At 37.5% G+C, this 72,089-nt stretch overlaps 2 protein-coding genes across 2 annotated transcripts; one reads left to right on the top strand and one right to left on the bottom strand.

Moving 5' to 3' along the window:
- Nucleotides 1–688: 688 nt before the first annotated feature.
- LOC104093090 (uncharacterized) lies at nt 689–9,278 on the bottom strand. Its single transcript, XM_070191747.1, has 5 exons — nt 8,903–9,278; nt 7,959–8,087; nt 2,799–2,963; nt 1,750–2,055; nt 689–1,058 (listed from the first exon to the last, which is right to left on the bottom strand). Exons 1-5 carry the CDS (start codon nt 9,194–9,196, stop codon nt 867–869), a joined length of 1,086 nt encoding a protein of 361 aa, XP_070047848.1. The 5' UTR covers nt 9,197–9,278; the 3' UTR covers nt 689–866.
- A 19,252-nt stretch (nt 9,279–28,530) lies between these two features.
- Nucleotides 28,531–31,497, top strand: LOC138903077 (uncharacterized). Its single transcript, XM_070190991.1, has 3 exons — nt 28,531–29,031; nt 29,293–29,526; nt 31,399–31,497. Exons 1-3 carry the CDS (start codon nt 28,531–28,533, stop codon nt 31,495–31,497), a joined length of 834 nt encoding a protein of 277 aa, XP_070047092.1.
- The last annotated feature ends 40,592 nt before the right edge of the window (nt 31,498–72,089 follow it).

Below are 72,089 nucleotides of genomic sequence, written 5' to 3' on the forward strand. Positions count from 1 at the left end.
CTTCGTCATTCGTCCAACTGTCACTAACTAATTTTACCCCATACAGAATAACCTATTTTTTAACCCACAACAATTCTATCCAAGATCTAAAATATATGTTAAATAACTATTTTTTAAGGATCACTTTTCAAAAGTTTATTATGATAATGGCTTTAAGGCAATATGAGATTTAGTAGTAATTAGGAGAGGTAACTATCGTACCGAGAGATTTTGTTAGTTGGGACAAGCCATTAATCAAAGTCATGTGACACATAATTTGAAGCTTGACCTCTAATGGACAAAAAGCTGGTCAAACTTTCAAATATTTAGCCCAACGAAATAAAATGACAAGTTAAAAAAATGAAGACTAGTTTGGCTAGGTTGGAATGACAATATAGTGATAAGATTCTAAATTTCTTTTATATCTTAAAATGAATATCGAATATCGTAATAAAAACTATCTCAAAATACTAACAAGAAATAGGACCGTTAGAATCAATGAAAAAATTATCACAAAAGACTTTTTGTGACGATATTAAGATCCGTAAAATTAGTACTGTAATTGAAAATTATATGTGACGATCCTTAGAAGTGGTCACAACTAAAAATAAAATTGACACAAGAGTAGCAAAGATCAACACAAGAAAAAAAAAATGCAAATGTGTGATTTTATTATCCAAATGGGCATTTTAAATGATATGGCAAATGATTTTAGTGAGAGAGTATGAGCAGTGACTTTTTGAGATATATAAGCAAACATGATTGATTTTATTGTCTTAAAAAAATAAAAGTGACTTTCTCAAGTAATTTCTACAACATGGATGACCATCTAAAGAATTGATTCTAAGAATAATGAACACTATAATTCTCGATAGAAATATTATTTGTCAGTACTTGATCAATCCCAAGCTCTTCAACCAGGGAAGCACCTCGGACAAACCTTCTTTCAAGCTTCTGGGATGGTAATCCAACTCTGCTTTCGCCTTCTCACAAGAGTAAGCCCACTGATGTCTAGCCGCGGAAACAGTTTGTTCAAGATGATGTATAACGAGGTGATAAGAATTAAGGTCCAATGCAAGCTATAATCAGGCATAAAAAAGAAAGAAATGAAAAGAAAGTAGGTCAGCAAAAAATCACCCTGCCTAGAACATGAAAATCCCATCAATGTCACCACCTGTTTTTGGCCAGGTGTGAAAAAATTTGACCTGCTTATGTGCTAAATGATGTCTACTTTTGTTTGGTGGAGCAAAATACAATTTTTTTTAATAGTTTCTTAAAGAAGCAAATGTTTTCCAAAAAAGTAAGACCAAGCAAAGTTGCATATGTACTGCTCTAGTTATGCAAATGCGGAGCCCAGAAGTAGAGACTTAGCTTGAGAAATAAGGAGTCGGGAAATATGCAACATAATGATGGCTGCCATACATATTAGATACATAAATATTAACCTGTAATTTAATTTATAAGTATAATTCCGAACTATAAGCTGCAAAAATGAAAAAGGTCTACTAGACATGCTAAGAAAACAATTTGTCACACTTAGAACCAAATAAGAAGGCGCGATCTGCAGTAATTTAAGCCGGTGAAGTGACAAGAACCTTAAAGAAAAATAGGTAAAAAGCTAAAGCCCAATGTTTCTGTCATTGTGACATTGATGTATTAAACCAAAAGTCACCACCGTTTGGTCTCGAATCTCATACAACTTAAGACATACTCCCCTAAAGAAAATCCAGTATAACAAATGAAAGCATGAAACGTCGATCTGTTTCTTACCGGAGGACTGATTAGAGGAAGCTTTCCCGTTAATTTGTAGAAAAGAACTGATATCCAGCCGTAAGCTTCAATAATTAGTAGGGGGATTCCAAATAAAGGCCTTCTTGTCTGAGTGATCATGGCAGCTATGTCGAAAACTTCCTTAAATGACGCATTCTCCCCAGTAAGAAGATACCTTTCACCTGGTTTGCCTTTGTCCATAGCTGCAATATGCCCGTCAACCACATCATCAACATGGCTAAAAGAATACCTCTCATTTGCTTGGCCAATGTAACCAGGTAAACGCCCACTAAAGCGTTCAATTATCTGACAAAATCATGTGAAAACTCAATACCACATAAATTTCATGTCTGACACATCAAATTACAGCAGCTAATTAGTAAAATTGCTAAATCCTACCTTCACAAAGGCAGGGTTTATGCTGCGTATACACTACCCTCCCCGACCCCACTTGTGGGATTTCGACCGGTATGTTGTTATTGTTGTTGCTAAATCCTACTATTGCAGCATGACCATTAACCTGAAGCACTGTTTTCTCTTTCTTTCGTTTACAGGTAACGTATCAAACAAGGTGATACAGAGTCCCTCAAAGTTTATGTTTGTGGAACTTAATCCCAACATTTTTTTTTTGGGTACTAATACCCTTCAAAAAAATTCATCGAGGAATTTTTCCTACCGTTCGAAATTGGTTTAATTCATAGGAAAAAAATGCAAAATTCCTGATTATCTCCTTTTTACCAGCATTCCTCCTCTTCTTCCTTCTCATTTCCAGGAAACAGAATTAATTAACAAACACCCCTCTTACAGAATGAGGAGTTTGGCATCATTGAACATGTTATAGTCTTTGGTGAAGCAGTCATTATGCATGAAATGATAGAACATCTACAATTTATTAATCAACTACAAGAACATTGCCAAGGTATAGCTATGTCCAAAATCCATAACATTAAAACGAGTTATTTTGATCCTAACCATCAATTGAAATATAATTAGTTCCAAACATCAAGCTGAATCCAAGAAGGGGAGAGGAAGAAGGATGAAATATTTACCATACGCGCAACGATATTTGCATTTGTGACCTTTCCAGGACCATATATGAGTCCTGGATAAACAGGCACTATCGGCATTCCTTCAGACGCAGCATCTAATGCAACTTTATCAGCAACAACTTTTGATTTCTCGTACTCCGTACAGAAGAACTTTCCAGTATGAGTCTGTATAGCATAATATTAGTCAAACATTTTCACCCAAGGATGTAGTTTATGTTGCGGAAGCCGAATATACAGAGAGTGATTAAATCACAATTACTATATCTAAAGGTAGCTAATAAATACTAGGTGAGACAATAATAAAAAGAACACCAGAAATTAACGAGGTTCGGCAAAATTTAATTTTTGCATAGTCCTCGGACACAATCAACTCAAACTTTATTTCACTCCAAAAATACAAGTGAAATACTACAAGAGAAAAAGAAGATTCAAATGCCTTAGGAGATAAGAATGCGAGTGAGAGATGTTTACAAATGAACAAAATCCGTACTATTTATAGAAGGAAAATTGTCTTAATAATGTCATGCATGACATTATATTAAGTGTGATCATGCAATGTAAATGCATGAAAAATGCATCTACCAATTTCTTCCTAAAAGGAGGTTTCAAACGTTCATACTAGTTCACATTAATCTTGTTAAATTCAACAAATCTCCACCTTGGCAAGATATCACTTTTTTCAATTTTCTCTCACTGATAAATTTTGATTATGTCTTCAATTTCAATATTCAAAGTTCAATAATGTTGATCAAGTTTAAACAATATTGAAACTTGATCGCAGTCACTACTTTTGTTAGCATATCGACAGGGTTGTCTGTAGTCCGAATTTTCTGCACCGTGACTCCACATTCTTCTATAATATCTCGTATAAAGTGATATCGAACATCAATGTGCTTCGTCCTTGCATGATAAACTTGGTTCTTTGCTAATTGGATAGCACTCTGAATATCACAAAATAGTGTGATGCTTTCTTGACCAATACCAAGCTCTCTAAGCAACCCTTGAAGCCAAATTACCTCCTTTACAGCCTCCGTAATTGCCATGTACTCTGCCTCAGTAGTAGACAAAGCAACCGTTGACTGCAAAGTAGACTTCCAACTAACTGGTGCATTTGCAAAAGTGAAAACATAACCAGTAGTTGATCTACACTTGTCCAAATCACCCGCATAATCCGAGTCACAATATCCAACCAGATACTGACTATCTTCCTGCTAAAAAATCAATCCAATATCTACAGTATTACGAATACACCGTAGAATCCATTTCACAGCTTGCCAATACTCCTTTCCTGGATCATGCATATACCTTCTTACAACTCCGATAGCATGTGAAATATCAAGTCTTATGCAAACTATTGCATACATCAAGCTATCAACAACATTCGCATATGGCACACTTGACATATACTCTCGTTCAACTTCATTCTTCGGTGACATAGCAGCAGTAAGCTTAAAGTGAGGAGCAAGAGAAGTGCTAACCGACTTCGTGTTCTCATTCATGCCAAATCGATCTATTACTCTCTTCAAGTATTCTTTCTGAGATAGATAGAGTTTCTTTGAATGTCTATCTCTTTTTATCTCCATGCCAAGAATTTTCTTCACCTCACCCAAATTCTTCATCTCAAACTCCTTTCTTAGTTGAATTTTCAACTTCTCAATTTTCTCTTGACTTTTGGAAGCTACCAACATATCATCAACGTATAGGAGAAGATATATGAAGGATCCGTCTTCAAGCTTGCGCAAATACACACAATAATCGTATTTGCTTCTTCTGTACTTATGCCGGAACATAAACTTGTCAAATCATTTGTACCATTGTCTAGAAGATTGTTTCAATCCGTACAATAATTTTTTCAATTTGTACACCATATTTTCCTTTTCAGCAACTTTGAATCCTTCTACCTGAGTCATATAGATTTCTTCTTCCAAGTCTCCATGTAAAAATGCAGTTTTTACATCTAACTGAACTAGTTCCAAATTCAACTGTGCTACCAAAGCCAACAAAACTCTAACGGGGGAGTGTTTCACGACCGAAGAAAATACCTCATTGTAATCAATTTCCTCCTTTTGAGCGTAATCTTTGGCCACCAATCTTTCTTTGTAGCGAACGTCTTCTTGGTTAGGAAATCCTTCTTTCTTTGCAAATACCTATTTGCACCCAATTGCTTTCTTGCCCTTCGGAAGATTGGCCAATTTCCATGTGCAATTCTGATGAAGGGACTGCATTTCTTCATTCATGACAATCCTCCATTTATCTTCTTTTAAACTTTAGATTGCGTCTTTATAAGTGGTAGAAACACCATCAGCTACAATTGAGGTTGCACAAGCCATCGTCTCTATGAGACGAACATGTTTCTTTATTGTTTTTTTTTGGCTTGCTGGTTGCTATTGATTCAAGTTGTTGTTGGGGGTTCTGAGTTAGAATCTCCCCTTCCGCTGACTCTTTTTCCAGAAAAAAATCTTTTATTGTTTCCTTGTTTTCTCCTTGTGTTGGAAAAATTAATTTTTCCTCAAACTCCACCTGCTTTGAAGCACCATCAGTTTATTTGACATCTTCAAATGTTACCTTATATGTTATAGTAGATTCATCAAAGGTAACATCTCTGCTGAATATAATTTTTCGTGTCTCTCGACACCATAATCGGTATCCTTTGACTCCAGAAGTAATCCCCATAAATATAGCTTTCTTTGCCCTCGGATCCAATTTTGACTCTTTCACATGATAGTATGCAATTGAGCCAAACACATGCAAAAAATTATAATCTTCAGCAAGTTTTCCATACCATTATTCAAATGGTGTCTTGCCTCCAATAGCGGCAGATGGTAGACGATTAATGAGATGGCATGCATATATTATTGCCTCAAGCCAAAATTCTTTGCCCAAGCCAGCATTGGACAACATACACCGAACTTTCTCCAGCAAAGTCTGGTTCATGCGTTCTGCCACTCTATTCTGTTGTGGTGTATTTCTGACGGTGAAATATCTTAAAATGCCAGCATCTTCACAAATCTTATTGTAAAGATAATTTTTGTATTCTCTACCGTTATCTGTGCGGAGACACTTTATCTTTCTTCCTGTTTGAGCCTCTATCATTGCCTCCCATTTGAGAAAAATTTCCAATACCTCATCTTTGGTTTTCATAGTATACACCCACACTCTCCGGGAAAAGTCATCAATAAAGGTTACAAAATAGTGTTTCCCACCTAATGAAGGTGTTTTGGAAGAACCCCAAACATCAGAGTGAACATAATCTAAAATACCTTTAGTATTGTGGATGGCTGTTCCAAATTTAACCCTTGTCTGTTTCTCCTTGACATAGTGCTCACAAAACTCTAAATTGTAAGTTTTTACTCCTTTTAATAATCCTTGATCTGATAAAATTTTCAAGGATTTTCCTCCAGCATGTCCCAAGCGCATGTGCCATAGCTTGGTTGCTTCTGCCTCCTTGTCATCACTGGATGTCACTGTTGCTGTCCCAATAACTGCACTACCGTGATAGTGGTACATGTTATTATTTCTCCGAATTCCTTTCATTACCACTAGTGCACCGAAGCATATTCTCATTACCCTATTTTCTTCCATAACTTTGAACCCCTTTGACTCTAGGGCTCCTACAGAAATGAGATTTTTCTTCAATTCCAGTACGTATCGAGCATCAGTTAATGTTCTGATCAATCCATCATGGTTCCTTAATCGGATTGAACCAATACCATATGCGGTAAGATGATTGTTGTTTGCGGTGTGAATAACTCCACATTTTCCTTTTTGAAAATAAACGAACCAGTCCCGGTTGGGACACATATGATAGCTACAAGCTGAATCCATCGACCATATGTCACATGGTTTGAATGGCTCAGTTGTAACTACTGAGAAATCAAAGTCGTCACAATCAGCTACATTTGAATCCATGGCAACCTTCCCATTATTAGGTTTGGCCTTATTTTTCAACTTTAGATAGTCTTTCTTCCGGTGCCCCTTTTCTCGGCAAAAGGCACATTCATCTTTGCTGGGTCTGGATCTTGACTTGGATCTTCCTTTCTTTGTTCTCATATGATTGTGAGAACGACCTCTCACGACTAGTGCTTCTTCTTCCTCACTATTGTCCGGTTTCTTTTCTATAGCAATATCTAGCCCTTGTTGAAAAAGGACATCAAGAGTCTCAGCTTGCCACATCCCGAAATATCCTGACCCGTCGAAAATTTCAACTACAAATTTTGCATTTGACATAATTCTTGTCATAAGTGAAGATGCCAATGACGTATTACTGACACCCGATGTGGACTTTTCATTTTTATTATCTCTCATTTTTGCTACATATACTATTTATTTGCTGACAGTACAGAACACCAAAGTAATTCTTTTCTGATATGAAAGTTCAGACTATGCTGCAACCACAAAGCATACTCAGATAGTACCTTGGCTCTGATACCAATTGTTGTGGAAGCCAAATATATAGAGAGTGATTAAATCACAACTACTATATCTAAAGGTAACTAATAAATAGTAGGTGAGACAATAATAAAAAGAACACCAGAAATTAACTAGGTTCGGTAAAATTTGATTTTTGCCTAGTCCTCGGACACAATCAACTCAAACTTTATTTCACTCAAATAATACAAGTGAAATACTACAAGAGAGAAAGAAGATTCAAATGTCTTAGGAGATAAGAAGGCAGTGAAATATGTTACAAATAAACAAAACCCTTGCTATTTATAGAAGAAAAATTGCCTTAATAATGTCATGCATGACATCATATTAAGTGTGATCATGTAATGTAAATGCATGAAAAATACACCTACCAATTTCTTCCTAAAATGAGGCTTCAAATATTCACACTAGTTCACATTAATCTTATCAAATTCAATAATTTAGTGGTCAATGAATTAGAGGACAAGGTCTCAGGTTCAAATATCAGTAAAGACAAAAAATACATAGGTGATTTCTTCCCATCTGTTCGCCTAATACTTGTCCCTGACACCACCATCATACAAAGTATAGCTTTCGGGCCTCTTATTTTGGGACTAATATTAGGTTAGAGGTGACGATGAGACTCAAAAAAAAAGACTTTGCTTGCTCTGAAACGTGAACCATCTCAACTAAAGAAGGAATAAATCTAGTTATCAATATTAGATCTTTAACACATTAAATCAGCTTTTATACCTGAGTTTCATCGGCAACATATCCATCAGTTGACCCCAAGGCAAAAAACGACGATGTGTACGCAATTTTCTCTATAGTTCCCGTTTCTTTATAAGCTTGTAACACATTCTTCAAGCCTCCAATATTGACCTATAGATGCAGTGCAATAACATTGATAAGTATAAAAGAAGCTTCAATGGATATTTAAAAGTATCACACATAAAACAAAACTATCATTCCACCGTCATTTACTACTCAGTAATATCACAATAGACTATTCTTATAGGCTATCATTGCACCATCAATTAATCCTCGTAAATATCACAAAAACTCAATTCCTTCCGTCTCCTATTATGTGTCGTGTTTTTCTTTTACACGTCCCTTAAAAAATACTAATTAGGAAAGGAAATAGACTATTTTATACTTATTTATGTCTTAAGATATAATTTCTCTTCATTAAATATTTATTCTATTTATGTGTTATCTCTATCTTCAAGAACAATTTTGTCTTGAACTTCTGACAAATAATTTGAGACAACTATTTTTAGTAACCATGACTATGAATATGAGACGGAGAGAGTACTCTGTTAGTTCTAATTTAGATATCATACTTTTCTTTTTAATATGTGCTAAAAATATTTATACTTCCTTATTTACATACAAATATTATGATAGATTTATAATCACACAAATGCGTTGTGCTTGTTTTAGATCACAATTTTTTTTTAAAAAAGTCTTACATAAATTGAGAATAACACGTGAGCAGAATTTTTATATCCTAATAAAAAACAGTAAGTATTTTTATGTATACCCGATTATTCCACCGTCATCTACTTGTATATGTCTAATTACCACGTGTAACCTACTTTTCTGCCCCAACACTGAAAACTGATTTTTTTAAAGTACCAACATTTCTACGAATAAAAAGTTTTCTTCAGGCGAAACGCATTATATACTGTGCTCACTGAGAATAATCCAGATGGATCAGGAAGCCATAGCTCGACCAATGCAGCAGCATGAAAGATGACGTGGCAACCGGAGCAGGCTTGAAGGAGTGACTGATAATCTGTAACATCTCCAAACACAAGCTCTAGGGTTCCGCCGCCGCTTCCGCCATCAGTAGGCGGAGGTAGAGAAGATAGGTTGCTTGTATGGCGAACGAATGCCTTAACATGGTGGCCGGCGTTGAATAACTGGTGGCAGAGCCGTCCACCCAGGTAACCAGAAGCTCCGGTTACCAATATCACCGTCTTGTTCATTTTCTGTGTACTTGTCACGTTCTTAGCCAATCATTAGACCAGAGGTCAGTCTTTATTTTTAGCTCACCAAGTTGGTATTCGTACTTCTCGAAAACTACTTTGTTGATCGGTAACAAAAGAAAAGAAGGGCAGGAAAAAACAAAGAACATGTGATGAAATATAGCTTGTTCACATAATAATTCATTGTACGGCCGCGGCTTATAGCCTAAAAAGTATTTTTCTTTTCAAAAATTAAGATATTTAGTCAAGTTTTTAAAAAAAAAAAAAATTTCAAACTTTTTTTGAAAAGCAGTCTTAAAAAAAATATACTTAGCAATATTTTTTAGAAATTTGATCAAACATTAATTGTATTCAAATTAAATTAATTAGTCAAACACAAACAACCTTTTACTATTTTTTTTAAAAATACTTATGAGAAAAGTACTTTTCAAAATAGTCATATTTTAGAAGCTTGGCTTCCAAATATGTTATTAGTCCAAAAAAAGGGTTGGGATTGACTGCCTCAACTATCATTTTTTCATTTAAGCTCAATTTAAATCATTATTATACTAAATAATAAAATTTGAAAATAAATTAAATATACATAAATAACACTCTCCCTATTTTATTTTATGTTGATAGATTTACTATTTAAAAAGTCAAAGAAGGTTCTTTTTAAATATTTTAAATTATTAACTCTTGTGGCTTATAATACTTTTTATATAATTTTAAATATGTAAATTTTATTTCAAATATTTATTTCTAAAAATTAATCAACAAGAACCACGTATTCCGAATTATGTTACATAAAGCGAAATGAATAATAATTATAATAATAACAATAATAAAAGTTCTTTAACAAGTCGAATACTACTCCTACTAGTAGCACCACTTATATGAATCTTTTTTTTTTTTCATTATGTGCTATCTTTAGAGTCCGCACTGATATATATAGGTGGCGATACTTATAGATTTTGATATTTCAATGATTAAGATAAATGATTTCCCATAAAATGTTTTTTCCCCTCAAATATCAGTTAATCTATCTATCTATCTATCTATCTATCTATGTTGTATTAAAAATACGAAACTCCTTAGCGAAATGTTATTCGCTTTTTTTACCCTTTAAAAATTTATTTTATATTGGATAAAATTATAATTTACCCTATATTCCTAATTTTTAGAATTTTGAGATCAACTAAAATTTTGTTTATTACATTATTAATATGTAAGAAGTCCTAATATTTAGGACATTAAAATTTAATAAGAGTTTTACCTTATATAAATATTTTTCTAGAATTCCAGTGGAGATGAAGCAGAGTGCGGAAAATTGCACCACCGTCCACCGTATTTAATTTATAGCTTTTTGTTGTTGTTTAATAATTAAATTTTGAACTACTAGGATATGTTTTTCTTTTTTTCTTCTTTGCCCTCTTCTCCCCTTTGGTTAGTGTTTTAAGAGAATGAAAAGGGTATCAAAAAGAAGATTTTAAAAGAGTTAGTAAAATTGTTGAACCAATGTTATTATGAAAAGGATTATAAAAGTTGCAAGTAGTGGGTCCTACGTATCTAACCATGACGAATCATAACATATATGGTTATTAAGACAAAAGTGACACCCATAAAATATTCTAATTTCAAATTACTAATATTTTTTTTTTGTACAACTTAATTTTAGTTTGTAACTTAAATAAATATTAGTATTTGATAAGATCACGAAGAAATGAATATAATTCACTATATGTGTGTCAATTCCTGATCAGTTTATAAGAACCTGAATTTTTACTTAATATTTATTTTGGTTTAAAAACATGCTTTGTATGTTTTTTAAAAAATATTATTCTCATCAATATAAGACACACGCATTGATACTAGTACTATATTAAAAACAAAAACCTCCTTAGCGAAATATCATTCGTCTTTTTTACCGTTTGAAAATAGAATTTATACTGGACAAAATTGTGATCTAAGTTGCTTTCAATTATTGAGGACTTTAAAATTAATTAAAATTTTGAATATTAAATCATTTCTTTTTTGAATTATATGACAATTCTTACTATTTCGAAATTAAAGTCAAGTAAGATTGAACTTATCATTCGCCTTTTTTACCGTTTGAAAATAGAATTTATGTCGGACAAAATTGTGATCTAAGTTGCTTTCAATTATTGAGGACTTTAAACTTAATTAATATTTTGAATATTAAATCATTTCTTATTTGAATTATATGACAATTCCTACTATTTCGAAATTAAAGTCAAGTAAGATTGAACTTATACACACACACATATATATATATATTAGGATACGCGCGTTGCGCGTGTACCTTGTCTCAATCAGTATCAAAATTTTATATTATAATAAAATTTATGTTTGAGTTACAAAATAAAATTTTAAAAGTAATTAAGTTCCTGAAATGATTAATTGTTAATCTTATTTAATAGTCTTAGGATACGCGCGTTGCACGTGTACCTTTTCTCAATCAGTATCAAAATTTTATATTATATTAAAATTTATGTTTGAGTTAGAAAATAATATTTTTAAAAGTAATTAAGTTCCTAAAATGATTAATTATTAATCTTATTTATTAATTAAATAAAAGAAGAAACTCGATCTCAATATAAAGTAATCAATTATCTTTACAATTCCCAACTCCGCTCGAAAAGTCAATAAAGTCAACCCCAGGCCCACGTGCCCAGAACCTGACAAAACTCACAAAATCCGATAACTCATTCTGATACGAGTTCAACAATACTAATTTTATCAAATTCTGATAAAGAATCGACCTCCAAATCTTCATTTTTCGTTTTTGAAAGATTTTGCCAAAATCTCATTTTCTTCTAATTGATTCACTAATAATTGATGAATATAACCATGGAATCATGAAATATAATCATTTTCGGATATGGAATACTTACCCAAGTCGAAATCGTGAAGAACTCCTCAAAATCGCTCAAAAATCGAGCTCCAAAATCCAAAACGAAAATGGAAAAATGACCAAGTTTCGATCCTTAAGTCTTCTGGCCAGATTCGTATTTGCGGACAAACACTTGCGAATGAACAATAAACTCCAATGATCAGTGTCCGCAATTGCGATGAACAATGTTCGCAATTGCGAATGAACAGTGCCTCACTAGAAACCAGCAAACCCAAACTTCTCCGAAATGATTCGAAACCACCCCGAAACTCATCTGGAACCTCCCGGACATAAATCATATATGCATTTCAATCATAAAATACGCTACGGATCTGCTCGCGTACTCAAAATACTAAAAAGGGATCATTTTGACCCGATATTCACCATGGTCAAACTCCAAATTTCTTTACTTTACTAGTCTCTCAAACAATGACCCAAAATACACCCAAGCCCCTCGGGACCCGGTCAAATCATACCAACAAGTCCCAAAACATGATACAAATTTAGTCGAGACCTCAAATCAGATCAAACAACGCCGAAACTACAAATCGCACCTCGAATCGAATTATGAGTTATGAAATTTCCAAATTCTATAATTTGCGCCGAAGCGTATCAAATCAATCCGGAATGACTTCAAATTTTGCACACAAGTCATAAATGACATAATGGACATGTTCCAATTTCCGAAATCGAAATCCGAGCTCGATATCAACCAAGTCAACTTCCGATCAAATTTATGAATATTTCAAAACTTCAACTTTCCAACTTTTCGCCAAAAAAATGCCGAATTGTCCTACAGACTTTCAAATCCAAATCCGGACATACGCCTAAGTCCGAAATCACCATACGAAGATATTGAAATCATAAAAAATTCTATTCGAGAGTCGTTTGCTCAAAAGCCAAAATCGGTCAACTCTCCCAACTTAAAGCTTCTGAATTGAGAATTTTCCTTCCGAAACAACTCCGAACTTCTTGAAATTCAATTCCGACAATACGTACAAGTCATAAAACATGAAGTGAAACTACTCTAGGCCTCAAACCGCCTAACGACGTGCTAGAGCTCAAAACAACCGGTCGGGTCGTTACAGAAATATCCTAATTAAATCAAAGTCCTAATATTAGGCAAAGTCGATATGACGATTTATCATATATGAAATCGTTTCTTTGAAGAATAATATAGCATTAGAAGGGTATAAAAGTCGATAAGTATTTCAAGAATATTTTCGTCGTTCAACATTTAACATTTTACATTCATGCTTTTATAATATACTAGTCTTTAGGGTACACGCGTTGCGCGTGTATCCCGTCTTAATGAATGTACAACTTTTCAAGGAATTATATAAATTTTATGTTTGAGATATTATAAAAAGAAAAGTTAAAGAAAAAAGTATACATTTTTAAAAATAATGATTGTTGATTCTATTTATCTAATTATTCAGAAACTGTGCCCTATTGAAGTCCAGTATTTTCCTACACATATGCAGTATTTCCCTATTTATAATTTGTAGATGAGTGTTTTTATTTTTGAGCTCCTATATTACATATATAACTATAATATTTATATATTATTCCTTATTTATAAGTAGTACTAATTATTATTTAATGATTATTCTTTCATTTTAATTGGTCTTAGATATGTAAGGTAAAAGTTGAGATATTTATGTTAGTGTTAAAATTTATGTGTTGATTCGACATTTGCCTTCAATTTTATGTGTTTATTTGAATTGAAGTGATAAATTCGTTTTAAATATTAGAATTTCGTACATAGTTCAAATAAGTAAGAGTTTAATATATAAAAGTTAATTTATTTTAAAGTCCTAAAAATTAGGGAAATAATTAAATGACTATTTTGTCTAGTGTGAAATCTAATTTTAAAGGATAAAAAAGGTGAATGATATTTTTCTAAGGGGGTTCGTGCTTTTATAAACAAATACTAAAATTAACTACTGGAGTTTTAAAAACAAACCTAACAAAAAGAAAAAGAAAATTTTAAAAACAAAAACAAAAAAATCTAGTGCAATCTTACAAAGTGGGGTCTGGAGAGGCTACAGTGTATGCAGTCCTTACCCCTATCTTGTGAAGATAGAGAGACTATTTTCGATAGATCCCCGGTTCAAGGTACAAGTGAAAAGAAGCAGACACAACAAGTAGTAACAACAACAAGATAAGGTAATAATGTAATAGGATAATCGAACCGAAAGAACCGATATATAGTTAAAGAAATCTACAGATAAGAAGATACAAATATGAGACTACTAGTGCTACCAGCATGCAATTGAGACACTCCCGTATATATACTAAACTTTTACCTTAATTCCCAACTTCCACATCCTCCTATCAATGGTCATATCTCTAGTAAGCTGAAGTTGCGTCATATCATACCAAATCACCTTTCCCCAATAATTTTTAGGCCTACCTCTACCTCTCCTCAGCCTCGCCATGGGCAACCTCTCATACCTCCTTATTGAGATATCTATGCACATTCTTTTAATGACCCGACCGATCATTTTGCTTTCTAGATTCTCGTTCCTCTGTTTGAGCCTTACCATATGTGCTTTTACTATTTTATGACTTGAGGGGATGGTTGGTTTGGGGAAGGGTTTGGGTTGAATTCGGAACACTTAGTTCCTTAATAATAGCCTAATGTGGCCACATTTGACTTGAGTCAACATTCCAAGTAAATGATCTTGGAACCGAGATTTGATGGTTCCAATAGTATGATGATTTTGGACTTGGACATGTGTTCGGATCGAGTTTCGGATGATCCAAGAGCATTTTGACGCTTAATGTTGGAAGTTGGCGCCTTGAAGGTTGTAGAGTTTCTTAAATTTGGTTTGTAGTAGACTTTGGTATTATCGATGTCCGTTTGGGATTCTAAGCCTGGGATAGGTTCGTATGGTAATTTGTGATTTGTGCGTAAAATTTAGCATCACTCAGAGTTGTCTAAGTGTGATTCATCGCGTTCAGAGCTAGTTGAAGAAGTTTGAAGTTCGCAAGTAGATTAATTTAGTTTTAGGGTGCGATTCTTAGTTATGATGTTGTTTTAAGTGTTCCGAGGCTTCGAGCAAGTCCGTATTATGTTTATGAACTTGTTGGTACAGTTGTCCGGGTCCCGGGTAGCTCGGGTAATTTTTAGACCACCCGGAGCTAAGTTCAAATTTCTGAAATTTGATGTTCTGGTTTCCTTCTTCGTAAATGCGGAGAAGGCCTCGCTCCTGTCTTATTTGTAAAGAAGAAGGATGGTTCTATGCGGATGTGTATTGATTACCGCCAGCTAAACAAGGTTACAGTGAAGAACAAGTATCAATTGCCACATATTGATGACCTATTTGATCAGTTTCAGGGTGCCAGAGTGTTTTCTAAGATTGACTTGCATTCAGGCTATCATCAGTTGAAGATTCGAGAGCCAGATATCTCGAAGACTGCTTTCAGGACTCGGTACGGTCATTACGAGTTCCTTGTGATGTCTTTTTGGCTGACCAACACCTTAACAACATTTATGCACTTAATGAATAATGTATTTCAGCCCTATCTTGATTCTTTCATCATTGTGTTTATTGACGACATTCTAGTGTATTCCCGCAGTCAGGAAGATCATGAACATCACCTGAGGACTGTGCTTTAGACTTTGAGAGAAAATAAGTTATATGCAAAATTTTCAAAGTGTGAATTTTGGCTTGATTCAGTGGGATTTATGGGCCATATAGTTTCGTGTGAGGGGATCAAGGTAGATCCGACGAAGATTGAAGCAGTGCGAAGTTGGTTCAGATCGTCCTCTGCTACGGATATCCGGAGTTTCCTTGGTTTGGCAGGGTATTATCGTCGATTTATAGAGGGTTTCTTTTCTATTGCTGCATCTATGATCAAATTGACCCAGAAGGGTGCTCCGTTCAGGTGGACTGAGGAATGTGAGGAGAGCTTCAAAAAGCTCAAGACAGCTTTGACTACAGCCCCAGTATTGGTATTACCTACAGATTGAAGGTCTTATATTGTGTATTGTGACGCGTCGCGTATTGGTTATGGCAAAGTGTTGATGCAATAAAGTAGAGTGATTGCCTACGTGTCCAGACAATTAAAGGTACATGAGAAGAATTATCCGATCCATGACCTTGAGTTAGCAGCTATTATTCATGCCTTGAAGATTTGGAGGCATTATTTGTACGGTGTCCATTGTGAGGTATACACCGATCACCGGAGTCTACAACATATGTTTAAATAGAAGGATCTTAATTTGCGGAAGCGTAGATAGTTGGAGTTGCTTAAGGATTATGATATCATCATTCTCTATCATCCCGGGAAGGCCAATGTAGTGGCCGATGCCTTGAGTCGTATGACGGAGAGTTTGGGCAACTTAGCATATTTACCGGTAGCAGAGAGGCCTTTAGCCTTAGATGTTCAGGCCTTGGCCAATCAATTTGTTAGATTGGATGTTTCCGAGACGAGCTGAGTTTTGGCTTGTGTGGTTCCCAGACATGGGAATTACATGATCATGGCTGGGTGAAAATCAACACAGATGGGGCATCTAGAGGAAATCCAGGGAGGATCTTGATAGGCTTTGTGCTACGAGATGAGGAAGGTGATGTCAGGTATGCAAGGGGAAAGGAAATTCAGGAGACTACTAACATTGAAGTAGAAGCATCTGCTATTCTTGAGGCTCTAAGGTACTATGTGCATCATGGATACTCCAATATCCTAGTGCAAACTGACTCGATGTTAATGAAGAATGTGATAGAGGGAACTTGGGATCCACCTTGGGCAGTAACTGCATATTTATAGGAAATAAATGAGCTTTTGGGAAGGAGAAATACTAGATTCTCACACATAATGAGAGAAGGCAACAAACTTGCGGACTATCTAGCCAATTATGGCCTTGATAATGGAGATTTTGAAGCACGCTCATTTGATCAGCTGGAAGCACAAGGTAGAAGGATAGTTAACAATGACAAATGGTTATGTCCATATTTCAGAGTAAGGGTCAGGAATTAGGTGCAATGGAAGTCAATACTGGGGGGAGAAGTGAGCCCAATGATAAGGAAACATACTACCATAATACTCAAATCCTTATGGAGGAGAGTACGATGGACTGTTTTATTACTAACAATGGGTTCTTTTTTGCAGGAAAAATTAATGTATCCATGCCTTTTCCTTTGAGGAAACTTCAATTGGTGGTATTAGTAATATGTACTTATTACATTGGAGGAAAATCAAAGATAAGCACAAGCATGGAAGATACAGATCATGAAGATATACTAGGGCTAGGGATCAACGAATTCCATGTTTATCTGCAGATTTTATCTAGCCCTAGTCAGCAGCTCAGTCCATGGAGATACAAGAGAAGCATCAAACAAATAAGGACATTTGCAGCACCTGTGCATCTCACTACATGGCCCAGCTTTGCTATGCTTTTGATCAATGACACGGATAGCATCTGTTGGATGCGAAAAGGGTGCAACCAATACACCATAGGAGAAGCTACTGTATCTATGCCCTACTTTCTGCTGCTGGTTATTAGTACAATGTACTCATTCCGGTGGAAAGGAATTAAAGGTAGGCACAAGCATGGAAGCGAGGACGATTTTGAGCATTGCAGTGTGGACTCTCATGTATAGAAGGAACACACAAGAATGGGATTACAACTCAAGTCTGCCAAGAAATTTAATGAGAAGTATGCAGTATAGGCATTCAAAAAAGGGATCAATGGATGTGGTGTGGAGTCAACCCAATGCATTTCATTACTTCAATATCCCATGAAAGGAGCCACACAAAGTCTATTGCAAAACATAGATAGAATTTATACGCATTAATCCTCAAACTACACTGTTTCAACTACGTGCAAAACTTCTGCATCGTAGAAACTACATATGATGTGTGTGTTTTTGCTGTATTGGTTTTGATTGTAGGTGATTTACTGGAAGTTACAAGTCAAGAGGAAAACAACATTAGCTATGACACAGAACATCCTACACAAGAGTGGGATAAACAGGACAACAAACCGCGGGACAACGAGGAAAGACGATTAGCTACTTCTACTGGTAGGCCATAAAGGAATGACATTATGAGATGCATTTACAAGAAAGGAATAGAGGAATGTAGTGCACTGGATCAATCGCATCTATCATATCAATTGTACAAGAGGAAAAGGGCCACATGCGCTTCAGTGGTGATCATTTACCATGGCTAGATTTTAGTTTGCGGATTTATTTTTAGATACATTATGTACTATCATTGTTGAGTTTCTTCCTCAACCTTAATAATAGGAGCTATATAGTTAGCAAAGTCTATTTCTTCAACATTGTAAGACTCCCTGACATTGTTTTGTTTTGTTTTTAAATATTTATAAAATAGCTACTAGGCACAATGCCTAGTAGTAAAATTTGCTTTAAAAATCAACTTCTAGCCTAATATAGAAGCCCAATCCGAAAAGGACCCAGTCCAAACAACCTCTTCAATACCTGTTGGCAATACGCCCAAACCTCTGAGGACCAATCAAATTTTGCCACGTCACTGCTCTCAAAGCAATCACACAAGAAGCACCCATACATATGAGTCTTTAATCTATTTAATCAGAGGAACACATTTTATCTTTTTTTTCCTTTAATTTTAACGCTGGCCAGATCCAATCTCTACCGTTGAAACACAAAGATCCAACGGCCCTCATATTTCCTTATCAAAAACATTTTAACCCCAAAATATTAGGACCGTTGATCATAAAGATCAACGGCTAGATCCTATCTCCATATCTTAAACCTAGAGATGATCACCCATATTCTCTCTAACCCTAATTATTCTAACATTGAACGGCCGCCCCCTTTCCCCTTCCTCTCTCCTTCCTCTCAACCTAACAGACCCGTCAATCTCAAACCTTGCACTAAAAGTGCAAGGTCATGAATCATGACTAGAGATTCGTCCTTCCTATCTACTATGTCCGCAATTCTCGCCGAATATTTCCCCTTTCACCGATCAAATTCAAATACCCCTAATCTGAAACCCTAGCTTAAACATGAAACTTCAAAATCAATGAATTTCCTTCACGCTACATCAAATCAAAGCATGAATGTAGTTCTTTCTTAGAATTCATCATGAGTATTCGATGTCCAGAGGTCAAACGTAGTGACTTTTGGACAATAAAGCCTTAGCCGATGGTTTTTCTCGTCAATGATCCATTATGAAATTTTAGTCACTCGGGTAAAATCTCTCATTGATTTTCACCTCTGCATTCCCTGATTTCCCTTGATTTGCTTGCATCATCTAGTAGTCGTCATTCTTCACTACCATTACTTGAATCTCCTGAAACCCTAAGGCTCAATGGCCACTATAAATAGGAGCCTTAAATGCTATCACCTGACACACCTAACAACACCTATCATCTGAGAAATTAATACATAATATAGTATTGTTTAGGAATTTTTTATTAAAATTCAAGTTCTTGCTCAATCTCTGCTTTTTTCTCTCTTTCCGGTTCTGAGATTGCTCACTAATTGAAAGTCTGAGCTTTGGGTTACCTGAACGGATATTTTGAGCACTTGTTCGGTTTGCTTCCCTAAAAGAGGTCAGTAAAACCTCAACCATATTATTCTTTGTTTGTTTGAATTATTAAGTATGGATTGTTCTTTTATCTCTTATTAAGTGATGTTATTACTAATGTGTTAATGGTTGATTGTTTTATACATTTGTTAATGACATGTGGTTGTTAAATAGATTCTGAAATCATGAATTTCCTTAAGTTATTGAAATTAGAGTTATGTATTGGCCCCAATGAACACTCGATGACTTATCTCTATTGTTAAGTTTTGAAACATCCTGAAAACTCTCAAACTATCCTGATATTTAGTTTTGGATTTTTCTGATATTTTGTTTGTACTGTCATGATTGTTATACAAACTTACCTTAGCTATTACTTGTATTTATAGTGTCTCATCTGACAAATTAAACTTAAACAAATATGAATCTGTTTAGTGATAAGATAAGATTGTCATCTTAGTTTGGGATCGCTAGTTTATGACACTTGAACCTATATTCTTTTTCTGGTATGCCTCTCTAATTTTGTTAACTCTTAAAAGGTCATTGACTCTCTGATAAGCATCATGATTGTTTGATCATACTATGGAAGCATGTTTTAAGCTAACTAGACTTCTGTACCATTCTTGTGTGTATTCTGAGATTGCTATACACTTAACTTAAGCTATGAGGTGTGGATAAGATGTGTTTATGTTCTGATGCCTCAAATTTTTTTCTCAACTACAAACATTAAGTTTCAATATATCCAAAATTCCTCACTTGCTTTTCCTAACAATATCTTTAATGTAATCACTCCTTTTTTCTGAAATTCATGAGGTAATATTGTTAATTGAATTATGTTAACACTTGTATAATAGTATGATCCCTGCTAAATGTATCTTGTAGGTGTTCCCTAGTATACACTGCACTTATTTGTTCTTCAAATACTTCTGCTTGTCCCTCCTAATCATAAACATGTCCATGTTGTCCTTAGAACTTCACTGAGCTCAACTGAATGAACTAGACTTAGCTTGTGAACTTTAAGTGAATCTTCTATTGCTACTGTTTGGGTATAATAGTATGTTTTATTCTCCAATGAGGTTACTATGAGTTTAAAATCTCTTAGAAAGAAGTAATCATGATATTGGCTTTAGAGTAAAACATGACTGTTAGCCTGAGACTCTGTTAATACTCTTTAGAAGTTCTAATTTAGGTTGTGAATCTGTGACCCTGTTAATACCTTTTAGAAGTTCTAATTGTGGTTATTGTTTTATATCTCTGTTAATACTCTTCAGATGTTCTAACTATAGTTGTTAATCTGCACTCTCCTAATACTCCTTAGAAGTTTAACTAAAACTATTAGTCTATATTATTGTTAACACTCTTTAGGAGTTTCAATTGAGATTGCTAACTTGTATGTATGTTAGAAGTTAATACTTAGTCATAACAATCCTTTGACTAATATTATTGAAAGTTGTTAAGAAAAATGTATCTGTGCTCATGGTTTGTTACTGATTTGACTATGTACTCCCCTATCCTTAAGACATATGATCCAAGTGCTTGGGTTCCTAACAATAATGTCATAATGCCTTTGTCTCTATATGTGTTTGAAGCTAATTTCTTTTGAGCATTGCCGAACATATCATTCACAGTGTATCATATACTTTTGTTAGATTGTGGTTACAGTCGGATAATTGGCTGTCTTATGATCCTACAGTATTCTATATTAACTATTACGGGAAATGCACATATACTTATGTGGTATGGTATCACGGTGATATTGGGATCTATATTGAGATGCCTTATTGGCACCTAAACCTGTAGGGAAGAGTGGGTGTGAATAGTTAGGGGGATTTAGGAGTAGAGTTTAGTTCTTGGTTGAGCTACTCTCCCCGACACAAGTACTACCCTGGGCCTTGAGACCCTTGGGAACTTTGACGTGTCAGGGATCCAAAGAGAGCTCTGGCCATGAATGGAACTCTACCCTTAGTCTCTAATCTATTGATATTTATTAATCCCTTTAGGTTTAGTTTTTAATGACAACAAAGGTTTTCAATGTGAATCACTTTACCATATGTGACCCCACACTAGTTTAATTTTCATATTCTGGATTATTATTATTAATTGTTATAATTTGTTTAGGCCCATACTAGTTTATTGCACGTGTAATTATATGCATAGGGTAGCATATCTAACAACCTTCTTTCTTTTTTTGAATATGTATTATGATTGGGCCTGCCGAGTTCTCAAAGAAATCAGGCCCAAGCCCTGTACTTGCGCATATGGAAGTCTGAAGTTTGCTGCTGTCTGTTCTTGCTATTTGCTGGGCCTACCTCTTTTCAGGCCCAAACCAAAGTCCTTCCTTTCCCTTTACTGCTTTATTATATTTTGCTATCCTTTTTTCTCACATGTATATGACACTACACTTATCATATCAGATTAAATGATTTATGTAGGGAAGCCCTAAAAGACATAAGATTAAATAAGCATTAGACTTAACAGTAAATAGTTTTAATTCGTTAATCATATTTTTTTTATACCATTAATCTCTACTAATAATTTTTTACGAAGTCTTTTGGAACTAAAACAACTTTAGCAAAGGATAATTTTCTCATTCAAAAACAGACACGGAATCCAAATTAGTTTTTAATTGAGCTTTTCTATAAGAATATAATTAAATAAGTGTTGTCACCCGCCAAAGGCTTCCAACGATTTCTTCAAAGTAAAAATGAAGTTTGAAAACCAAGGTATATCTTAAACCTATTTTTTTACAATACTTTTACTTCACTAGAGTTACAAAAATAACCATATTCATTTAAATACAAAGTGTTTACAACTTAACCCCATCCATATGTTTTAAACAATATACTCTTTCAAAACATTATCTTCAAGGCTTTTCGTCAACCTATATCCTTTTTTTATAAAACCTACACATCCTCTTTTCAAGTATTAAGGTCTAACTTAGATATATATAGTATGTTGTACCTCTAACACTAGTTAAAAACAGTATAGAAAACTAATCCTTTAAATCTAGTCTAACTCCTATGGAGCTACCGGATAAATATAGATTTTAACCACTTATTAGTACCCTCTTGCTTTAATTTTACTCCGAAAGTGTTGATTTTTGTTCCCAATACTAATGATATTGTGCAAATTGCAGGAATGTTGGAGACTTGAACTTCAATGAAGAAATCTAACTCAAAAAGGATGTTCCTGCTCATAAGGCAAAAAGGACCGCAACAGGCTAAAAGTGTGTTCCGCAGAAGAAAGCGCAGACCGCAGAATTCTCTCTGCTACCGCAAATCTGGTGTTGAAGCTCAGATGATGATTGAAGCAAAATACGGACCGCACACAAATTATGCAGCCGCAAAATATGGTCTCACTAACAAAAACTCAAAAAGTTCAGAGAGTGTACAAAACGACTAAGAGTGAAGCCTTGCCAAAAGTGCAGCCATAGAAGGAAAAGTACGGCCGCAGAAGCTTAAGTGCAGTCGCAGAACAAATTGTGCGGCTGTAGAATTCCCCAACCCGCAGAACCAAGTAAACACCGGACTACACATAGAATTGGGCGGTTGCAGATCCTCCCGAAAGGCATTTTTGTCAGAAAGGTTTTGGCCACTATAAATAGACAGAAACACTTTTTAGGGCAAGTTTTATAGTTTTTTGAGCTCTAGCCATTGTAGTTTACTACTTTTGATAATTTGTGACTAATTTGGGCTAAAACCACATTAGTTTATCATTTTATGTTTTATATTATGGCTTTAATTTATAATTTGTGACTAATTTGGGCTAAAACCACATTACTTTATCATTTTAAGTTTTATATTATGGCTTTAATTAGTGTTTCTTCTTTATTTTCTTCCATTTTTTTTTATGAGTAGCTAGATATTTTCTAGGGTTGTGAACCAACCCTAGTGTGTAAACTTTATGAGTAATTAATCTAATATTTGTTTATGATTGGTTATTTGTTATTTAGCCTTGTTCGTGCATTATTTCTAGAATTAATGATTGCAAACATTGATTCATGCCTTTTTGACTTGGTTCTTACTTGAGAATGCGGGACTTAGTCTAAGAAAACATGCCTAAAAAGAAATTGGGCTAGTTATGGTTTTGGCTCGTCTAGTTAAAGGGTTTGAACTAGAGATAGGGAAACCTCGACTTGAGCTCTTATCAACTATTTGACTAGATACTCAAATTGGGCTTGAGAAAGCGAAATTGAGCAAAATCACTCTATAACTGATACGTATTTAGTGGGTAACTTAGAGTTGAGAGCTATAATAGAGCGCGATCACTAAAACAAGCATTAACGTAATTAACCCATTAGGATAACACCTAGGTGAAGGTTACATTCCTAGGCCTTCTACCCATTTGAAAAATAATAAAAATATTTACTCAATCTCTAGTTTCTTTTCTCTAGTTAATCATTGCTAGTATAAATTGTAGAAGTAAATTACAACACCCTCTTGTTTGGAAGCGTAATTGAGCTATTTCATCTACGCTCATCAAGTATACACCCTAACACCCATATTTAACTCCCTGTGGAAATCGACACCGATTCATTGTCAGGTACTATTCGTCCAACGACCGTTTTCACTCATTGTTGAGTGTGGATTGGCCGTGGATCAATTTTTGGCGCCGTTGCCAAAGAGTTTTAACGATTTTAGCTATATATTTGAGTGTGTTTTCAGAATATCTTCTTTCCCTTCTGTGTTACTAACTCTTTGAAGAAATCATAGGTACAAACATGTCGAACAATGAGCTCAGAAATATGCCTTTGGGAGACTTGGACGGTGAGGAGGAACAACTCGATGAGATACCTCAAGTGTCACAACCTAATCGGCGAGGCTGCATGCCACAAGACAACGTGCCAATACCACTTCCACCTCCACCATCTCAACCAAGTGGCTCAACACCGGATATTGCCTAACGAAAGTTATGCTAGTGCAATAGTCCCTCCCCTTATTAGGGCAGGCAACTTTCAAATCACCAATATGATACTCACTTTGCTTGAGCAACAAAGCTTCTTCACCGGTGCACCAACTCAAAATGCTTACAAACATTTGAAAGGCTTTGTGGATACATGTTGGGGGAGCAAGCAAACTAATGTTTCTGAGGATGCATTGAGTCTAAGGCTCTTTCCCTTCTCTCTACGGGCTAAAGCTTTAGATTGGTTAAAACGTTTGCAGAACCATTCAATACACACTTGGGATGAGTTGGCAGCCAAGTTTATTGCTAAGTTTTTCTCTCTCGGGCACATGGCTACCCTCCGAGATGAAATCTTGGCTTTCAAGCAAGAACCGAATGAACCACTACGCGAAATTTGGGACCGTTATAGAATAATAATTAAGGAATGTCCTAACAACGATATGACGGAGAACATTTTACAACAAACCTTCTATCGTGGGATTTACACAACCAACCAATGTGTAGTGAATCACCTAGCCGGTGGAAACTTCATGACAATGCCTTATGCTGAGGCGTGAGACATTCTAGATGAGATGGCAAAAATGTCATCGGCTTGAATCCCGGGCTAATGTCCCGGCAAGGTGATCGGAATATGATACACCTCCACAAAGAGTTGCAAGACCATGGGCAAGCCATTGTCGAGTTGACAACAACCATGACACAACTAGCAAAGGCCCAACTCAATCAAGTGCAAGCTCCTAAGCAAGTTCATGCTATAGAGAGAGTTAATGTTTTGGTGAACAAAAAGAGGACCAAGGGTCCACAAATGCAAACCCGAGTGGAGAACTATGTGCATGATGATGACGGTTTTGATCAAGATGACTCTTATAATATGCAAGAGGAGGAAGTTCAATATGTGAACAATTTTCAAGGAAAAAGAAATAACTTCCAAGGCTCAAATCAACAACAATGGAGACCACATAATAACCATGTCAATTGGAGTTCTAACAATCAAGGGAATTAGCATAATAACAACAATCTAGGAAATTGAAGTGGAAACAATAAAGAAAATTGGGGAAACAATCAAGGCAACCGGGTGTCGGGGTTTCAAAGGCCCCCAATGTATCAACAACAAAACAACTCACCTCCTTATCCTTCACATTGTTCAAGTTCTTCAAATAATAAGATGGGACATATTGATAATATGTTCAATAAAATGATGGAAAATAATTCCGATTCAAATGCCCAACTTGCCTCTCACAACACATCAATCTGTAATCTAGAAGTTTAAATGGGCCAAATCTCTCAAATTCTAAATTCTCATCCTAAGGGGACACTATCAATTGATACGGTGGTGAACCCAAAGGGTGATAACAATATGGGGCATGCTATGGCGGTTATCACAAGAAGTGGAAGAGGTGGGAATGCACCCACCTTAAGTGAAAGGCGACTTGTCGATGATGACCAAGTGGCGCAAGAAGAAGAGATCCCAAACGATGTTGTTTAAGCAAATGAGGAAGTTTGAATTGATATTTATGATAGTGTTGAAGAGACTCAAGAGAAGGTGAATCCGTCTAGGGAATAAATCATTGACATACAGGAACCGGTAGTGAAAAAGGCGAAGAAAACATTGCCTAAGCCTCCACCTCCATACTCTCAAAGAGTTGCCAAGAAAAATGGTGATAATAAATTCAAGAAGTTCATTCTAATGATGAAGAGTGTCTCAATCAATATGCCATTGGTGGAAGATTTGGAACAAATTCCCGATTATGTAAAGTTTATGAAAGATCTTGTGACCAAGAAACATTCAATGAATTTTGAAACTATTAAGGTCACTCATCATGTTGGAGGATTCCGGTGCTTTCACGATTCCTTGTACAATTGGGAGTGCTGAATTTGCTAAAGCTCTTTGTGATCTTAAGGCAAGTATAAATTTGATGCCCTATTTGGTTTTCAAGACTTTGGGAATTAGGAAACCAAGACCCACTTCTATGAGGTTGTAAATAGCCGATCATACCATGAAGAGATCGTTGGGTGTGATTGAAGATATTTTGGTCCGGGTTGATAAATTCATTCTTCCGGCGGATTTTGTTATTCTAGATTGTAAAGTTGATTATGAAGTATCTATCACTCTTGGGAGACCTTTCCTTGCTACGGGTAAGGCTCTTTGTGATGTAGAAACCGGTGAACTCACTTTCTGGGTTGGTGATGAACAAGTGGTATTCCATGTGTGTAAGTCCATGCAACAACCAAATAGCAATAGGTGTGTTATTTTGTGGACTTGGTGACCGGTGTCACTGTTGATGATACAAGTGCAATAATCAATGTTGGTGATATGTTGGAGGCCGTTTTGCTCAATTTAGATGATGATGATATGGATGGTTTCATGGAGTGTGTGAACTCTTTGCAAGAAATGGGGTCGTACAACTATGCACCCCAAAAATTATCTTTGGATCTTGAGAATAGGAAGACTCCTCCTACAAAACCTTCTATTGAAGAGCCTCATAATTAGGAGTTGAAGCCATTTCCTCCGCACCTTCGGTATGAATTTCTTGGTCCTTGTTCTACTTTATTGGTTATTCTTTTCTCTTGTTTGACTAATGTGCAGGTTGATTCCACATTGGCAGTGTTACAAAAGAGGAAGAAGGCTATTGGGTGGACCATGGCGGATATTCAAAGTTTAAGCCCCGCCTTTTTCATGCATAAGATCAAGTTGGAGGATGGTACTAAACTGTCCATTAAACACCAACGAAGACTCAATGAGGCTATGCAAGAACTTTTCAAGAAGGATACTATCAAGTGGTTGGATGTCGGGGTTGTCTACCCCATCTACGATAGTTCATAGACCTCTCTGGTTCAATGTGTCCCAAAGAAGGGGGCATGACGGTGGTTACCAATGATAAGAATGAGTTGATTCCCACAAGAACAGTGACCGATTGGAGGGTTTGTATGGATTATCGCAAACTCAACAAAGTTACAAGGAAGGATCACTTTCCAATTTATTTTCTTAGATGAAATGCTCGATTGGACGACCGTGCTTTCTATTGCTTTCTTGATGGGTACTCGGGCTACAACCAAATTCTCATTGCTCCAGAAGATGAAGAGAAAACAACCTTTACATGTCCCTGTGATACTTTTTCTTTCAAGAGGATGCCATTTGGTTTGTGCAATGCACCAACGACTTTTCAATTGTGTATGATGCCTATTTTCATGGACATGATGGAGGACTACCTTGAAGTTTTCATGGATGAATTCTCGGTGGTTGGGGATTCTTTTGATGATTGTCTTGCAAATTTGGACAAAGTGTTGGCTAGATATGAAAATACCAACGTGGTGCTAAATTGGGAGAAATTCCATCTCATGATTGAGGAAGGTCTTGTCCTTGGCCATAAAATCTCAAGGAATGGAATTGAAGTTTCCTAGGCCATGTGGGTTTCTACCGGTGCTTTATCAAAGATTTCTCTAAAGTGGTGAACCCATTGTTTAAGCTCCTTTAGAAGGATGCCAAGTTCAATTTCAATGATGATTGTATGAGGGCTTTTGAACTATTGAAGCTCAAGTTGATGACTACTCATATCATTACCGCTCCAAATTAGAGTTTGCCTTTTGAACTCATGTGTGATGCAAGTGATGTAGCAGTTGGGGATATTTTGGGGGAACGTATTAACAAAGTTTTTCATCTGGTTTACTATACTAGTAAGACCATTAATAGTGCCCAAGTCAATTATACCATTACGGAGAAAGAGCTCCTTACTATTGTGTTTGCAATTGAGAAGTTCCGCCTGTACTTGATGGGTGCCAAAGTTATTGTCCACACGGATCATGCGGCGCTTCGATATCTTATGAGCAAAAAAGATTCTAAAGCCAGGTTGATGAGATGGATACTCTTGTTGCAAGAATTTTATATTGATATCCAAGATAGAAAAGTAGTGAAAATCAAGTGGCGGACCACTTATCTCGTTTGGAGGAGGAGGGGAGGCCGCATGATGTCCTTGAAATCAATGACTCATTTCTCGATGAGCAACTTTTGGCAATTTAAATGAAAGAGGTGCCATGGTTTGCAGACTTGGCAAATCTTCTTGTGAGTGGAATCATTCCGGATGAGTTCTATTCAAACCAAAGGAATAAGCTCAAGAGAGATTGTCAAGATTATTATTGGGATGAACCATACCTTTTACAGATTTGTACGGATGGGGTGATTAGAAGATGTGTACTAGAAGAACATCAAGGCGATATTCTTGGGGCTTTTCATTCTTCACCATATGGTGGTCATCATAGTGGAGCAAGAACGGCGACCAAAGTTCTTAATTGTGGTTTCTATTGGCCTACTATATACAAGGATGCAAGTGACTTAGTGAAAAGAAGTGTTAAATGTCAACGGACCGGTGGAATCTCAAAGAAAAATGAAATGCCTCTCACAACCATTTTGGAGATTGATATTTTCGATGTTTGGGGTTTTGACTTTATGGGCCCTTTTGTGAGTTCTTATGGGAACACTTACATTTTGGTCATGGTGGATTATGTGTCCAAATGGGTTGAGGTCATCGCCTTACCTAACAATGAGGCGAGAAATGTAGTGGCTTTCTTGAAGAAGAATAATTTTACAAGATTTGGTACTCCACGTGCAATCATAAGCGATGAGGGGTCACACTTTTGCAACAAAGATTTTGACACTTTACTTAGCAAGAATGGTGTTACTCATAAGGCCACGACTCCCTATCACCCACAAGCTAGTGGGAAAGTGGAAGTCTCCAACCGGGAGATAAAGAGTATCTTGTCTAAAATGGTGAATGCTAATCAGACGGATTGGTACAAGAAGCATGATGATGCTTTATGGGCTTATCAGATAGCTTTCAAAAAACCTATCGAAATGTCTCCATACCGGTTAGTGTTTGGGAAATCTTGTCATCTTCCGGTGGAACTAGAGCACAAGGAAATGTGGACTTTAAAGAAATTAAAACTTGATTGGGATGCAAACGCTAACTTGCGGGTTGCACACTTGAATAAATTAGATGAGTTCCGATACCATGCATATGTGAGTTCATCCTTATAAAAAGAAAAGATGAAATATCTTTATGAAAAATACATTTGGAACAAAGAGTTCAAGGTGGACAATTGTGTATTGTTGTTTAACTTAAGGTTGATGATGTTTCCCGGGAAGCTAAAATCCAAGTGGAGTGGTTCGTTTGAAATTGTTGGTGTGACACATTTCGGTGCGTTAGACTTGAAGAACAAGAACAATGAAGTATTCTGAGTCAATGGTCACCAGGTGAAGCACTACTTGGGAAAATTTGGACATAGCCACGTGGTGGCGGTCATTTACTTTACTTGAGGATGCTTTGACATTGCGTCATGCCGCGACGTTAAATCATGTGCTTCTTAGAAGGCAACCCATGTTATTTTTCTTTTTCTTTTTTCTTTTGTAGTTAGACATTATTTGTTGTTCTAACTTGATTTGAAGTGTGCTATAGGGTTGAGTGTTACATGCAAGAAAAGTGGACTTAAAAAGTCTAAGTGTTTAAGGAACTGTGGACCACACTTTAATTGTGTGGACAGCAGAATTTCATGTGCCACAACAGAAGTGCTTGTGCGACCGCGCATTTTACATGTGGACCGCACAACTAAAATCTTGCCAAAGTGTCAAAATGCAAACTCTCTGAAGTTTGAGGTTGTCAATGCGGGGCTAATCTGCGACCGCAAGAAGAATTGTGCGGCCGCACTCAAAAATGTGCTGACCGTACATGAGAAACAGAGAAGTCAGGCCCAGGTGAAAGAGTGTGGACCGCACTTGGATTTGTTCGGCCGCACTCGGTCATTTACCCTCTCAATTACTCTGAGTATAAATAGTAATTTTTTTTTCATTTTACACTTTTCACCCTCCTCGCAATCACTGTTGCTCTGCAAGTTTTACTGAGATATTTTCACTATCCACCACACATACCTACCTGTGCTTACACACCTAGTGCACTCACTATATCTGGTATGCTTCACTTCATGTTAATCTTTGTGTTAGTTCAATTTTTGAAATTTTAGTTTCTTTTTAGGCCATATGTTATTAAAGTTCATCCATGTGTTCATGTGGGGTAAATCAATAATGGGTAGTTATTAATACATGCTCAAATGGGTTGGGTTAGTTAGATTAGATGTGTATACCGTGTTGCCATACTGATTTTTACAAGTAAATGCAAAATCTAAATGAAAGCGAAAACTGTTAGTGAAAATTCAAAATCTGAGGCTGCATTTGAATTTGTGCAGTCCGAAGTTTAGTTATTCTAGGCAACTGGTGAAGGCGAGTGCTTCTGTGTTTGCACTTTAATTATGTGGATCACAGAATTCTGAGATAGGATGTACTTAGGTCCGCATTGTCTATCAGATATCCACCTCTTGAGAAAATAAATGTGCGAACTGCACTTTAAATTTGGTAGACCGCAGATGAATTCTGCAGCCGCAGAAAGGCCGTTGCACTGACTTCAGAGAAGAGGTACTTGAGCCTCTGAACTTTTTTGTCAAAAGCGCGGCAGCACTTGAAATTGTGCGGTCCGAACTCCCTTTCTACGGCCGCACAGAGAAATGTGCGGACCCCATTTTCCTACCGCATGTTAATCTATAGTAATCCTACTGTGTCCACAATGTTCTCCCTTGCCTACATGAGTCTTGACTATGTTGAATGATGACTTGCAACTAACAATCCTCTTTGTTTTGATATAGACAATGGTTCGATCGTGAGGGCACGGTGAAACTGCAAAAGGTAGAGATGACTCTTCTAGGGGTCGAGGAAGAGGTACCTTGCCTCTCAGTGTGCCCAAAACCACCAGGAAGAAGTCCACAGCAGCCAGAGGGAGGGGTGCAGGCCTCTCTAAGTCTAGTTCTTATGTTTTTTTAGGAAAACTCCATGTATATTCTGTAGGAGCAGGCTGTTGCATTGTCCAAGCCACAGGGATCTAAGCCCATGGATGTAGCTACATCACCTCACAGCACTTCCGAGGGTTTGGAAAGTGCTTGCTAGCTTTCCGAGCCAACAGTTGTTCAAGAGTCAGATGCGCAGAATGTTCAGGATGTACCCGATGATGGTAGAGGGGGAGAGGTTACATCCACTGGTGTTGAAAGGTCAAAGTAGAAGGAAATATGGGAAGACATATTTGTTTGTTTGGCTGCTTTCACTGCTTTCCGGATATGGTGGCCGACAAGATCATTGACGCATGAGAGGTAGTTTCTGTTGAAGGATCTAGATAGATACAATCATGTCATGTTCAGGCAGTTCAAATCGAGGAAGGGTCGGATATTATTCACTGAGAGATTCGTCGATGCCAAGGACCATATTGTCCGCGAGTTCTATGCGGACATTTCACACATCCATAAGGGGACAAAGGTGACTAAAGTATGCAACCTCAAGGTGAGATTTGATCAGCACACACTAAACGTATACTTGGGTTTTGAGGACTTAGAGAAAAAGAGTACCTTGAGAAGTCGGCTTTGAAAAACTGGAGTCTTCTCTGGGAGTACCTCCAAGTCTAGCAACCACCGGGTCCAGATGTACCTTCATATACACACAAAGTGCAGAGAGTAGTATGAGTACAACCGACCCAATGTACTAAATAAGTAACAAGAGTAACCTTGGGTTGAAAGTAGTGACGAGCATAGATAGGTACTGTCCATATTCAAATAATAACAATACAAATATGACAGGAAAATGACAGTAATAACTCAGAGAAAATATCATAATGAGTTGTACACAATACAAAAAAGTAGATATGCTTTCGAGTTCAACAATTTAGGCTCAATACTGGTAAAATGTTCCAAGTATAACTAACATGAGGAATATCACATCTCTATGTCTACATGTCAAATATGCATGTCACCTATAATGCAACGCGAAAATAAACTCATGTACTCATGCTCTAGGAGTTTCCACCTCACCCAACATACTCAATTACTCAGCACTCTCAATCACTCAACACTCGCACTCAGCACTCAACGATACCTGCGCTCTCTGATGGTATGTCAGACTCCGGAGAGGCGGATCCTGCCTAAGTGCTAATATAAGCTAACATGACATGTTGCGGCGTGCAGTCTGATCCCATAAATATCACTCACAATCAGGCCCTCGGCCTCACTCAGTCATCAATCTCTCAAGTCTCTCGGGCTCAAAAATCTCATGCCAATTGGCCCAAACAATGATACATGATGTAACAATATATGATAACAGAGACTGGAATATGATATGCAAATGATAAATGTGACCGAGTATATAACTTCAATTTAAGCAAATAACTCAACAACAGAAATGACCTCGGTGGGTCCCAACAGTACTAGCATATAGCCTAAACATGATTTCTAACATGGATCACAACTTAATTTCTCTAACATGTGGATATTATATGAATAACAACAAGATTGGGTAACTACACAGTTCCATGGAATCAACCGAGTCACTATTACTACGGTGCACACCCATACGCCCGTTACCTAGCATGTGTGTCACCTCAACACCAATCACATAACATGTAGTTTAGGGATTCATACTCTCAGTATCAAATTTAGAAGTGTTACTTACCTCAAACCGCGCAAATCCCTACTCCTACAGTCCTTTTCCTCGCGAAGCGGCCTCCAAACGACTCAAATCTAGCCAAAATAACTTAATACAATCAATACAAGCTATAGGAATCGATTCCATACGATAAATCTAAGTTCATTAATCAAATTCAAAAAGCCAACCCCGGGCCACGTCTTGGTATGAGACAAAATTTACCAAATCCAAACACACATTCAATAACGAGTCCAACCATACCAAAATATCTAATTCCGACCACAAATCGACCGTCAATCCCTCAAATCTTACTCTCCAATACATGGGTCAAAAATCCCCAAATTCCAACTTAGTTTCATGATAATTAGGTGAAATAATCGATGGGTATTCAAAATACATGGGTAAAAGTGATCAAAATTCACTTAACTCTTTAATCTAGGTTATAATCTCTTCAAATATCGCGTAAGTCCGCACCATAAAACTCTCAAAATGAGAAGACTCAAACCCTCGATTTTAAATATCTGCCCAACCTTTTTGCTCCTGCGGACTCATCAGCCACACCTACGGCTCCGCTTCTACGGAAGAAGGTTCGCTTCTACATAAATCAGTTAAGAACCCGACCAGCCGCACCTTCGACCAAATATTGGCACATGTGAAACCACTTCTGCAGTCCTTGATTTGCTCATGCGTATCCGCGCTTGCGGATTCTAATCCGCTTCTGCGAGCCCAGTCCCAACTATCAAAATCTACATATGCAGATACTCGTCGCATCTGCGGGCTCGCAGATGCAGAAAATTCCTCGCACCTGCGACCACTGCCCAACACACACAGGACCACTACTGTGACCCCATTCTCGCTTCTACGGTCGCGCACCTGCGATCAATTCTTTGCAGGTGCGATCACACCAGACCTGAAACTCTTCAGCATTTTCCTCAAGTCCATCATTAATCTGATTGCATCTGAATCACACCCGAGGGCCCTGGGACCTCATGCAAACATACCACCATGTCCTAAAATACGATACAAACTTAGTCAAAGCCTTAAATCACATCAAACAATAGCAAAAACATACATCGCACCCCAATTCAAGCCTAATGAAACTAATTGATTTCCAATTTCTACAATCAAAGCCGAAACCTATCAAACCAACTCCGATTGACCTCAAATTCTGCACACAAGTCATAAATGACACAATGGACCTATTCTAACTTCCGGAACCAAAAAACGAGTCCGGTAACACCTAAGTCAACTCTCAGTCAAACTTCTCAACTCTCCAAACTTCAATTTTCCAACTTTCACCAATTCGAACCAAAATCATCTACGGACCTCCAAATCAATATCCGGACACACTCCTAAGTCTAAAATTACCATACAGATCTATAGGAACCATTAAAACTCCATTTTGGAGTCATTTACACATAAGTCAACGTCCAATTAACTCTTTCAACTTAGGCTTCCAACCTTGGGACTAAGTGTCCCAATTCATTCTGAAATATTCCCGGAACCAAACCAACCACCTTCACAAGTTACATAACAAAAAATGAACATAGAATAAGAAATAAATGGGGGAACAAGGCTATAATACCCAAAACGACCAGTCGGGTTGTTACATTCTACCCTCTTAAACAAACTTTTGTCCTTAAACGGGTCTAGAATCATACTTGGAGTCTCAAATAGGTGTGGATATCTGCTCTGCATCTCATGCTCGGTCTCCAAAGTAGCCTCCTCGACTGGCTGACCTCTTCACTATACTTTCACTGAAGATATATTCTTGGACCTCAACTTTCAAACATGCTGATCCAAAATGGCCATCGGCTCCACATCATAAGTCAAATACCCATCTAATTGAACCGTGCAGAAGTCCAAAATATGAGACGGATCACCGAAATACTTTCGGAGTATGGATACATGAAATACTGGATGAACACTCGATAGACTAGGTGGCAATGCAAGCTTGTAAGCCACCTCTCCAATCTTCTCAAGCACCTCAAGAGGGCTAATATACCGAGCTCAACTTGCCCTTCTTGCCGAACATCATAGCACCCTTCATGGGCGAAACTCTGAGTAATACCTTCTCTCCCACCATGTAAACGACATCACAAACTTTCTGATCGACGTAACTCTTCTGTCTAGACTGTGTCATGTGAAATCGATCCTAAATCAACTTAACCTTATCCAAAGCATCCTGAACCAAGTCAGTACCTAATAACCTAGCCTCACCAGACTCAAACCAACGGACCAGAGACCGACACTGCCTCCCATACAAGGCCTCATACGGAGCCACCTGAATACTCGATTGGTAGCTGTTGTTGTAGGAAAACTCTACAAGTGGTAGAAACGGATACCAAGAACCCCTGAAATCCATGACACAAATACGTAGCATATCCTCCAATATCTAAATGGTACGCTCGGACTGTCCGTCTGTCTGAGGGTGTAATGTTGTACTCAACTCAGCCCGTGTGCCTAACTCTCGCTGCACTGCCCTCCAAAATTGCAATGTGAACTACGTACCCCGGTCTAAAATTCAACTTTAGAGTCCGGTAACAACAAAGTCGACTTTCGGTCAAACTTCTCAACTCTCCAAACTTCAATTTTTTCAACTTTTTCCAATGCAAGCCAAAATCATCTACGGACCTCCAAATCAATATTCGAACACACTCCTAAGTCTAAAATAACCATATAGAGCTATCGGAACCATCGAAACTCCATTCCAAAGTCATTTACACATAAGTCAACATCCGATCAACTTTTTCAACTTAGACTTCCAACCATGGAACTAATTGTCCCAATTTATTCCAAAATATTTTTGGAACCTAATCAACCTCCCCGGAAAGTTACATAACAAAAACCAAGCATAGAATAATCAATAAATGGGGGAACGATGCTACAATACTCAAAATGACTGGCTGGGTCGTTACACAAATGGAAGGTAGAGGAGGAAGAGTTTGTAGTCCACCGTGATCTACATGATAGAACAAGAGTCCTTGATGAGGGAAGTCAATTCTTGAAGCTAAAATGTCACATTAGAACTATATGTGCATAATATGTTATTTGTCACCTTGTTGAAAATGCATGAGTATTGTGGGTAATCCTTGGTCCCAACTGAGTGTGAATAGCTTATCATTGACTCTCTGAAATGAACTTCGCTCTGAGCATGTGGAAACTAATCTATTAGCTTGAGGACAATCAAAGACATAAGTTTGTGGGAGTTGATTAGTGTGGATTTTAACCACTTATTAGTACCCTCTTGCTTTAGTTTTAGTCCAAAAGTGTTGATTTTTGTTCCCAAAACTAATGAAATTGTGCAAATTGCAGGAATTTTGAAGAATTGGACTTCAATAAAGAAATCTAACTCAAAAGGATTGTTCCGGCTCATAAGGTAAGAAGGAGCACAACATGCCGGCCAAAATGCGGTCCGCAGAAGTAATTTTTCCGCCACAGAACAAAGCACAGACCGCAAAATTCTCGCCGGGGCTGTAGATCTGGTGTTGAAGCTCAGATGTTGATTGGAGCAAAGTGCGGAATGCACACAAATTGTGCGGCCTCAAAACATGGTCGCAATGATCAGAATTCAAAAAGTTCAGAGAGTATGCAAAATGACCAAGAGTGAAACTTTTCTAAAAGTGCAGCCGTAGAAGGAAAAGTGCGGCCGCGGAAGCTGAAGTGCAACTGCAGACCAAATTGTGCCACTGTAGAATTCCACAACCTGTAGAACCAAGTAAACGGCGAAGTGCACATGGAATTGTGTGGATGCCAAACCTCCTGAAGGGCATTTTTGTCAGCAAATTTTGGGCCACTATAAATGGGCGGGAAACACTTTTTAGGGCAAGTTTTATAATGTTTTGAGATGTAGCCATTGTAGTTTACCACTTTTGGTAATTTGTGACCAATTTGGGTTAATAACACATTAGTTTATCATTCTAATTTTGTATTATGGCTCTAATTAGTGTTTCTTCTTTATTTTCTTCCATTTTTATTATGAGTAGCTAGACATTTTCTAGGGTTGTGACCCAACCCTCGTGTGTAAACCTTATGGGTAATTAATCTAATGCTTGTTTATGATTGGGTGTTTGTTATTTAGCCTTTTTCATGTATTATTTATAGAATTAATGGTTGCAAATATTGATTCATTGCTTTTTGAAGGGACCTAGTCTAGGAAAACTTGGCTAAAATGAAATTGGGCTAGTTAAGGTTTTTGCTAGCCTAATTAAAGTATTTAAATTAGATATAGGGAAAACCCAACTTGAGCTCTTATCAACTGTTTGACTTGATACCCAAATTGGGCTTGAGAAAGCCATATTGGGCAAAATAACTCTATAACCAAGAGGTATTGAGTGGGTAACTTAGCGTTGAGAGCTATAATATACTTCGATCACTAAAATAAGTGTTAACATAATTAACCCATTAGGCTAACACCTAGGTGAGGGTTGTATCCCTAGGCCTTTTACCCATTTGAAAAACTACTCAATCTCTAGTTAATCATTGCTAGTATAAATTGTAGAAGTAAATTACAAAACCCTCTTGTTTGGATGTGTAATTGAGCTATTTCATCTACGCTCATCAAGTGTACACCCTAACACCCATATTTAACTCGAGGAAATCGACCACGACTCATTGTTGGGTACTATTCTTCCAACAACCGTTTCCACTCATTATTGAATTTGGATTGGGCATGGATCACTACCTCATGTAGATTTTAAGGGGTGCCTAATATATTTCTCTTAGGAGAACTATAACCCTTACCCAAAATCTCACCGGTTAGCAGACTAATAATAAATGACATTAGTAATTAAATATGTATCCTAGTACACCTTTAAATATTAGGTGGCGACTCTCTTTTATCATCAATAGGGAAAATACAAGTTGAATCTTGTTTTGACTCGTGCAAAATAGGGTGCAACCACATGGCGACTCTGTTGGGGAAACCCAACTTATGTTTTGACCTTAGCAAACTTAGACTAGACTTGGAACTTAGGATTGTTTGTACACTACTTTAATTGTATTTAATTTGCAACTATATGCTTACTTGCCTTACTTGCTCATTATTATGCTTATCTGCTTATTTTAAAAATTTTTATTGCTAACATCACTATCTGTTACCGCTTTATATATACTGTCATCATACTCTTTCTTATCGAGTCTTGGACGTACACTATTACACACAATGACACACAAGGATTGTCTTTTACACCCCTCCGAACCTTCTTTCAAATTCTTTAGTTTTAGAGAATGGCTTTGACATGTCAACTGACATAACTTCTCGCAGTATTCAGTCCAATTCGAAAGTAGGAAGCACTCTACTCTAGCAAACACTTGAACCTATCTTCTCTTTCTGGTATGCCTCTCTGATTTTGTTAACTCTTAAAAGGTCATTGACTCTCTGATAAGCATCATGATTATTTGATCACACTATGCAATCATGTTTTAAGCTAACTAGACTTTTGTACCATTCTTGTGTGTATTCTAAGATTGCTATACACTTAACTTAACCTATGAGGTGTGGATAAGATGTGTTTATGTTCTGATGCCTCATGTATTGTGCTGAACTACAGACATTAAGATCAATATATCTTAAATACACACTATCCTCCCCAGACCCCACGGTGTGGGATAATAATATTGGGTATGTTGTTGTTGTATATCTGAAATACCTAACTTGCTTTGCCTAACAATATCCTTAATGTTGTCACTCCCCTTTTCTGAAATTCATGAGGTATTGTTGTTAATTTGGTTATGTTAAAACCTGTATAATAGTATGATCCCTGCTAAATGTATCATGTAGGTGTTCCCTAGTATACTTTGCACTTATTTGTTCTTCAAATACTTCTGCTTGTCCCCCCTAATCATAAACATGTCCATGTTGTCTTAGAACTTCACTGAGCTCACTTGAATGAACTAGACTTAGCTTATGAACTTTCGGTAAATCCTTTTTTGCTACTATTTGGGTATAATAGTATGTTTTGTTCTCCAATGAGGTTAGCATGAGGTTAAAATCTTTTAGAAATTAGTAATCATGCCATTGTCTTTGGAGTAAAACATGATTGTTAGCCTGAGACTTTGTTAATTCTCTTTAGAAGTTCTAATTTAGGTTGTGAATCTGTGACCCTGTTAATACCTTTTAGAAGTTCTAATTGTGGTTGTTGTTTTGTATCTCTGTTAATACTCTTTAGAAGTTCTAAATGTAGTTGTTAATCTGCACTCTCCTAATGCTCCTTAGAAGTTTAATTGAAACTATTAGTCTATATCTTTGCTAACACTCTTTAGGAGTTTCAATTGAAATTTCTAACCTGTATGTATGTTAGAATTTAAGACTTAATCATAACAAACCTTTGACTAATCTAATTGAAAGTTGTTAACAAAAATATATATGTGCTCATAGACTGTTATAGATTTGAACTATGTACTCACATATCCTTAAGACATATGATCCAAGTGTTTGGGTTCCTAACAGTAACCTGATAATGCCTTTGTCTCTGTCACGACCCTAATTTCTCTCTGTAGGATGTTGTGACGGCACCTAGTCTCTAAACTAGGTAAGCCTAACACTTACTAAATAAATAGAAGGATTCAACCATCGAATGATAAATACGAGATAAAAAAATCTTATACACAATTATAATTCCCAAAACTGGTAGCACAAGTCATAAGCTCTTCTGAGTTTGCTAGAAAATCCCTAAATACAAATGTTCGGAATAGAATTAAACAGTACAAGTAAAGTATCAGAAGGTGACTCCAAGGCCTGCGAACGCGGCAGGTTTACCTTGAGTCTCCATAGCAATGCTCGACCAACCAACTAATAATCAACATAATTGTGGCACCTAGGTCTGCACAAAAACTATGCAAAAATGTAGTATGAGTACACCACAATGGTACCCAGTAAGTAGCAAGACTAACTTCGGTGGATTAGTGACGAGGGACAGTCAAGACACCTACCGGTCTAAACAAGCTGAATAAGTGTGAAGGTGAACTAACAGAGAAAAAAAATATTAATATACAACTAAGAAGGGTAAGGAATACTAAACAATACTTGCAACAAGACACCAATAACAACAATATTTAACAGGAAGCAGTCATGTAATAATGTTTTAGAGTAAGATGGACACAGTCTAAGTCAGGTGAAATCAAAATAAAGGAAAACAGGCAACAACTCAATAAGAACAATCGTTGTCATACTAGATTTGTTCAAGCATTTCCATGACGTACCGAACTTCATAATCACAACTCATGGGTCCCAATGCTTGAACCCTAATCACTTGGCATCTTGTGCCCACATTACAAAAAATATTTGCACGGACGTTTCACATGCCAATAGAACATTCCTCACACAGAAGGCAAGTAGACAAGAGTATGTATAATGGATAATGATGTCAGGATTCACCTTTTGAAATCGATATGGGTGATTTAACTATGTGTATGCTTGTGCTAGTGTTCTACCACAATTCCAGTCAACAAATAGGAGTAGAGACAATGAATGGAACATAAGAAACGATCACCACGAATGTACAGTGTAATAAAAGCAGCAATGAAGTTTGAAGCAGCGACTAGCACAACAAGATTAGCTACATAGAACTGAGCAAAGAGTGCAACACGGAGGAAAACAATTAATAGTATGCTAAGGAAAACAACAATAAAAAACAAGGGCACAGAAAAGGGGAAATGACAACAAGAGCCCTCCCGAGATACCGCCTCGTAGTCTCAAATCGTAAAATAAATCACAACTTTCCTTATATCACCGCGGTTTTGAAAATCATGTTTTCCGAAATAGCATCCCGCGTCTTAGCCCACCTTATCACACAGCATGGATTCTAGTAGTTCCCCTACTAGCCACGCGTTTCAAGCCCACCTTATCTCACCGCATGCGTTTCAATACCCGGACCTTATACCATCGCATGCGTATCAATAATAACAACAACATGGCAGAAACCTCGTGCAACACAATAACAACTGCATGGGCAGAAACCTCGTGCAACACAATAACAACCACACGGCAGAAACCTCGTGCAACACAATAACAACCACATGGCAAAAACCTCATGCAAACACATAACAATTTTCTCAACAAAACACGTATGCCAAAAACATAACAACTCAAATAAATGACTTTCACAATATGTGCCCACACGCCACACATTTCCTCAAAACAGTTTCAATATCACAACCCAATATAGCCCTCGGCCCAACAACACTGAATACAACAGCAACAACAATAATAACACGAAAATACTGCAAGTAAATCAACACAAGAACTTTAGAACACAAAGAAACGGAAGAACGAACTCACAGAGAAAGACATAACAGGGAAATAATAGTCTCAACAAGCATAGCTCAACAAGGGAGAGGTAATGTGTAACAATGATTCCAAGAAAGTGCAATTCGACAACAAGAGAGATAGCATGAATCAATGACCCCAAATAAGAATACGTCAACAATGAAAGGGGTAACTAACTTCCATTAGGGCTAAGCAATTACGGAAGAGATAATAATGATTTTAATTAAGGTTAAGTAATTACGAAAGAGATAATAATGATTTCAGTTAAGGTTAAGCAATTACGGAAAGATAACAATGACTTCAATTAATGTTAAGCAATTACGGAAAGATAGCATGACGATAAAAAAGGCAACAACTTCAGTTTAGGCACATAATAGTTTAATCAGCAATAAGGGTAAACATGAAGCAATTAATTCCAATTAAGACACGTAAGGGTGAATTTAGTAAATGGGGGATTGGGGGTTAACATGACAAACAACTTCATATCTAATAAACATAAAAATGTAAGAGCCCTAAATGATCAAATTTTCACAAATAAGCCCGAGCACGTACTCGTCACATCGTGTACACGACCTTCACATGACACAATTAGCACAAATGACTCAAATCCTAAGGGGTAGTTCCCCCACACAAAGTTAGGCAAGATACTTAGCTTAAACCACGCTCAATCAATCAATTAGAAGGCCTTTCCCTCGATTTTCCAACTCCGAACGGATCGAATCTAGCCAAAATAATTTCATACTATAAATATAACTATAGGAAACTAATTAAAATAATGAAATAATGATCTTATCCAAGAATTGAAAAATCGCTCCAAAACGTTGACTTGGGCCAGCGTCTCAGAACGCGACCAAAATTACAAAAAATCGAACACCCATTCGATATTGAGTCCAACCATACAAGAATTACACAAATCCGATACCAAAACTCGTTCAATTCCTTAAAATTCGGCTAAAGAACGTTCTTCCATTTTCCACCAATGTTTCAACCCAAATCACTAATAAAATGATGAAAATAGCATTGGATTCATGAAATATTACAAGATTCGGGTAGAGAACACTTACCCCAATGAGGTTCTTGAAAACCCTACGAATAATCTCCCAAAACCGAGGTCTACAACTCTAAAAATGATAAAATCCTCAAACCCTTCGAAATATATGATACTGCCTAGGGATCCCGCTTCTGCGGTCAGCAGGTCGCTTCTTCAACGTCCGCTTATGCGGAAATGCCTTGCCTTAGTCAAAGACGCTTCTGCGACAGCATATGCACTTCTGCGCTCAACATCCCGCACATACGATCCTCCCCTTCAAGACTTGTTCCGCATCTACTCCCCTTATCCTTCGCATATGTGATCAGCGCACCTGCGCCCAGGGTCCGCAGGTGCGACCACACCAGCTCCCTGCCCAAACTAGCTTCTCTCTACATGATCCAAATGATCTGAAACCCGTCCGAAACACACCAGGGGCCCCCAGGACCCCGTCCGAAAGTACCAACAAGTTCCATAACACAACGCGAACCTATTCGAGGCCTCAAATCATATCAAACGACATCAAAACTATAAATCGCACCACAAATCGAACTTACAAACATTCAAATCTTCCAACTTCCAAAACTCGTGCTGAAACATATCAAATCAACCCGGAATGACGGCAAATTTTGCATGCAAGTTCCAAATGACATAAAGGGGCTAATACAACTCTCGAAATTGCATTCCGACCCTGATATCACCAAAGTCAAATTTCAGTTAAACCTCTCACCCTTCCAAAACTTTATTTGTTTTCCAATTTTTGCCGAAATGCTTCAAATTACCCTACGGACCTCCAAATCCAAATCCGGACGCACGCCTAAGTACAAAATCACCATACGAAACTATTGGAATCATCAAAATGCCATTTCAGAGTCTTCTACATAAAAGTCAAATTCCGGTCAACTCTTATTGCTTAAGCTTCTAAAACAAGAATCATTCTTCCAAATTGATCCTGAATTATCCGAAAGCCAATGTTGACCACACATGCAAGTCATAACACATAATACAAAGCTGCTCGAGACCATAAGCCACCGAACAAGACGCTAATTCTCAAAATGGTCGGTCGGGTCCCTACATCCTCCCCTCTTAAACAAACGTTCGAGAACCATTCTGAGGTCATCAAATCACTGAGTGAACTACCATACATACACCCGCGGGTGATCCCATATCACCCCAATCCACATAGGCCTGATGACACCATCCCAACCGAAAATTATTCCTTTCAACCACACTGATAACCTTAGAACCAAATTTCTCACCATCCAATCATTCCAAAAAAACCTGATTCCCACATCAACACATGATTTCAACCTCAACTAGCTGCAACAACTTATGCCTACACCCACAAGGTACAACTGCATGACGTAACACATTACACACATGCCTTAAACAACAACTCTAGCTATAGTAGCTTCCTATAATCAAATCTAGTACCGGCAATTAGCCTCATATCCGTTAGAACCATGTTTCAAACCTTCACAACACTGATAATGATTCAATAAACATGAAGACCTCATAACTATTCACCCGAATCAACAAGTCACATCCAACGCCACTAGAGCACATACCTCGCAAGCTAAAACTCAATGAGCACATCACGAGAATGACTAAGGAGAAACAAATAAGAGAACTATCAAACAAGCCCGACATGCACAACCTCCTATCAGTACCATACGACGAAATCAATTTAACAAGGAAGAATCAAAGTATATGAACAAATCACAAGGATCTCATCCTGATATAACTTCCATTGCGGCACGCAGCCCGGTTCAAACACATCAAATCACATGAAATCATGGGGGTATCACACTCAACTCTGAATCACAAGTGGAATACACATCATACCAACCGAAACCTTTCACTAATTCAATTTTCCGCCAACAAAATCACAACACATGTCGCGCCCCATTTTCTCTCGAAAATAGGTTTCGACGTGTGACAATTCTTTTAAATACGTATTAAAAAAGAAGAGTCGGCACCTAAAGATTTTAAGCTGCGTTAGGGTACCTATTTGCAAATAATTGTGTTTGACTAGTCAACGCTACCAAAGATCAGGTAAGGGCTCAAATTACCTCAAAGAGAAGGTGTTAGGCACTCTTCGAGGTCCACAACTTTGGGTCCCGACCGAAATTTATACTATGTGGATTAGATAATTAAGTTAGATGATCAAATAAGCAAAGAAAGATGTAGGAGTTGAAAACTCTATTATAACAAAACAAAATATACTATATAACTAATTGATACAAGTTTTAAAAAATCACAAAGAGTACAATTGCATTAATCTATGACTAAGTGTGTACAGCAAGTATATAAAAGGATGGGGGGGGGGTCCTAAGTTATTTAGCCTAAAGGATCACCCCATGCAACATAAATAACACTTCGCAACTCCCTTGAGGTAGGGGTTGCTCATATTATTCAGCGGGCACAGACTATCATCTCCTGCTACCCACTTACTATGTTGAAGTTATTACTTAGAGGCGCTCTAATTTAATTCTAAACTGTATCCTATGTGTGCACTACCCGTCCCATGCCTATAGTCCAGGAGGCTTTGGACCTACTATTAGGTGGTTCTAGACCTCACTTAGGTTGCTCAAAATGATAAAATTAGGCAACATTCAAAACAGATAGCACTGCACATAATTGCAATGAAAGGTTCAAGTTAACCTCCACACGTAAGAACAAAAGCACATGATCGGATTCTTATATTAGGCAGCAGACAATTCCAGAATGAAGACTTAGAGTCATTAAGTCCTATAGGCATGGTCTCTAGGTTATTCTGAATTCCAACATCGTGCAAACAATGTTGTTATTTCTGAATTCGCAGATTATAGTTATTACAAACCTTATAGGCATGATCTCTAAATTCTTTATGCAATGAGGGAGTAAAACTGTTAGAAAGCTTAGAATTAATAGCACTGATTTTATAGATATGCATCTTAAGAAGGCGACATTGTCCTATAGGCATGATTTCTAATAGTTGCATAATTAGGCAGTGAAACAGTTTTGAGAGTCCAATATTAACAGCGTTTATTTCATAAACGGCTTTTCTAGGCAAGTGAGAGTATCCTATAGGCAAGATTCCTAACATTTGACAATTAGACTTGATTTTATATCACTTCAACCCTATAAACATGTCATCTAAGTGGGATAGTACAAAAATAACATGAAGTAATTGACCAATTATTAAACCTCATAGTCATGGTATTTAGATTAGCAAATATATTGCATTATTCTATCATATAGGCATATTATCTAAAAGCGGTGAATAGTATACATGGAAACAAGTATAGCATATTTGACAAGTTAAGTGAAGTGTGTGCGTGATTCCTATAGGCAAGTTCCTATTAGTGTACAACAAATAGGGCATGCTAGATGTAATAGCAAATAGAACACATAGACCCTATAGGCATGCTTTCTACCCTTTCGTGCAAGTATTAGAATAACCCAACCCCTTTTATTAACTCCCCATCATTCGTTATACAAATTATGACAGCTCAAAATGAAATAACTACATGCCTAATCATAAATGTAAAACAAACCAGCGGTGCAGCTGGGCCTTTAAATGGCTTTAAATTTCGGACATACTGATATCCCAGGCGCAGATAGTGTGCTCGAAACCATAGTACCATGAACCAGATTCAGTAGTCCAGGCCCAACAACAAAACAATTCTCTTGCCCATCCCTTACTAGTTATAGATAATTAAAGCACGAATGGAAACTCATACAAACCCCAAATCATTAAGATAACTCAAATTCTAAGGTGGAGCACATGCTCATTTGGACCTTAATACCACAACTAACAAAAGGAAGAATTCTACACATCCCAGGGGTAAGACATACACTTGATCATCACATAAGCATACATAAGATGTAGAGAGTATGCAGAACACACACATTGGACATATACAGGGGTTTTCAGATTAACAAAAAAGTTCAATGTAACAAGTTTCTTGGGATACACATGATTTGATTGTAAGAATCTAGCATACAAGAATCCACAAACAGAGGAGTTAAGCATGAGAGTTCAAAGCAAGCAGGGTCATGAATTAATTTTCAGAAGGTTAACAAGTAGCAATGACATGCTTGAGAGACAAAGACCAATGGTGAACTTCACAAGAAAATCTTAACATAAGCATGTAGGGCAAAACATTAGTGATTCAACAGTAGAAATTGAAGGAAGACAGTGAAACCTCAAATCCCCAATGCTTCAGAGTTCACAAGAGCCTCGAGAAGGGCTCCGAACAGTGCTTGCACCGGCCAATTAAATAGTATATATACTTTCAAAATACCATTTTGCATTATTATTTAATTTACAAAAAAGTCATACAAGTATTTTTATAATCTTTCATAATTTTTAAAACTTTAAAATTGATTTTCTTGCATTTAAATTACTTGAATAGGTATTAATTACCCATTTAAATTATTATGTGATGATGTAATCACCCAAATTTATTATTTACGACCATATATATGCTCTACAATATTTTATTTTATTTTATAATAATTTCATATGCATTTTTAACTATTTTACGCATTTTGTTTGCAGTAATAGCCTATACTTTACAATTAATAGCCTATACTTTACAAATCTCTAGTATCAAACTTGATAGGTTTCAACATGTGTAGTATACCTTTACTCTGTGTATCTGATTCAAGTGGTTTCTGTCCTTCTAAGGTTTTGCCTGATTGGTCATGCTCATGTTAACCTTAATGTCGTGTCGTTTGCCTGTTATGAGTTCACATTCATGCCTTGGATTTTAGGGATCTTTTGTAGAAATTTCTTGCTCAGAATCTGCTTTAATGAATCTCTTCCTATTGAATCCTTTAGGTGTAATCTACTATTTCCTGCAAACTGATCCTTGACTTTCCCATGTTATAGTATTTAGCCAAGCATGTTTGTCTGCGATTTGTAACTCTGACAATTATGTTCCTTGACCTGTAAATCCTTCACTCTTAGCCTTGCTTCTAGGATAAATACCAACGTGTAGTTTTTCTCCCATGTAGGGTCTACTGACATGAATCCTAATGTCTGCTTCTCTTGTTAGCCTATAATTGACATGTTCTTTTACCTACTATGAGTTCTTTAGAATCTTTGTGCTATAGTTAATATCCATCATGTTAAGTTTCATGATCAAATAAGTGCTATGTTTGCCAAATTGTGCCCACTAGCATGATGTTATGCTGTTTGCAACCACATTCCCATTAGGTTCTCATGTTAAAACCTTCATATAAAGACTGTACTCTACCTGCTTCTTGTTCATAATTCTGTTAGACTATCCTCTAAAGGTCTTTAGGTTGTTTCTGGATCATGATTTAATTTGAAACTCTTTGAAATGGTTTACTGTCCTATGATGGTCAATCTTGTCACTATCAAACTTTGTTCCTGGAATTACAAAGCATAAGCTTGCCTCAAATGTATCTTGTGTGCCTTTCCATTTAGCATGATCCTATTTACATGTCTTGGCTAGAGATGTTGATGGTTACAGCTCTAAGTACTAAGTGTTTAAGTTGTTCTATGAGTATTGTGTCACCTGCATAGCAAAATTTAGCATCCATTTGGGTAAGTAAGTTATTTATTGGGCTTGGAAATGGGCCATGTGTGTTGTTGGTCCTGAGCATTGGATTCAGTTGTACTTTAGTTATCTTGTGATCCTATGGTCTGGGCCTGCTGTTTGTCCGGGGGGAGAGACTATTAAAGGCCTGTGATATCCCTGGGTTACTTTTGTATTGGGCCAATAATTGCTTTAGTGGGTTTGTATTCATTTCAGCCTGTATTTTGTCATTTTCATGTCTGTATTATTTCATTCTTGGGCATGTAATAACTTTTAATAACAAACAATTTGGGTGCTAGTGAAATTGGGGAAACGGGTACATTCTAATGCTTGCATAAAAGGGTAGAAAACATGCTTATAGGGTCTGTGTGGTCTATTTGATATTTTGTTCAGCATGCCTTATATGATATGTTGTACCCTAATAGATAGCATGCCTATAGGAATCTCGAACACACTTCGCTTCACTTGTCAAAATATTCTACACTTGTTTCCATGTCTACTATTCAACGCTCTTAGATAACATGCCTATAGGATACAACAATGCAATACCTTTGCCTATCTAAATACCATGACTATAGGGTCTTAACTAATTAATCAATTGCTTTATGTTTTTTTTTTGTATTGCTTCACTTAGATAGCATGCCTATAGGGATCAAGTGTTATAAAATCAAGTTCCATTGTCAATTGTTAGGAATCGTGCCCATAGGATGTTTATTAACGCTGCTAATCCTGTGTTTTCAAATGACTTCACTACCTAATTATGCAGCTATTAGAGATCATGCCTATAGGGACTGTCCCCTACCTAAGATGCATATCTATGAACCAGCATTAGTAATCCAGAATTATGGGATTGTCTTTCACTACCATATTACGTAAAATGATTAGATATCATGTCTATAGGACTTGCAATGCTCTAATTTGCCTATACGTTAGTCCAGAAATTACAGCATTGCATGTATAATACTGGAATCATATAGAAGTCATGCCTATATGATTTCATCTTTCTAATGAGCCTTAATTCTGTCTACTGCCTAACTAGAAATCTGTTTGTGTGCTTTCCTACTTATGTGTGCAGGTTACTTGAGCCTTTTATTGCAGTTATATGCAGTCCTGTCTGTTTTTTACTGTCGCCTAGTTTTATCATTTTGAGCACTAGAGTTGAGTCTAAAACTACCAAATAGTAGGTCCAAAGCCTCCTGGACCATAGGCATATGACGGGTAGTGCACGCATAGGGTACGATTTAGAATGGAATTACAACGCCTTTAAGTAAATAACTTCAATATAGTAATTGGGTAGCAGGAGATGATAGTATGCGCTCACTGAATAATACGAGAAACATCTATCTTAAGGGAGTTGCGAAGTATTATTTATGTTGTATGGGGTGATCCTTTAGGCTAAAACACTTAGGACCCCTCCTTTTTTGTTTATGTTATTCATGATTAACATAGATCAACGTAGTTTGTACCTACGCAGTTGTTAAGACTTGTACCAATTCTCCCATGTTTTAATAAGACTCTACAACTTCTGAGTTTCCCTTCTATTTATTTGATCACCTAACTTAACTACAGAATCCACATAGTCTAAAGTTTGGTCGGGACCCACAGTTGTGGACCTCGAAGAGTGCCTAACACCTTCTCTTGAGGTAATTTAAGCCCTTACCCGATCATCGGTGACATAGACTAATCAAACAGAGTTATTTACAAATAGGTGCCCTAATGTACCTTAAACATTGTTAGGTGGTGTCTCTTCTCTTTTAATACCTCCTTTAAAAGAGTTGTGACACGTCTAAACCCGCTTTCGCAAGAAAAAAGGGCGTGACAGCATGGCGACTCTGCTGGGGATATACTTAGGCTTTTACCATAATGAACTTGACTTATGTGGATTACTTTCTTTTAAAATGCTATTACATGTACATCTCTTCCCTTATTCACCTTTATTTGTTTTAAACTGCTATTACATGCACCTCCCTTTACTTGATCACCTTTGTCTGTTTTAAATTATTATGACATGTACATCCCTTCTCTTATTCACCTTTATTTACCGCTTTTATGTACTTTTATCATGCAAATGATTGGCAATGTGTTATTATTTCTGCATAAGGCATGCTCCACACCATATTTCACTCGTGCTAATTATCAGCATAGCAGCACTTGATGAGTGCCCGCGCTTTCCTAAAAATTACCCTTTTAAATCAAAAAGGCTTATTTGCGGTAAACTAGTTGATCAGCAGTGCAATCGATGGTCCCGTGCCTTTTCCTCTCAAGTTGTCCACTTGGGAGTATCAATCTAGACCATTCTAGAAACCCTACTCTAATATAAAATGTGCATGTATCATGCTAAACCTAGTACAGGTTGAAGCGTTATTAATGTAACAACCCGCTATGATGAACCTTGTCCAAAGTCTGACGGGATCTCCATAATCCCAATAGACACTATCATATTATGTGCATTACTTGGAGAAAATGTGCCAACGTATTGATCATTATTGCATAAGTAGTCATATCTGGAGGGGGAAAGGGATAACCTTTGTTTGTTTGAAGAAAATGAAGCATGAAATCCCTAGGTTTGGTATGGTCCAAAACATCCCACCTTTGCTACTTGACTGGTGGAATGACCTTGCACCTTCCGACAAAAATCATGTGAGGAGAGTACTTGGTGACCTGCCATCCTTGCTAAATATTCGACCAAATAGGGAATTGATTGAGGCTGCTACCATGTTCTGGGATAAAAAAAGAGTTATTTTCCGATTTGGAAATATAGAAATGACTCCTCTCCTAGAAGAAATAGGAGGCTTCGCCAAGTTGCCATGGGATAGTCCGGGATTACTGGTACCAGAGAATCACACCCCCCGCGGTTTTCTGAAAATGTTAGGTTTTAAGAAGAATGATGAACTGCTTTGTCTAAAGAAATCATACACCCTTTTTGAATTTATTTACAAGTGTTATGGGCATATCTAGTCGTATCGTCTTCACCATGATGAACTCGCCATTAATTCCTTGGGTTGGGTGCACTGCCGGGTTTATGTGTTCGGCGTCTGCTTCTTGGGGTTGTTGATATTTCTAATGAAAGGAGGAATGATTCATACTCGCTTAGCCATGGTCGCCAGGATCTTGATGGATGGCATCGAGGGACAAAATTATACCATCATTCCTATGATCTTAGCTGAGATGTACTGCGCTCTAGATCGGTGCAAGCATGGATTCAGACACTTTGAGGGTTGTAATCTATTGCTACAAGTCTGGATGCTGGAACACTTTAAGAAAGGAGAGTATCGTCAAGAGCTTTTGCGAAGGCCACTAAATGACTACATAAACAACCATCACCCAAAGAAAATGATGTTTATTCCGGACAGGTTTGCACAACCTGGAAATGCTGTAAGTTGGGTGCGTTTCTTTAGCAATTTGATAGACGATCGGGTACACTTAATGTTTGAATGGTTTCCTAGTAGTGAGTTCATCATCAAAGTCAAACACTGATCGGGTTGCAAGGCATCTATCCTTACGCTCCCATAAGGGTAATGAGGTAAGCAGGAATAAAACAGGCCATACCTCGGGTTTCCAACATGATCCAGTACAAGGTAGATTTCAAAGGAGATGTCATTCCATTTAAGTTTGAGGCGCAACACATGTGGAACCAAAAGATTATTGTGGAAGGAGAAACCATTGATCCAGACAGGTATCACGCCGGTCATATATACTACTATCTATCATGGCTAGAAGACGAAGTACCGGGAGACGTCAAGCCAGGAGTCAATCTGAAGGACGACATCATAGATGAAGTGGTTGAGGCATAGGTTAAGTACAAGAGGCTATGCAAAAGGGTGTTCGAGTCTGAAGTTAAACATATGGAGCATCACAAAGTGAACATGGAGGCGATAAGGGAATGGAAGGAGATTGCCACTAAGTCAACAGAAAGATTAAAATCCTTGGAACAAGGACTGGTGGAGCTAGAGGGGAAGATGAGAAAGAGACTCTCGGATTGTCAAGGCATGGATGGCGGAGAAGGAGGAAATCTGGCAAAAGCTTACTTACTGTTGGATATGCGGGATCTGGGAAGTCTGACTGATGGGGTCAAAAGAGCCAAGCATGGAGAAGGTCCTTCAGGGACCCAGTAGATGAGGAGATGATGTTCTTTACTTCTTTCTAGCTTAAATTTAGATTTCGATGTAATAAGGCTAAAAGCCATTAGTAACTTTATCATATTATTGTAGATTTAGTAAAAGTTTGTTTTGGCTCATTTTCGCATTAATGAAATGAACCAAATGTTGGCATCAATTTTCTCCAAGTCTATGTGTCGCTTAGGCATACCTCAGGCATAATGAGGTCCCCAAATTAGGATGCGAATTATTGCATGACTTTATGAAACATGTTTAAATATTGCGAACACTATTTTATTTCACCTTACTAACTTGGTTACCTTTTGCTTTTTCTTTCTTTTTGATTATTCCCATTCCCAAAGGTTGGTTCGTGCATACTAGCATCATCAGCATACCACACTAGATCCAGAGGTCCTCCACCTCCTCCTCCACCTAGCGACCCGAAAGGCAAAAGCAAGGGAAAAGGGAAGATGGATGATTTAAGTATTAGGAAAGACAATGTTGTTATAATAGAAAACGTTGAAACTTGAGATGGAAGAAGTACTCCGGGGCAGAATGAGTTGGTCTTACGTTTGGAATAGAAAATCTTGGAATTACAGGGCGAGCTTGAGCAGGTCAGAAATCTGGCAAACCTCTCCCTCACTCTCAATGTTCCTGACATCAACCAACAAAACCCGACTATCCATGTCACGCCCCGAACTAGGGGAGCGCGACCGGCCCTCAACCGAGTGAACCCGGTCGAGCAAGTCTATTAGATTTTCTTCTACCCAAACTCATCCATGAATAAAGAGGATATGCACTCCATTAATCAAACACAAAAAAGATTTCATTAACAACTCCCATTTAATTTTCATTAGCAGCTTCATTTATAATTTCTAAATTATTACAAGTTTATAGATATAATGAAAAACATGTTTGTCAAAAATACCAACATATCTAGTTCAATTCCCAACATTAAACACCATTCACAACCTGTCTACGGAGCCTCTAAGTACAACAGAAGAGTAGTATGGAAGTGCCGGCAACAAGGCCTCAGTTATACCTCAAAACACAAAGTATAACATCAAGTGACATCAGGCCCGAAATAGATTAGGGCTCACCAAAACCTGCTGAATAGGGAGTAACTGCTAACGAGGATCAAACATGCCCGTTGCTGAATCACATGCATCCATTGAAAATGCAGCGCCACCGTCAAAAGAGACGTTAGTACATATGGAATAGTACTAGTATGTAAAGCTAAATATCCTCTTTCAAAATATAATGCCAATATAAAAAGGGGAAACACAATGGAAGAAACAAGTAACAACCAATGATATCCAAATGCCAAGTTGAAACATTACAATTTTTCAATATACGAAAATAATATTATTTTTGGTTGGGAGATCTTTAGCACCGATATACCACTGTTCACAATACCACCGTACTTTTAGCACGGAGTCTGATCGTGACCCGATCGGCTAGGCCGTCTCATCCGAGACATCAACCACAGTCACAATCTTGATCACACTTTCAATTATAATTTCCAGCACAATCACCACCATGTGTGCGGCATGGTGCCCGATCACGACCCGATCGGCTAGGCTATCTCACCACAATGTCGTGTGGATCGACATTATCCTTTTCTATCAATCATCTCATCTCGGTTAAGGAGAATAATTTTATCACATCAATCTCATCCCAAATAAGAGAAATAATCACAATCCACTTCTACACCGGCACGTGTAGTTTCAGGGTTAGGTTATTTCAACCTACCCTTCCTCGGTGGCTATCGAAACTCCCAAAAACATTTTTGATTTGCAGAAAAAGGAAATAGAAGTACAAATTGCATTTTACCTCATAACCTTTCATACCGTATATAGCTTCATTGGTACTTTCAGCTACTTATAACATCATCATTTCATTGGCTCTCTTGGCCATACAAATGATTCATCATTCATGGCACGGTGGCTGTATTTTATATTCCACACTTTCTTTTCTTTACATTCATAAATCATCATCATAAATATCAACATATAGAATATTCCAGAAATCACAACTTTAAATTCATTAATAATGAAGGCTTTAAACACAATAGATTTCTTTCCAAGAAATGGAGTAAAATGATTAGCAATCGAAGCACAAGTTAAAATCATAAACAAGTAGCATACCATTTATTCTTGAAATACTTTTCCCTAAAAAGGGCAATACGCAATTTCCACTCACGAATATTTAAAGGCTTAAAACACATTGGAAATACTTACAAAACATAGCATTATTTAAAACAGCCACATATGGGCATGACTTGAGTACATAAGCTTTTAGGCTATTCTATTTTCTTGAAATAATTTTGGGACAATTGAATCAAATCTCATTTCTTAATCTTTCTCACATCATCTCATTTCATTGGCATCTGTAGCCACAAGTATAACTTTCATTCTTGGCACGGTGGCCACACTTTATATCTCCAATTCACTTATTTCATTTTCAAGCATCTTTATAGGTTATCAACAACAAGACATTTTCATTCAAGACCTTAGGTACACATATGAGCAATTAAGATTCTTAAGCATATCGAGTTTTTCTCACATAATTTGGCATCAAAACTTTCATTTGAAACACGACTCAAAGCGATAACATTTTATTACACATATCATTTTTGGACACATTCCCAAAGGATAACATAATGTGATAGGAGTAATTGGAACACACTTTGAATACATACATCTTTCAACACTTTGCTTACTTGGGATAATCGAATTTATTAGGAACAACTCGAAACATGAGAATTGGGAACTTGAGCCAACCATACTTGAAACTTACGGGAACATCATGTAATTCAATTCTAGGAGAGTAGTTTAGCCAACATACCTCGCTTTGAACTTTCCTTAAATTACTACAATGTTCCGGAAATCCTAGCAACTTCAATCTATTTTGAGACATAACAAAATTGAACACAAATTAGGAAGATATTCATGGTCTTAGCTCATTTGAGCATTTTATTAAATACTAGATGTGCAAATTGATTACAAGGTTCTTCCACAAGATTTCTTTCACTTCACAACCTAATCTTTACCCATTTGGGTTCAACAATCTTCCCACAAACCTTATTGGTACATGCATTTATACATAATACTCTCACACCCAAGAATCATACTCCCAATCACCCATCTTTGACCCCAAACTCGAAATTGAAGGCTAAGGTTAGAATCTTACCTCTTGAGTGAAGATCTCATGAGATTTCCTTGTTGGATTTCAAAGCTTGGACAAGATCTTGATGAATAAAGCACTTGAGCTTCTTCCTCTCTCTAGAACACTTTCATTTCTCTCTAAAAATATCAGGTTTTTGCCTTCAAAACGAACCCCAAAGGCAATTTAACAAAATGGGGTCGGGTTATAAAAATTAGAAAATGGACCCTCCGATCTCAACTCTGTGGTCGCAGAATGAACCGCAGATCACGTCTGCGGTAAATGGTCCTCAAAAATCTGGGCTAGACTAGTTAGGTCTATGACCATTCTGCAATTCACAGACCACTTACGCGGCTGCATAATGAATTATGCAATCGCAGAATGGGCGCAAAACAACTTTCAAAATTCAACAACTCTCTGCTCAACTATGCGATGGATATGCGGCCCACAAACCTATTCTGCGGTCGCAAATTTGACCACAGAATTGCCTTCTCTTGCCAAAAGTTTCCATCAACTCCTCAGTGTATTCTTCAACCCAAAAATTCTGAAATCATCAACGCATAAGTCTACCTCGGCACCACAGAACATTAAATTACTTAACGAATTTTCCTGAGCCTTACATTCTCCCCTGCTTAGGAACATTCGTCCTTGAATGAGAAGTAGAGTCAAGTAACACAAATAAATTACCTTTCGATCCACAATCATTTGATTATGCACTCAAGTGAGAACTTTTTATTTCCTTAACACTTTTGACTCTCAAGGTGGCCTCCTCGACTTACAGACTTCGCCATTAAACATTAACGGAGGAAATCTCAACTCCTGGACTTATCTAACAAGGATGGAAAATAGATACTCCTCATAATCCAATTATCCATTAACTTCACCTTCACTAGCCTTCACCGGAATGATAGACAAAGGATTTCCACCTACCTTCTTAGACATAGACACATGAAACACAGAACCTCGGCACCACGGAACCTTAAATTACTTAGCAAATTTTTCGGGGCCTTACAACCTAGAACCAAACACCCCCACAAAACCAATACCTGCCACCAAATCCTCCTGCACCACACCAGTATCATAATCCCACACCTCCCCAGAATGTTAACCCGCCACCAGTGCCGACCTCTCAATAACAACACCATCATCCAACTCAATACCTGCAAACCACTACTTATCACACCCCCCAAAATGCACCACAACCCATTCCCGATCCCCAAAACTCGACCAATGACCACCCATATACCCAAGTTCCGGGAACTCATCAAAGCAACCCGATATATGTAGAAACCTTACCCCATACCCTGCAGCAAACCCTATACATACCCGAATCAACTGAGAAGGACCTGCTCATTAAGAACATAGCAGAGGAACTCAAGAAGCTCATAGGTAGAGTCTAGAGTGTTGAAGGTGGGAAAGGCATTGAGGGTCTAAACTATAAGGACCTGTGCATTCAACCAGATGTGGAACTGCTAGAGGGTTACAAACCTCCCAAGTTCGAAATATTTGATGGTACTGGGGATCCGAAGGTGCATCTAAGAACATACTGCGACAAGCTTTTAAGAGTGGGTAGGACTGAACAAATATGCATGAAAATGTTCATGTGAAGCCTTACAGGAGACGCTTTGTCTTGGTATATCAGTCAAAACCCAAAGAAGTGGGTTAATTAGGTGAGTATGGCATCAAATTTCTTGGATAGGTTCAGGTTCAACACGGAAAATACGCTAGATGCTTTCTACATTCAAAACCTCAAGAAGAAGCCGACAGAAACCTTCTGTGAGTATGCTACTCATTGGAGATCAGAGGCCGCAAAGGTAAGGTCAGCACTCGAAGAATAACAAATGAACAAGTTCTTTGTCAGAGCTCAAGATCCTCAGTATTACGAAAGGTTGATGGTCATTGAAAATCACAAGTTCTCTAACATCATCAAGATAGGATAAAGAATAGAGGAAGGAATTATGAATGGGATGGTAACCAATTTCGAGGCACTGCAGGCCACAAATAAAGCTTGGCAATCAGGAGGCATTTCAAAGAAGAAAGAAGTGGGTGCCATGATGGTAGCCCAGGGCCCTATGTTTCCCCTCACATACCAAACACCTCTATCCGCATATCAACCCTCACCCGCGAAATACCAATACCCTACCACCACCTACCATACCCATAACACTCAACCTGCATGTTACCATTCACCTCCACCCGCCCACCAAACCTACCCGAAGCTATGTACAAATTTTGACCGCATACCTCCCAGACAATACACCTCAATTGCTGAACCCATAGACTAACTGTATGAAAGACTGAAGGCTGCTAGTTATGTTACCCTTATTCCTACCGTTATTGTGGAGAATCCTTCCCAATGGATTAACCCCAACAAAACATGTGCTTATCATTCAAGCATGAAAGGTCATACCATTGAGGAATGATGCACGTTGAAAGACAAGATTCAGACGTTGATCGACACTAAAGTTATACAAGCAAAGGAAGTTGCACCAAATGTTTGCAGGCCAACATTGTGCTAGTTCCAAAGAAAGATGGGAAGTTAGAGTATGTGTCGACTACCGAGATCTTAACAGAGCAAGTCCTAAGGATGATTTCCCGCTGCCCAACATACACATACTGATTGACAAATGCATCAAGCATGACTCCAATCCTGTGTGGATTGCCGCAGGATACCACCAGATCTAGATGGATGAAAAGGATGCCGAAAATATCGCCTTTATCACACCATGGGGAATATATATTACAAAATGATGTCGTTTGGTATGAAGAATGTTGGGGCCACCGACATGAGAGCCATGATGACTATCTTTCACGACATGATACACAAGGAAATAGAGGTGTACATGGATGATGTTATCATCAAATCTAAAAGAATTTCGGATCACATAACAGACCTGAAGAAATTCTTCGATCAGCTTCAAAAATACAATTTGAAGTTGAATCCTGCAAAATGTGCCTTCGGAGTCCCTACTGTAAAATTGTTAGATTTTATCGTCAGTTGCCTAGGTATTGAGTTAGAACTGTCAAAAATCAAAGTTATCCAGGACTTGCCTTCTCCAAATAATAAGAAAGATGTGATAAATTTTCTAGGGCGCCTCAATTACATCAGCCACTTTATAGCACAATCAACCATGATATGTGAGCCAATCTTCATAATGCTGAGGAAAGATGCTGCAACAAGTTGGACTGAAGAATGCTAGAAGGCCTTCGACAAAATCAAGGAGTATTTATCTAAACCGCCTGTGCTGGTACCACCAGATGCAGGAAGACCTCTGCTACTCTATTTGTTAGTGTTAGATGAGGCTTTTGGTTGTGTTCTAGGACAACATGATAAAACTGGAAGGAATGAGTAGGTGATATATTATCTGAGCAAAAAGTTCACACCTTATGAAGCCCGATACTCTTTGTTAGAACACACTTGCTGTGCTTTGACATGGATATCCCAGAAGTTGACATTATTTCTGTGCACACCCGACATCTCTCATATCAAGGATGGATACACTAAAATACATCTTTTAGAAACCCATGCCTACGGGTAAGTTAGCAAAGTAGCAAATATTGCTGAGTGAGTTCCACATCGTCTATGTAACTCAGAAGGCAATCAAAGGGCAAGCATTTGCGGATCACTTGGTAGGAAATCTCGTACATGGAGAATACGAACCATTGAAAATGTATTTTCCCGACGAGGAGGTATCGTTTATAGGAAAAGATATTACCGAGGCGTACGATGGTTGGAGGATATTCTTCGACGGAGCAGCAAAATTGAAAGAGTGGGTATTGAATCCGTCTTAGAATCAAAAACCGGTCAACATTATTCGGTATCCGCAAAACTCAGGTTTCCGTGCACCAACAATATGGCAGAATATGAGGCCTGCATCCTGGGACTCAGGTTGGCCATTGACATGAACGTTCAGGAGCTACTGGTAATCGAAGATTCAGATCTGTTAGTGCACCAGAATCTAGGAGAATGGGCTACAAAGAAAACCAAAATATTGCCATATTTGCATCGTGTACAAGAGTTGATCAAGAGGTTCACAAAGATAGAATTCAAACAAGTTCTAAGGATTCAGATTGAGTTTGCAGATGCATTAGACACTTTGTCTTCCATGATACAACACCCAGATAAGAATTTCATTGATCCTATCCCAATAGGAATTCATAAGCAGCCAGCTTATTATGCTCATGTTGAAGAAGAGATTGACGGAAATCCATGGTTTCACGACATCAAGGAATACTTGGAAAAAGGAGGATATCCAGAGCACGCTACCCATACTTACAAGTGCACGCTTCGAAGATTGTCCAACCATTTATTTCAAAGTGGAGGAATTTTGTATAGAAGGACTCCTGATTTGGGTTTGTTGCAATACGTTGATGCAAAAGAGGCGTTTAGATTGCTCGAGGAAATACATGTCGCAACTTGCGGACCCCACATGAATGGTTTTGTTCTGGCCAAGAAGATAGTAAGAGCATGGTATTTCTGGATGACTATGGCAACAGACGGCATCAAATATGTTCAAAAGTGTCACCAATGCCAAATACATGCTGACATGATACGGGTACCACCCAACGAACTTAATGCAACAAGTTTTCCCTGGCCCTTCTTCGCTTGGGGTATGGATGTCATCGGACCAATCGAACCAGCTGCTTCAAATGAACATAGGTTCATTCTGGTGGCTATAGACTACTTCACAAAGTGGATTAAAGTCGCATCTTATAAGGCTCTAACTAAGAAGGTTGTAGTAGATTTTGTTCTGGACCGCATCATTTGTCGATTTGGAGTACCAGAGTCAATTATTACTGACAATGCCGCCAATCTAAACAGCGATTTGATGGAAGCCATGTGTGAAACATTCAGGATCAAGCATCAAAATTCTACAGCTTACACGCCGCAAATGAACGGAGTCTTAGAAGCAGCCAACAAGAACATCAAGAAGATATTGAAGAAAACGGCAGATAATTACAAACAATGGCACGAGAAGCTACCATTTGATTTGCTCGGGTATCGTACCATAGTCTGTACATCAACTGGGAAAACTCCCTATCTACTGGTTTACGGTATTGAAGCTGTTATTCCCGCCGAAGTGTAAATCCCTTCCTTAAGAATCATACAAGAAGCCGAGCTCAGCGATGCATATTGGGTACGGAGCCGGTATGAATAATTAGCTCTCATTGATGGGAAAAGAATGAGCATAGTGTGTCACAGTAAACTCTACCAGAATAGAATGGCAAGAGCTTTTAACAAAAAGGTTAGGTCGAGGCAATTCACAACGGGGCAATTGGTACTGAAACGAATCTTCCCACATCAGGATGAAGCAAAGAGGAAATTCCCACCCAACTCGCAAGGCCCTTACATGGTTCACTGAGTATTAACAGGAGGAGCACTTATACTTGCAGAGATGGATGGAGAGATTTGGCCAAAACCTATCAATTCGGACGCAGTCAAAAGATATTATATTTAAGATTATGTTTGCACTTTCTATTTTTGATGTAACTGAACTACGCTTGACCTAATTCCCGTTTAAGGGGGGATACGTAGGCAGCCCTGTGGGTTCTGTCACATCATTATAAAATCTTCATTTCCCCTATGGTTAGAAATTGGGGCAAGATCTCGAGTTTGCCCGATCTCATCATGTTTGGAACCGCCAATGAATGTATCGCCATAAGTATGTGTTTAAACTGGGGTAGAATTTTGAGGAGGATCCTCAAAATTCCGAGTTAGGAAGGTTGCAATGTCTCAAAAGCGTGTCACAGTCATCAATTCAACAAATATTTTGCTCTCATGCATCATCGCATATTTCAAACAACTATATTTTTATATAAACAATTTATCACAAATGCATGTTTTTCAAAAATTTTATTTTTATAGCAGCCAGACATTACCCGAGGTGACTCAAGCAGGACCTCCAGACAAGAGCAAAGGCAAAGCAAGGAATCGAGAGCACGAACCAACCTCCCCCCCTCCCCCCCCAAAACTTGCGATTTTTCTTTGCATGTAGGCACAATGAACATAACAGGAACGTCCGCAAATACATATACACAGCAAGATCACTATCTTGGTAACAATAAAAGTCGCCAAACGCAAACACATCAAACTAAGAAATGCTTTATCCTCTCACATTTAGTCATTATTTTTCTTGCATAGGGCTAAGCACTGCCCTCATAATTGCATAAGGCTAAGCACTGCCTTCCTTTACATGAGACTAAACATTGTCTCTACTCCTTGTATAGGGCTAAACACTGCCCTCACCTTGAGGTTAAGCAATGCCTCCATTATTGCGTAAGGCTAAGCACTGCCTTTCTTTGCATGAGACTAAGCATTGTCTCCATTCCTTGCACGAGGCTAAGAATTGCCTCCACACCGCATAAGGCTAAGCATTGTCTTTCCTTTTATGAGACTAAGCACTGTCTCCACTATATCGCATGAGATTAAGCATTGCCTCCATTATTGCATATGGCTAAACACTGCCTTCCTTACATGAGACTAAGCATTGTCTCCATACTTTGCATGAGGCTAAGTATTTCCTCCATTATTGCATGAGGCTAAGCATTGCCTTCCCTTGCATGAGACTAAACATTGTCTCTGCTACACTGCATAGGACTAAGCACTGTCTCATTTCTTCGCATAGGGCTAACCATTGCCCTCATCTCATACAAGACTAAGCCTTGTCTTGTCTCGTCCTCGCATATGACTAAGCATCACCTGTTTCCTCTATCAAACGATCGATATTGCCACATCTTTGCATTTCATGGGCTGAAACATCGCCACATTGTCCGAAGGCGTCATAGCCTGAAGGCACCATACTCATATCCTGAAGACAACATTCCATGGCCGGAGGATCTCTCGAAACTGCACATCATTATTCAAAGGCGTCATAGTCTAGAGGCATCATCTTCATAGCCCAAGGACACCATTCCATGGCTGGCGAATCCCTTATCATACACTTCATAGACCAGGACATCATAGTCTAAGGACATTATCCTCATCGTGCAAAGACAACTCTCATGGTCCGAAGGGAATTTACATCATGTTTAAATTTTTGCAATAACCCACATATATTCGCATGCACCGCATTTTACGTTTTGCAGGTAACTTGGGAGGAAGCCATTCTACAAACAAGAGCAATTCTCACTCTAGTTTTTGTTCATAACGTTCACATCCTTCATTCACCTCAAACGTAACCGATGACCAGTAATTGATTACCTTTTGTTCTATAACCGTTCAAATATCTGCCTCGTGCATATGTAAAGTTAATTTCATATTCATGGCTCCACCTAAAATTATATGTTACTTACGACACTATCTTACCCAAAAGATCCTTTTTGAAACATACGACCACTCTTATAACAACTCCATCGGTTTCGTTCGCCATTGGATCCAGAACTACACACGGCCTGATTCCCGTAACACCAGGGATATGTAGGCAACTCAAAAACCAGGGTTCAGCCCCCATTGTTTCAAAACACATCATTCCTCACACATTTTGGACAAAATTGGTCATTACTTTCTTTACTCGACAACTCTTTTATCATTTCTGGGTAAAGAGGGGCAACTGTTGATACCCAATTTTGCCCTCATATTTTTAAATAGTATATATACTTTCAAAATACCATTTTGCATCATTATTTAATTTACAAAAAAAAGTCATACAAGTATTTTTTTATAATCTTTCATAATTTTTAAATCTTTAAAATTGACTTTTCTTACATTTAAATTACTTGACTATGTATTAATTACCCATTTAAATTATTTTGTGATGATTTAATCTCCCAAATTTATTATTTACGACCACACATATGCTCTACAATATTTTATTTCATTTTATAATAATTTCATTTGGATTTTTAACTATTTTACGCATTTATTTTGCGGTAATAGCCTATACTTTACAATTAATTACATTTATTATTTTATTAGTGTCAAAATAATTTCTTTACAACTTTCAGCTATTATTTTAAAATGCTTATTTGTTTAAATAACATTTTTACTCTTATTTAGATTTTTTTAAAATTTTATTTCTTTTAATTTCCTTGTTTTAAAAGCTGGCCCAAACCAGACCAATTTTTTCGGACCAATTTGGCAGCCCGACACCCCACCTTAGCCTAATAAATGCTCCAGACCAAACTAGATCCCCTCTAATTCTCTAACCCGATCGATACCCGTTCAAATAACCCGTCCCGCTTCCCCTTTGATCCTGGCCGTTGATCATTTGATATCAACGACCCATAATAAACCTACCTGTCTCTTTATATCCCTCACCCATAAACCCTAACCCATTTTTATCCATACGCCGCCCCAAAAATCCCTAGAACCTTCCCCTCTTCTCTGAAGAACCCTAATCGTTGCCCTTTCCAATCCCTCTCCTAATCTCGTTAACAATAGGATTCACCCATTATTTGCTTGCTATATTTGAGTTCCTTCGCTACTGGTTGTTTCTTTAGGTATCACCTAAGTACTTGCTTGATTTTGGAAAGTATTATCTACAAAAACGGGTCAGGTAGACTCGATTCTAGGAATTTGGATGATGATTCCGTCTATATACGCTCAACAAGGAGCGATTTGCACCTTTCATTCAATTTTCAAGAGATTGAACCCAACTAGGGTTTGAGATTCTACATCTCCTCTACTGATTCTGATTTGCATGTGATATTTGTTTTCCTTATTAGCACTTAATTGGTTGTTTTCCATATTTGTTCGTTCAATTTCAACACTATATAAACCCCTCCCCTAATTCCCCTAGACGGACCTCAGGACGACTGTTATTCTCTCAATTTCACACCTTCTATATTATTTCTGCTCTCTTGATTGTGGCCGGTTGAAAGTCAAGGCCACCAGAATCTTCTCTATCAACCTCCCTTGTGCGAGCACTGTTCGGGGTTCACTGAAGCTCTTGTGAACTCTGACGCACTAGGATCTGGGGTTCTCACTGTTGTCTTTCTTTTGCTGTCACTGCCGAGATTCTGAGTTACTCACTCTTTTGCTTGTTTATCTTCGCAACTATTTAGCATTCTTGACCCTTTACAACCTTAATTATTACTCCTCTACTTATTCATGTGTGTGTATTCTATGTGCCAACACTGTTTGAACTTTTATACAAGCATTCCCTAAGTTTCTTTTGTTATTTGTGAACTCCCAGTATTGTATTGTTGTATTCTTTCTTTAATTCTATTGTCTCGATGATGTTCTGCAGTTCCATGTTCTCTAGTATCAAACTTGATAGGTTTCAACATGTGTAGTATACCTTCACTCTGTGTATCTGATTCAAGTAGTTTCTGGCCTTCTTAAGTTTTTCCTGATTGGTCATGCTCATGTTAACCTTAATGTTATGTCTTTTGCCTGTTATGAGTTCATATTCATGCCTTGGATTTCAGGGATGTTTTGTTGAAATTGCTTGCTCAGAATCTTCTTTAATGAATCTCTTCCTATTGATTCATTTAGGTGTAATCTACTATTTCCTGCAAACTGATCCTTGACTTTCCCATGTTATAGAATTTAGCCAAGCATGTTTGTCTGCTATTTGTAACTCTGACAATTGTGTTCCTTGACATGTCAATCCTGCACTCTTAGCATTGCTTCAAGGATAAATACCAACGTGTAGTTTTTCTCCCATTTGGGGTCGACTGACATGAATCCTAATGTTTGCTTCTCCTGTTAGCTATAATTGACATGTTCTTTTACCTACTATGAGTTCTTTAGAATCTTTGTGCTATAGTTAATATCCATCATGTTAAGTTTCATTATCAACTACGTGATTGTGCCCACTAACATGTTGTTATGTTGTTCCTTTCCATTTAGCATGATCATATGTATATGTCTTGGCTAGAGTTGTTGATGGTTACAGCTCTAAGAACTAAGTATTTATGTTGTTCTATGAGTATTGTGCCACCTGCATAGCTAAATTTAACATCCATTTGGGTAAGTAAGTTATTCATTGGGCCTGCAAATGAGCCATGTGTGTTGTTGGTCCTGAGCACTGGATTTAGGCGCACTCTAATTTTCTTGTGAGCCTGTGGTCTGGGCCTGCTGTTTGTCTGAGGGTGAGACTGTTGACGACCTAGGATATCCCTGTGTTACTTTTGTATTGGGCCTATAATTGCTTTAGTGGGTTTGTATTCGTTTCAACCTGTATTTTGTCATTTTAATGTCTGTATTATTTCATTCTTGGGCATGTAATAACTTGTAATAACAAATAATTGGGGTGCTAGTGAAATTGGGGAAATAGGTACATTCTAATGCTTGCATAAAAGGGTAGAAAATATGCCTATAGGGTCTGTGTGGTCTATTTGATATTTCGTTCAGCATGCCTTATATATGTGTTGTACACTAATAGATAGCATGCCTATAGGAATCACGCACACACTTCGCTTCATTTGTCAAAATATGCTACAATTGTTTCCATGTCTACTATTCAACGCACTTGGATAACATCCCTATAGGATACAACAATGCAATACCTTTTCCTATCTAAATATCATGACTATAGGGTCTTAACTAATTAATCAATTGTTTTATGATGTTTTTGTATTGCTTCACTTAGATAGCATGCCTATAGGGATCAAGTGTTACAAAATCAAGTTCAATTGTCAATTGTTAGGAATCCTGCCCATAGGATGTTTATTAACGTTTCTAATCCTGTGTTTTCAAGTGACTTCACTGCCTAATTATGCGGCTATTAGAGATCATGCCTATAGGGACTGTCACCTGCCTAAGACGCATATCTATGAACCAGCATTAGTAATCAAGAATTATGGGATTCTTTTTCACTACCTTATTACGCAAAACAATTAGAAATCATGTCTATAGGACTTGCAACACTCTAATTGCCTATACGTTAGTCTAGAAATTATAGCACTGCCTGTATAATACCGAAATCGTATAAAAGTCATGCATATAGTACTTCGTCATTCTAATGCGCCTTAATTCTGTCTACTGCCTAACCAGAAATCTGTTTGTGTGCTTTCCTACTTATGTGTGTAGGTTACTTGAGCCTTTTGTTGCAATTATATGCAGTCCTATCTATTTTTGACTGTAGCCTAGTTTTATCATTTTGAGCACTAGAGCTGAGTCTAAAATACCAAATAGTAGATCTAAAGCCTCTTGGACCATAGACATAGGACGGGTAGTGTATGCATAGGGTACGATTTAGAATTGAATTAGAATGCCTTTAAGTAAACAATTTCAATATAGTAATTGGGTAACAGGAGATGATAGTCTGTACTTGCTGAATAATACAAGCAACCTCTATCTTAAGGGAGTTGCGAAATATTATTTATGTTGCATGGGGTGATACTTTAGGCTAAAAAACTTAGGATCCCCCCCCCCCCTTTTTTGTTTATGTTATTCATGTTTAACATAGATCAACATAGTGTATGCCTATGCACTACGTTGTTAAGACTTGTACCGATTCTCCAATGTTTTAATAAGACTCTACAACTTCTGAGTTTTCCTTCTATTTATTTGATCACCTAGCTTAACTACATAATCCACATAGTCTAAAGTTCGGCTGGGACGCATAGTTGTGGACCTCGAAGAGTACCTAACACCTTCTCTTTGAGGTAATTTAAGTCCTTACCCGATCTTCGGTGATGTAGACTAATCAAACAGAGTTATTTTACAAATAGGTGCCCTAACGCACCTTAAAATCGTAAAGTGGCAACTCTTCTCTTTTAATACCTCCTTTAAAAGAGTTGTCACACGTCGAAATCCACTTTCGCGAGAAAAGGGGCACGACAAGTGAAAGAAGAGAATAGTGAGAATAATAGCAGTAAAAGAAATGAGGTCCATCCAAAAGGGAAATTGGGGAGTGGTTATATAGTGGTAGAAATTGAACAATCAAACATGGAAAACAATCAATCAAATACGAATAAGGAAAGAAGATATCACATGCAATCAATAATAGAACCGGTAAAGGGAAAATCAAAGGTTCAAACCCTAGTTGAGTCTAATAGCCATGAATCTGGTCGAAAATGCAAGAATCGTTCATTGTAGAGTATATATAGATGAAACATCGGCAAGGTCTTCAAAAATTTAGAGCCAAATCTGGCCCGTCTTGAAAGGTAGCATTTATAAAGTTAGGTAAATACTAAGTAACACCATGAACGTGTGAGTAGTAGCAGAATAAGGCAAGAGAATCACAAAAGGATTCCATATTGGGGCCGGATTCAGAGAGGATTTAGAGATACGGTGGCTAGGGTTTGTAAAGAAGAAGAGAGGAATAGAAAGAGATACGACGGCTAAGGTTTGGGTGATGGTGGTGTTGTTGAGGGGTTTACACTGGTGGTGGGTTAAGGTTTTGGGGAGGCGCGGGATTATGATACTAGTACGGTGCAGGATGATTCGGAGTTATGGGTGGTGGATTCTTCTTTTGTGTGTTTTATAGTGGTGTTTGGTTTTGAGTGGTTGGGTTTTGCTGGTTGATGTCGGGAAGATTGAGAGTAAGGGAAAGGTATGCCAGATTTCGGACTTGTTCAAGCTCACGCTGTAGCTCCAGGATTTTCTGCTCCAAATGTAAGACCAACTCATTCTGCCCTGGGGTGCTTCTACCATCTGAAGTTTCAACATTCTCTGCCACGATAGCCTTATCTTTTCGAATACCACTTATGGCATCCACCTTTGCTTTGCCCTTGCCTTTGTTTTTTGTGTTTCTAGGTGGAGGAGGAGGTGGAGGACCTCTGGATCTAGTGTGGTATGCTGATGATGCCAGTATGCATGAACCAACCTTTGGGAATGGGAATAAATAAAGAAATAAAAACAAAAGGTAACCAAGTGAGTAAGGTAAGATAAAAGAGTGTTTGCAATATTTAAACATGTTTCAAAAAAGTCATGCAATAATTCGCGTCCTAATTTAGGGGACCTTATTGTGCCTCAGATAGGCCTAAGCGACACATAGACTTGGAGAAAATTGAAGCCAACATTTGCTTCATCTCATTAGTGCGAAAATAAGCCAAAACAATCTTTCACTAAATCGACAATAATAATAACGAAGTTACTAATGGCATTAAGCCTTATTAAATCAAAATTTAATCTAAACTAAAAGTAGTAAAGAACATCATCTCCTAATTGATTTGGTGCCTGAAGGACCTTTTCCGTGCTTAGCTCTCTTGACCCCATCAATCATGTTTCCCAGATCATGCATGTCCAGTAATAAGTAAGCTTTTTCCAACTTTCCTTCCTCATCATCGTTCATGCCCTGACAATCCCAAAGTCTCTTTCTCATATTCCATTCCAGCTCCAGCAGTCCTTGCTCCAAGTATTCTAATCTCTCCGTTGACTTAGTGGCAATATCTTCCCATTCCCTTATCGCCTCCATATTTACTTTATGTTGCTCCAGATGCTTAGCTTCGAATTCGAACACTCTTTTGCGTAGCCTCTTGTACTTCTCCTATGCCTGCCACTTCGTCTATGATCTTACCCTTCAAATTGATTCCTGGTTTGACATCCCCACCTATATCGTCTTCTAACCATGATATATAGTAGTACATATGGCCGGTGTGATACCTGCCTGGCTCAATAGTTTCTCCTTCCACGATGATCTTTTGGTTCCACATGTTTTGCACTTCAAAGTTGAATGGGATAACATCCCCCTTGAAATCAACCTTGTATTGAATTTCAGCATCATCCAAACATCGTTGTTATTTCTGAATTCGCAAATTATTACAGAGTGTATTGAATTCCAGCATCGTGCAAACAACATTGTTTATGCAATGAGGCAGTAAAACTATTAGAAAGCTTAGAATTAATAGCGTTGATTTTATAGATATGCGTCTTAAGCAGGCGACACTGTCCTATAGGCATGATTTCTAATAGTTTCATAATTAGGCAGTGAAACGGTTTTGAGAGTCCTGCATTAACAATGTTTATTTCATAAACGACTTTTCTAGGCGAGTGAGAGTATCCTATAGGCAGGATTCCTAACATTTGATAATTAGACTTGATTTTATAACACTTCAACCCTATAAGCATGTCATCTAAGTGGGACAGTACAAAAGTAACATGAAGTAGTTGACCAATTATTAAACCTCATAGTCACGGTATCTAGGTTAGCGAAAATATTGCATTATTGTATCCTATAGGCATATTATCTAAAAGCGTTGAATAGTAGACATGGAAACAAGTATAGCATATTTTACAAGTTAAGTGAAGTGTGTGTGTGATTCCTATAGGCATGGTTACTATTAGTGTGCAACAAATAGGGCATGCTAGATGAAATAGCAAATAGAACACATAGACCCTATAGGCATGCTTTCTACCCTTTCGTGCAAGTATTAGAATACCTCAGCCCCTTTTGTTAACTCCTGATCATTCGTTATACAAATTATTACATATCAAAATGGAATAACTACATGCCTAATCATAAATTTAAAACAACCCAACGGTGCATCTGGGCCTTCAAATGGCTTTAAAATTCGGACAGGCCCATATCACAGGCGCAAATAGTGTGCTCGAAACCGCAGTACCAAGAACTAGATTCAGTAATCCAAGCCCAACAACAAGAAATATTATCTTGCCCATCCTTTAGCAGTTATAGATAATTAAAGCACGAATGGCAACTCATACAAACCCCAAATCATTAAGATAACTTAAATTCTAAGGTGGAGCACATGCTCATTGGACCCTTATACCACAACTAACAAAAGCAAACATTCTACACGTCACAGGGGTAAGACACACACTTGAACATCACATATGCACATATAAGATGTAGAGAGTATGCATAACACTTAGACTGGACATATATAGGGGTTTTCAGATTAACAAACAAGTTCAAGGTAACAGGTTTCTTGGGATACACATGATTTGATTGCAGGAATCTAGCATACAAGAATCCACAAACAAAGGAGTTAAGCATGAGAGTTCAAAGCAAGCAGGGTCATTAATTAATTTTCAGAAGGTTAACAAGTAGCAATGACATGCTCGCGAGACAAAGACCAATGGTGAACTTCACAAAAAAATCTTAACATAAGAATGTAGGGAAAAACATAACTTAGATTTGTAAGTCAACTTGTGACAAGAAGAAAGTATTTATAGGAAAACCTATTAAGAAATTGAAGGTCAACAATATTGAAAACTCTGCACAAGAGCTAATTAGCAAGCAGGTATCTAATTTTGAGAATGCAAGTCTATAGCAAGTTCCATTGTACGTACCAAGGATAGCAATAGGCATGAAACTGAGCAAACCAGCACTAGCAAGCATGGCCTATAGAACAGTGTTGTGGCAACCAAAATGGGAGTAAGACATGCAACTATAGTACAATGTTGAGGCTTGCAAGTAGCATAGAAATATACAGTCTGAAAGGTTCAGGATTCACATAAGCATTATCATTTTAAGAAAGTGAGCAAGTTGAAAGTTGTATGTATGAGTGACTTAGAATGAAGAGGGAAGAATACATTTAGAACAATTTCTGGGAAAATATGAATTACTAGTAAGTTTTAACACAAGAATCCAAAGCATAGTATGAAGATACACCCACACCAGGCATTGATCAGGTTTAACATTCGAACCAGGCAAACATACAAAGAGGAGGAATTACTTTAGTTAACTACTCACGATTCTAAGAGTATAACCAAAATAGAATTAGAGCATTAAAACTACATAGAGACATTAAGGCAAACAAGATTGAAAAAAAAGGTAGCACAATAGAAGGATCATAGAGGTTCAAGTAACATTTAAGAGGGAAAGAGCTTTATTGCACCTAGAAAAGAACAAGCTACCAATCTAGAAGCTTTAGACTTAGGGAATATAAGAACACACAGAATGATAGAAGAAACCTCATCGAGGCTAACAGTCAGTAGAACATGTGATAATCATACAACATTATAAATTTCATAAACATCAGTGAAACTGATCCAAACAATAACGGCACACACAATTCACATAAGCATCATCATAGAGGAGGGAAGTAATTTGAATTGTAAAGCAAAAGAACACTAACCAATTGCAAAGATAAACAAGCAAAAGAGTGAGGAATTTAGAATATCAGTAGTGATTCAACAGCAGCAATTGAAGGAAGACAGTGAAACCTCAAATCCCCAGTGCTTCAGAGTTCACAAAAGCCTCGAGAAGGGCTCCGAGCAGTGCTTGCACCTGAGGAGGTTGTTTAATAGTATTATGGCCTTGGCTTTCAGTCGGCCAAGAATTCAACAATTTCAGAAAATATTCGAGTCTAACAGAGTAAGTGAATGAGAGAAAGAGAAGAATAGTGAGAGTAAAAGCAGTAAAATAAATGAGGTCCGTCCAAAGGGAAAGTTGGGGAGGGGTTTTATAGTGGTAGAAATTGAACAATCAAACATGGAAAACAATCAACCAATCACGAATAAGGAAATAAAATATCACATGCAATCAATAATAGAACCAGTAAAGGAAAAATCAAAATTTCAAACCCTAGTTGAGTCCAATGGCCATGTATCTGGTCGGAAATGTAAGAATCGTTCATTGTAGAGTATATATAGATGAAACATCAGCCAGGTCTTCACAAAATTAGAGCCAAATCAGGCTCGTCTTGAAACGTAGAATTTACCAAAGTTAGGTAAATACTAAGTAACACCATGAACGCGTGAGTAGTAGAAGAATAAGGCAAGAGAATCACGAAAGGATTCTATATTGGGGCCGGATTCAGAGAGGATTTCGAGATAAGGCGGCTAGGGTTTGTAAAGAAGAAGAGAGGAATAGAGATAGTAGAGGCATTTAAAGTGGGGAATGGGTCTCTAGGGTTAGTGGGGAGGGACATATGGAAAGGGGTCGGCTTAATTTGGATCATTGATCATTTGAGATCAACGGCCAAGATTGAAAGGGGAGCGAGGTGGGTTAAAGTCGGGTCGCAACCGATTTTTAAAGAGGGTTCTTTGGTCTTGGGTTGTTGAAGAGTGAACTAGGGATGTGCTAAATGTTTTGGGCCTGTTTTTGGTCCGAATATTAGCCTAAAATTGGGCTAAGAATTAAATACACAAAATTATTTAAATAAAA

Source organism: Nicotiana tomentosiformis, chromosome 12 (genome assembly GCF_000390325.3).
Source record: "Nicotiana tomentosiformis chromosome 12, ASM39032v3, whole genome shotgun sequence".
Taxonomy (NCBI): domain Eukaryota; kingdom Viridiplantae; phylum Streptophyta; class Magnoliopsida; order Solanales; family Solanaceae; genus Nicotiana; species Nicotiana tomentosiformis.

What these genes read in the sequence shown, in the direction of transcription:
- LOC104093090 (XM_070191747.1), bottom strand. Translation starts at nt 9,196, where the DNA reads ATGAACAAGACGGTGATATTGGTAACCGGAGCTTCTGGTTACCTGGGT. An exon ending in ATCCATCTGGATTATTCTCA is followed by an intron (nt 8,088 to 8,902) that starts GTGAGCACAGTA and finishes CTGCATCTATAG; the next exon opens with GTCAATATTGGAGGCTTGAA. An exon ending in ATGTTGCCGATGAAACTCAG is followed by an intron (nt 2,964 to 7,958) that starts GTATAAAAGCTG and finishes TATGCTATACAG; the next exon opens with ACTCATACTGGAAAGTTCTT.
- LOC138903077 (XM_070190991.1), top strand. Translation starts at nt 28,531, where the DNA reads ATGAAAGAGGTGCCATGGTTTGCAGACTTGGCAAATCTTCTTGTGAGT. An exon ending in ATGTGTCCAAATGGGTTGAG is followed by an intron (nt 29,032 to 29,292) that starts GTCATCGCCTTA and finishes AATGCTAATCAG; the next exon opens with ACGGATTGGTACAAGAAGCA. An exon ending in AGTTCCGATACCATGCATAT is followed by an intron (nt 29,527 to 31,398) that starts GTGAGTTCATCC and finishes TATATTCTGTAG; the next exon opens with GAGCAGGCTGTTGCATTGTC.